Consider the following 71,808-nt stretch of genomic DNA (forward strand, 5'->3'; position numbering starts at 1 on the left):
TTTCAATATATGATTGACAATTTTTCCTGAACTTTTGTCAGTTTTGAAGACAGGGATAACACTTATTTCCCAACTCACAAAATTTGCAAATTAGACAACTCTAGGAGAAAGATTCACATGTGAAAAGACCATGAGTGGTAAGAAACCAAGCTTCCTGCTTTTAACCTTCATGGGTGTTTCTATTCCAGTTCCATCTGTTTCTGGAGACGAGTGAATTTTGCAATCTTTTCAAGAAGAAACTGTACTTGGATCAAAATGGAGATGTAGCTGCAGATTTGAATATCATAAGCTGGGTTACTTTCCATAAGAAGGATGCCATTAAAGAGCAGCTGGGGAGTTTTCAAAGAGAGAGACTTATTATCAGCCAAGATGCTCTTTTATGGCTCAAGTTGCTCAACAAGGTGGGTGAAATATCGGTATCCTTTCTTTATTTTTGAAAGCTGTTGAACCCATTTCAAGTTGGCTAAGTCTGATCATTAAGGGGAAGACCTTCAAAGAGAATTGAATATTGGGAACAGAACACATAGAGTCTTCTTAGACCGCTTGGAAGGCTTCCATACTATTGACCAAGGTATCCTTTACATGCTGTAGCTTGTAACATGATTTAGCCATGCCCAACTTGGGATGCTGCTGACCATTTAGGATTTCAATCAATCAGAATAGAGCTGGGATTCATTCTGAAGCAAGGAGATTTGCTTTTCTTTGGCTCTTGCCTACTATCTAAGTGAAAATAATATCTCCTTTCAAATAAAATAAACTTTAACAATTATTCCAATATCATAATGGTCTTATGTCTCATGTTTTTACATTTATTCTGGCCGTAAGCTGCTCCTTTGTGTTCAGGTCTGGCCTCAGAAGGATAATGTAGCTGATGGAGCAGATGACAATTTGGACTTCAGCACAATAAAGGATGATGGAGTTGACCAAGCTCTTCCCCAACCATCTCTTCACTTGGTTTCCTGGTTTTGTGGCCAGGAAAGCCAGCACCAACGTGATGGTTTTGGCCAAGAGAGAAGAAATGGCAACTGAGAAGATGATGCTGAAGACCATTTGTCGGAGAAGGCAGGTGGCTTTCCTTGGTTGACCAATGAAGAAAGGAGAAGACAAGAAGCAAAGCAGGAGGGAGACCAGGAGGATATAGGAGAGGTTATTTATTTATTTATTTATTTTATTTTTTAAAATTTGTTAGCTGCTCCCTCTCCACAAAGGGACTTGGGGCGGCGTACAATAAATAAGGTTGTTGGCTTTGACAAGGGAAGTTTCTCCGTACTTAATGAAGATGATTAAAACAAGTCCTGTAGTTAGGAACAAGAGTAGGGCAAAAGAGACCAGGATGATTCCCAGATGTTCTTCATAAGAGAAGAAATTTATAACTTTGGGGATAAATTTGACTCTGTTCTCCTTTGGATATTTATCATCTGGACATTTGGTGCATTTTTCTATATCTGAGAAAGACAAAAAACAATATTTCTTTAATATTCTGTTTTTACATTTCAAGAAATACTTTCTTTGGACAACACCTAATTCCAGGAATATTTTCCATTCCACAGGAAAAAATACGATAATATAATTTTCTAGTACTTTTATAGTTAAGGTATATGAAATTGGAGGGTTTCTAGTGCATTTTGAATAAATAAAAAAAAGAATTGAGCTTCAATGCATTTTTAAAAGTTATACTTTCATCAAAATGCTGTGGATAAAATCCATTTCCACCAGGCCTTCCTTTCCTCTGGTGTCACCCACCTTCCTGAGGGTTCAGCAGCCCCCCCACCCCCATTCTTTAGAGGTCTCTGCCCTCCTGAATGCTGTTCTGGGTCTGATGAGAGCATTAAAAGAAAGTGTGTTTTTCCTAGAGGCAAAACTGGGAGCCAATGAAGGAGTCTATTCGTAGCTCAGGGTTGACCTGAGGCTCCTTGGGCTCTCGGAGCTTCCTTGTTTTCTTGCAGATGTTTCATGACCCATCAATGTAACACCACCAGGGCTAGAAGCGTGGGAAGCTGAGAAAATGAGGTGTGAGTGTATTAATTGGTGGTGGAGCGTTGGTGTGTCCTCCGCTGGTGGGAGGTTGAAAGGGTGACTGGCAGGCTCCTCCCCAAAGTGCGGCTTCAAGGTCGGCGGAGGGGTGTACGTGGCTTGTTCCTGCTGGCCCCGGGTGCGAGGGAGCGGGGCAGGCGAGGGGTGGGCCCAATGGCTGGAGGTCCGGGCAGGGAGAGGGGACCACAGGGAGCAGAGCGGCAGAAGGAGCTTTTTGTGCTTGGGTTGGGACAAAGGAGCCAGGCGGGGGTGGGCAGTCTTTGTTTGGTAAGGGCAGAGTATTCTGGGTGGGGGTTGATGGGAGGTTGGTTGTGGGGGCTGTTTTTGTGGGGGAGTGTTGTGTGTGGGTGAAGGAGAGCATTGGAGGAGGAGGGGGGGCTTAAAGCCAGGAGGGAACGAGAGGAAAAGGGAGAGCAGCGGGCAAAGCACCCAAGAAAGGCGGCAGAGGAGCTGCAAGAGAAGCGAGAGTTCAAGGGGTCAAAGAACTGCCATTCTCCCGCAGCGTCTCCGGGGCTCAGCAGGGATGCGGAGAGTCTCACCTGGAGGGGCGACCAGAGCAAGCGCTGGGGAAAAGCCAACTGGCCATCAGCAGGGGAGCCTTCTCCTGCCTCTTTCTTCCCCCAAAGAAAAGCGGGGCTCTCGGCATTTGCCCCCCCCTTCTCAGAATCCCAGCCCCTCCCTTCCCTTCGCCCCCCCCCCAAGAGTCCCAAACCTCTGAGCACTCGGAAGCCTCTGGCCGCTTAGCCTCAAGGCAGATGGTTGTGTCACCCTTCCCCCACTCTTCCTCCGCTTTAGCCGAATGTTTCGGCCCCACCGAGGCCCCCTCTGCCGCCCCCACCGAAGGACTCTGCAGCCCCGGAGACGCTCCGGTAGCAGTGCCCTTTGGACTTCAGCCAAGCAGCTGGGCGGAGCTGAAGGTCCCCTCGGGGACTCTGCAAGTGGGCCTTTTCTGATGGGAATTCAGCTCCACCTTCACAGGAGCCTCTTCCTTCCTCCCATCCAACTTCTCAAAGTAGCTGGTATCCCACTAGATCCCTTTCTCTCCAACTGTGGCTGAGATCACCGTCTTCCTGGGGCAGATCGAGGCTCCCAGGGATTTTGGGTTGCTTATTTAGACAAGACTGCCTAGGTGGGTTTTGCCCTGCGGTGTAAAGGCTACGTAATAAGACAACGTCACAAATAGGCTGCAGACACTGACCAGACACTGGCAGCTGATCCCGGAGGAAAACTCCGTGGAAGGAAAAGAGGAGGAGGGAGGGGGAGACTCATTGTGTGAGTCCCTTCTGAAGAGGCCTTCTGATTGGTTTGCTCTCTGAAGTTGTGAGTGGTTCAAGCTGATTCTTCTTCAGTTATTTGTAGTTGCAAAATAATCCAAAGGGAAGGGAAGGTGAAGGGGTTTATTTCAGTTCCCTATTCTCTCCTTTCTGCTTCCTTTTCTCCTTTCTCTTCCTGTTTGCTTCCATTTTGCTCTCTGCTTCCCTTCCTATGTCTCTATCCTTTGCCTTCCCCTCCTCCCAACTTCCCCTCCCCCTCCATTCAGCTGACACCATTCCTCAATCATTAGGATAACCTTGATCATCTCATTGGACAGGAGACCACACAGAAATGACACCTTCACTTTCTTTATTTAACAGAGTGATGAGATCCATCAAAATTTCAGATCCTTATAAAAATCTGTGTCAGAGATATAAAAAAAGGAGCAGCAGGATGCCCCACACGGCCTCTCAGGACCACTTCCACATTATTATGACTCCAGGACTCCATTCAGACGATTCCCGGTGCCCGGAGTCTATGAGGGTCCAGACGGAGAGGAACCAGCTCCGTGTCTCTTTGAAGGCTGGGAAGAGGCCGGGACCAGGAGACTTGCCAGCTGCCATGGAGGCTCCCCACAAAGGACTCCGTAACCCTTGAGACCTACCAGTCCCTCCAGGGAGGGCAGGGCAGGGCTCTGGCTAGAAGGGGGAGGGGGCTGGGGAGGGGCAAGTGGGAGCCATCTCAGCGGGTGAGTTTAGGATCTGTGGGGCAGAGCGAAGCCCTCTTTCCGTCTGTTGGGCCCTTTGGGGGAAAGAGGTTTTCTGCCTCTGGGCCAAAAAGACTTTGGAATCCGATTTTTCCTCCAATTCTGGACCTTCCCAGCTGCCCCGTCTGCCTCCAACCCCCACCTCACAAAATAGGAAACCTCAAGGGAAATGAAGGGAATGGAGTCAGTTCTAAGAAAGGAGCAGACAAGAGGATCCAGGATGGAGAAGGGAGGGAGGGGAGATGGTGGATTGAGGAGGACTGTGTGGTAGACAGGAGAGAGAGGGGGGATCCTACCCCTACCCCTCTGTCAAGAGAGGGCTGTTCAGTTTTAAGATAGATGGCCTCTTGGACCCCTCTTTCCAACCAGGGGTCTCCTCTGTCCAGAGGGTGGACTTTGCTCTCTCCCAAGACAGCAACATGGTCCTTTCCCCAGTTCCAAGGAGATTCCCCCCCCCCATTTTCCCTCTGATTCTGGTGACCCTGAGGGAACAGATAAACCCCCAGGTGGCCTCAAGGCCTCTCAGAGAGCTCATGGCTGACCTTCACAATGCTAACCACCAAACGGCTGCAAAGAGGACAAATCCTTCCATTCCCCACCATTCAGTCAGAACTGAAGAAGCTTCTTGGAGGAGAAGTGAAACGTTTTCAAGGAAAAAAATCCAAGAAATTCCAGCTGTCTTTTGAAAAGCCCCTTTGGGATGTGCACTGAAGATGCCCCAAAGAAGGATGGGGCTTTCGGAGTCTCTTCCGTGGCTGAAGAAGGAAAAGGGATGAAGTGGGAGAGCCTTTCTTTTAGGCTGCACCTCAGGTCTTGTGCAGGAGGCTCCCTTTTCAAAGAGCAGGTGAGCCTGTCAGGCCTTCTTAGCCTCCCATCCCTGAACAGGGGGGTCCTCTGTGCTTTCCCTGCCATAGCTGGTTGCTGGCAGTTTCAGGCAGACAGAATTTAACAGAATAGCAGACTTGGAAGGGACCGTGAAGGTCTTCTAGTCCAACCCCCTGCTTAGGCAGAACCCCGTGGATTCCCCACTGCTGAGTGCCACTCAACTGTCAACCTTCCCTTCTGAGCTGAAGGGGGGGGGGATTCCAAGGGAGGGAGGGGTCAAGGGTTGAGTAGAGGGAGAAGTGTTGTTTGACCTCTAGGTTACCTGGATACCTGGATTCTGTTGGAACTCTTTTCTGTTGATGGCCATGCAGGCTATAAAAGCTTGAGTGGATGAGACAGAAACACACACACACACACACACACACACACACACACACACACACACACAAACAGATAGAGAGAGAGAGAAAGAGAGAGAAAGAGAAAAGACAAAGAGAAAAGAGAAAGATAGGGTCAAAGACTGAGAGGTGAGTAGGACTTGGTTTCTGGTCTCTGGTATTTTTTTTCCTGCTTGGGAGTTTGACCTTGGGATGAATACCTTAGTTGTTGGGGAAGCACCAACCATTGAATCCAGAAATGGACTCTTCTTCCTCCATCCCTTTTCTCTTTCAGAAATGGATCCAAATGAGCAGCTGCGGCCATCCAGCGACAGACCCCAGAACGTCCTTGGGGACCCCTGGAAGGCCACTTTGTTCGTCCTTGGGGTCTATGTATTCGTTGGCCTCTGCGTATTTCTCCACCTATGCAAGTAAGTTGCTCCTGTTAAAGGGAGCATCATCTCCACAACCTGGGGAGCCCTGGGGCACTGAAAGCCCCCCCAAATATTGGTACAACTAATTGGAGAAAGTATAGAATCACCCAGGGCTGGAAGGGACCTTGGAGGTCTTCTAGTCCAACCCCCAATCTTGAAAATCTGGAGCCCCCATTGAGAATTATCTTTGTTATCATTGTTAAGAAAACAATGTACCATTCAATTATATTTGATTCTTTTCTTCTTCTTCAATCCCCAGAAAAAGGTGACTGCAAGTGTCGCCAGAACAACGAAATGAAGATGTGGAGGCCGCCATAATCACGGTGGAACCATACATACCAGTACCCATTTACCCCAACATCCCCATCATTGATGAGCGAAGGATGTCGGACGTTCTGCCTTGCACGACAATGTGATGGTTGGTAAGTGAACTAATTTGGTTGTCATGTTTTCTTTATTTTTCTATTTTAAAGGTATTCTGTTGTTATTATTATTATTGTTGTTGTTGTTATTTAATTCTTAATACCTTTTGTTGTTTTGCATTTCTTGCTTTTGGGGTTTTGTGTGGGGGTGGTTGGATTATGGAAACTAATAGGAAAGAAAACTAGGAGCCTTTAATTTGGTTGCTCTGTTTTTTATTGCTTTGTTTCTATTTCATTATTCTTAAAATATTCAATCTGTGTTTCTTTTGCCCCAGGACAAATTACAGCAACCATCACATTGTTAACCAGGGCTGAATGTCTGACATCGTCTTCCATCAATCATGGTGATGTTGGGATCGATGGATTCCGGTATGGAGGTTCCACAGTGATGGAGGCCTCCTCATCTTCAGCTGGTGATTCTGGTGACACTTGCAGCATCTTCAACGCAGAGGCCAAATCATACATGGACCCCAAGGATGACAAAAGTCGTTTTCCAGAGTCTCCGAGGAAGTTCTGAGGACTCTCACTGGATGGCCACACCAGTTCTGACAGATGGACCTGATGGATGGACCCGTGGCTGGATGAGTAACTAGCACAGAGCTCCACTTCGACTCAGAGGTGACCTCCTCACCTGGCCTAAACCCCATTGAGATCTTGTGGGTCCTCCTTAAAGGGGAGATTTATGGTGAAGGGAAACAGTTCACCTCTCTGAACAGTGTCTAGGAGGCTGTGGTGCCTGCTGCACAAACTGGATCCTCAACAGATCAAGAAACGGACTGACTCCATGAATGGAAGGGTTAGGGTTAGGGTTGGTTAGAATGGTGGCTATATTGGTCACTTATTTCTTTTTGTGAACTTTCAGAAATGTTTATTTGTACATTTTGAGTTGTTTGTTTATTATTCTGTAAATAAATGAGTGTATGGGCAAATTTTCATTTTGTTGTGTAATAATTCTGCAGACTAATAGTTGCCCAATAATTGTGCAGACACAGATATTCTCCAAAGAAAGCCAAAACCTCACTTTTACTTTCTTCAATGTTCAGGTTTGAGGTTTATTAACATTTTGGATTGACCAAGAACACTGGAGTTGTTCAATAACACAATTAATCCTCCCAAATACAGCTTGCCTAATAACTGTGCACAGAGTGCAGGTACCACTTTGGTGGGAAATGTGGTCCGTTTCATGGAGATGGTCAGGCCCCCTGCCAGTGCTGGACATGCTCGGATGAGACCCCCAACTGTCAGCAGTGGTGGGATTCAAATAATGTAACAACGGGTTCTGTGCCCTAATGAGGATTTTAAATATTTAAAAAATGGATATTAAATCTTATTTTGGGGGATGTCTGACTTTACAGCAGGTGGTGTGGTGGGGGGACTGCACATAATTCAGCACCTGCCACCAAGATGCCCTCGCTTATGTTTCTGTACATTTGACTCATCCCATGGACAGTACAAACCTTATTACCTGTTAAGATTATAGAGAAGAGCAGACTTAACAGCATCAGAATGAGGATGGTATATATTTTATATGGTTTGTCCTAAGAGCATCAACCAGGCAGGGCAACAGAGTCATCTTGAAAAATGAATTTAAGTAGTAAAAACAGTAAAAATCTGGCTGTTTGAGATCCCTTGTCATCTGGAGCAGTGGTTCTTAACCTGGGTGATATTGCCCCCCAGGGTCTAATTTCGTTTTTCAAGGGGGCGATGGAACGAAAAGGGGCAATTGTCCCCATGTTGACTTAGCTGGTGCAACTTATTCCATCCTGACCCAGCTCCCTCGAGACAGCCGAAGCTAGTGGGCAGCATCTCCCCTTGCCCCCTCCTCTCCTGCTGGGTCGCCCATCTTATTGCTGGGGATGCTTTGCTTACAAAGCCTGGTCTCCTTGCACGGAGAGGGGGGGGCTCCCTATGACATCCCCCCCCCACACACTTCGCTTTCTGCTGCCACAGGTCCCTTGAGATCTTTCAAGGCAGAAGTTGGACTCAATGGCTTCCTGCAAACTTTCTCCTCTGCGCTTCCACGTGCAGCAGCCTCGTCCTCCCTCTCTCTCTCTCTCTCTCTCTCTCTCTCTCTCTCTCTCTCTCTCTCTCTCTCTCTCTCTCTCTCCCTCTCTCTCTCTCTCTCTCTCTCTCTCTCTCTCTCTCTCACACACACACACACACTCCAAACTTGATGCTTTTGTCCACTCAGCTCTCAAAGGGCTCCTCCTTTCAGGATTTCCCCCCTCTCATTTGGCCAGAATCTCCTCTCTTGTCCCCGAGTTCATGTTACCAGGACTGACTCTCTGGAATAACCCTGAAAAGATTCCAAACTTTTGTCTGAGCATCTTTCAGTTACACCAGTGATGGCAAAACTTTTTTGGCAAAAGCGGGGGGGGGGGAGTGCAGGGGGGGTCGTGTGCGGGCGTCGCGCACCCATAATGCCCCGCTGCATCGCTCTCAGGTCGGTCAGGGCCATCCCTGGCAGGCGGTCTCTCTGAGCCGGGGCCTCTTCCCTCCCGGGCCACGTCGGGGCTCCGTCTGCAGAGGCTGCGACCAAGGAGAGTCTGGGGGGGGGCAGACTCTGCAAGGCGGACGGGTGCTGCGGAGGGAGTGGCGGGGAAGCCGGTCTTGGGAGGAGCACATCAGGCACCGCCGGACTCTGGGACACGTTCTCTCCGTCCAAGGGTGCAGCCGTCGGGCGGGGGAGAAACGGCGCCCGGCTCCGCGGAGGGAGGAGGAGAGGCCAAGGGCAGCAGCGGTGGGCGTGAGGGTGGGTGGGGGCAACGTTGGAGGCTCTTGGAAGGGGGAGGAGGGAGGGAAGAGAATCTCCTCTTTGGGGGGGAGGTTGAAGGTGTCAACATCCCCCCTTTTCTTGGCTGCATCCAAATAAGGCTGGAAGAGCCGCTGCATCCCCTGGAGCTTCTCCTCAGCCGGAGATTTGCGCTTTCTCAATTCTACCCCCCCCCCCATGATCTGAAAGGACTTTCAGACTTTCTCCCCCTCACTTCCACCCCTCCCCATCACTTCCCCGGTCTTTGTCCGACCGGGCACTCCGAGGGCGGCGGTCCTTCTGCCTGCCGAGAAGCCCCTGGAGGGGCAGCCGAGGGGCGCTGCCCCCCAAGGAAAGAAAAGCCCCCTTTCTGCCTCTGCTTTTCCCAGCGGCAGTTGCGTTGAGGCCCCTCAGCTCCCACTTCTCTCCCCCCCCTCATTTAACCAGAGCGCTGCCTCCCCAGAGGGATTGGTAGGTCTCAAGGGAACAGAGTCTGTTAGATATTAACATATATCGGGATAAGTCTTCCCTCTGGTCCGCTCCTACAGCGGGAAACAGGTATCCCTCTGATTGGTCGAGGGGCGTGCCCAATCCCTATAAAAGGGGAACCCTCCGACTACCAAACAAGCTGGATCACTATTACTACTAATAAAGAGCTGTTAAGTCACTTCGTGTCCGCAGTCTGTCTCTCGTTGCCCAGATCTAACATTGGCGACGAAGGTGGGATCGAGAGACAGATAGGACGAAGAACGCTACCTCCAGAATCTCCGGATTTGATCCAGCCCAGGAATTCGGCAGCAATTCCGACAGCCATCTCAGATCACCGCAGCGCGGCAAATTCAAACAGAGAAGATGGCGATGCATGCTCCCCCCGCTCCTTTCGACCCAGCAAACGACGAATGGGAAGCCTTCATGATTCGTTTCGAGTGTTTCCTCGAAGCGAACGAATACACGGGGATCACCGATGCAAGGAAGAAAAACATCTTCCTCGGCTACTGTGGAAAAGAAGTCTTCAATACGGCCAGAGACCTCACCGCGCCTACTCCAATACAAGCAGTACCATGGGCGACGCTGAAACAGACTTTGCAAACACACTACGCGCCAAAATCTTCCCGCCATGTCAGCCGCAAAGAATTCAACATGAGGACTCAGAAGGCGGGAGAATCCATTAATCAATATGTTGCAGCCCTACGAAAAGCAGCAGCTCACTGCGAATACAGGGATCTGGAAGAACACATCTTAGAGCAACTCATCTGTGGGTTAAGAGACATTTCGCTGCAAAAGAAGCTGTTGGCAAACCCGAATTTAACCCTACAGACAGCGTTAAACGAAGCAAGAGCGTCAGAATCAGCGGAGAAATCATCTGTAACCATACAACGAGGGGCCAACATAAACCAGCCAGCAGCAAGGCAAACCAGAGTGCACTACGAGGACGCAAGCCCTGACTACGAGAATCCCGAGTTCGAGGACAGTCACCTGATGCAGAGCAGTCACTTAAGGCCTGGGGGGAGACCCGGATCCCGTTTGCCGCCCTGCGCAAGTTGCGGAGGGAATCACCCCAGGTCTACTTGTAGGTTCAGGAACGTTGTTTGTTCGCATTGCAACAAACTTGGGCACATCGCACGAGTGTGCCGGAGCGGAGTCCCTGCCTCACGGCAGCCACCCATGTACCGCCAACAGAAGCCCAACCCAGGGGCTTGGCGAAATCAAAAAGGGCGCCCAGAGAGAAATCCACAAGTGTTTACCCAGAGAGAACATTTCCAAAGAGCTGAACGAGCGTATCCCCAGAGAGATTACTCACAAGGAGTTGAGCGAGCGTATCCCCAGAGAGAATACACACAAAGAGCTGAACGAGCGTTCTATCAAGACGCTCAACGAGAGTATTTTCAGGATGTAGATGATGAGATAGAGTTGACCCAGAGAGAGGAGTTGCGAACGTATCTCACCACAATACATCAAGTCCGCCCTAAGCGGCCCAAAAGGCTGAGAGTCACAGTCCTCTTGGAGGGCTCACCCTGCGAGCTAGAAGTCGACACAGGATCGACCCTGACGATCATTTCATGGGCATCCATGAAACAGGCTATCCCTAGCCTCAGAAAGAGCCAACTACACGCTCCAGACGTCCTGCTACGAGACTACCAGGGGAACCAAGTCCCCATCGTGGGCCAAGGCACATTCCACATCCGTTTCAAGGACATCGAAGCCCAGCTGCCCGTGACCATCGCCAGCGCGCCATTGCAGAACCTTCTGGGGCTTGATTGGTTTGAAGCCCTGGGGTTAGAAGTCACCGGGATCAACGCCGTAAGAAACAGCAGCGCTGAACAGATTTTTAAGGAATTTGAGGATGTGTTCAGCCCCGGTCTTGGTAAGTATGTGGGTAAACCAATATCATTCAATTTAGACCCTAAAGTGGCGCCAATCCGACTTAAACCGAGACGAGTGCCTTTTGCACTCCGCCCTAAAATAGACAAAGAGATAGATAAGTTAGTGGAGCAAGGAATCCTTGAGCCGGTAGATCACGCGCGCTGGGAAACGCCCATCGTGACCCCAGTCAAGCCAGACGGATCAGTCCGCATCTGCGCGGACTATAAGTGCACAATTAATGTCGCGCTACAACAGAGCGCATATCCTGTGCCAGTAGTACAGCACTTATTGCACTCGTTGGGGCCAGGAAAGGTATTTGCAAAGTTAGACATGGCACAAGCTTACCAGCAACTGCCAGTTGATAGCGCCACAGCGGAGGCCCAAACGATAGTGACGCATAGAGGAGCATTCAAATGCAACCGGCTACAATTCGGCGTTAGCATTGCCCCAGGATTGTTCCAGAGCGTCATGGAACGACTGTTGCAAGGGATACCAGGAGTCGTCCCCTATTTTGACGACATCTTGGTGTCAGCTGCAAACGAGGAGCAATTAAACAAAAGAGTCAGATCTGTTTTGGCCAGAATCAGAGAAAAGGGTCTCCGCCTTAAAAAAGAAAAATGCCAAATTAACGTGCCTAGCGTAGAATTCCTGGGTTATAGAGTCGATGGTCAGGGAATACACCCCACTTCAAAGAAAATTAAGGCGATCCAGGACGCCCCCACACCACGAAATCAGACCGAGTTGCAGGCCTTCCTCGGATTACTTAACTTCTACAGCGTTTTTCTGAGACAGAAGGCGACCGTTGCTGAGCCACTACACCGTCTACTCCAGAGGAACGCACCATGGAAATGGGGACGATCCGAAGCTGCAGCTTTCGCCGGAGTAAAGCGTCTACTCACCACTGACTCATTGCTTGTTCAATACAGCCAGACCCTACCGCTGGTATTGACCTGCGACGCATCACCTTTCGGAGTTGGAGCAGTCCTCAGCCACAGGATGCCCGACGGAAAAGAAGCACCCATCGCGTTCTACTCCAGAACTCTTTCATCGGCCGAAAGAAATTACAGCCAAATGGACAGGGAAGCGCTGGCTGCCGTCGCGGGAGTAAAGCGTTTCCACGAATACCTCTACGGCCGCGATTTTGAACTGATCACAGATCATAAACCGCTGTTGGGACTTTTGGCGGGAAACCGCCCCACTCCGGTCTCCATTTCTCCTCGCATGACCAGGTGGACTGTTTTCCTGGCTGCATATTCATACAAATTGATACATCGACCGGGCTCCACTCTTGGACACGCAGACGCACTCAGCCGTTGCCCATTACCTGACATTCTGCCAGACCCCACTCCAGAAGTACCGGTATTGCTCATTGACTGTTTGGATTCGGGACCGGTTTCTTCCTACGATGTTGCAAGGTTCTCCTCTAAAGACAATTTAATAAAGCAAGTTCAAACTTGGGTTTGGAGGGGGTGGCCAAAGGGAAATGTGGGCCCGGAATTCAAAATGTTTTGGTCGAAACGGGACGAGCTCTCAGTACTACAAGGATGTTTGTTGTGGGGGGATCGAGTTGTTATTCCGCATGCTTTACGTAAAAATGTATTAGATGCTTTACATATGGGTCATCCGGGGATTGTTAGAATGAAGGCGTTAGCAAGAAGTTACGTGTGGTGGCCAAACATGGACAAAGAAATAGAGGAGTGGGTGGCCACTTGTGACCCATGCCAGGAATCGAGACCAGCACCCCCGGAAGCGCCCGCCACAGAATGGGAGAAACCCAAAGCACCCTGGTCGCGAATACACATCGACTTCGCAGGGCCATTCCAAGGTCAGACTTTCCTTATAGTTGTGGATGCATACTCAAAGTGGCTAGATGTAGTCCTAATGACTTCAACCACGGCAGAGGCAGTCATAAAGGTTCTACGGCGACTCTTCGCCACCCATGGCCTGCCAGATCTCCTCGTATCCGATAACGGGCCCCAATTCACGGCCATGCACTTTGAAACATTTTTAGCAGGGTTGGGAATCCGGCATGCCCTCATCGCGCCATTCCATCCAGCATCAAACGGACAGGCGGAGAGAATGGTGCGATTCGCAAAAGAGGCCCTCGCCAGGATGGGTCCAGGTGATTGGCAAACACGCATTGACCATTACCTCCTCATTCAACACATTACCCCGAGCGCAACGACGGGTAGGAGCCCCGCTGAACTACTCATGGGCCGTCGCCTACGGTCTCACCTAGACCGGCTCCACCCGAATTACTCTGCCACGGCTCCCCCAGACTCTACAAGTAAGGTCCGGTCTTTCAGAGTAGGGGATTCAGTATACGCTCACAACTACACGGGGGGAACATTATGGATGCCGGCAAAGGTCATAGGCATCACGGGTCCACGATCGTATTTGCTAGAGCTAGAAGATGGGCGGAATTGGAAAAGGCACATCGATCAACTGCGGGGTCGCCTAGCACACTCCAACCTTAGAAATGAAGATGAAAGTTTCCTGTCTACGGAAAGTCAGCCACAAGAAAACCCCAGCATAGGAAACAACGACGCCGGCGAGCCAAGCGTGGAACAAGACTACACACACGTAGCAGAGCAACCCCCAGACAGCGCAGCCGAACAAACCCCTGAACGCCCGAGCAACGAAGGCACAAGACCTCCAGAACGGGAAATAGAAAAAGCACCCGATCCTGCAACTACTTCAAACCAACCCGCACCCAGTCCTGCAACCACTTCAAGCCAACCCGAACTACGACGTTCCTCCCGAGCAAGACAAACACCCACCTACCTAAAAGATTATGTTACCTACCGCAACGTCCCATCTAGGAGGGGAGGGGTGTTAGATATTAACATATATCGGGATAAGTCTTCCCTCTGGTCTGCTCCTACAGCGGGAAACAGGTATCCCTCTGATTGGTCGAGGGGCGTGCCCAATCCCTATAAAAGGGGAACCCTCCGACTACCAAACAAGCTGGATCACTATTACTACTAATAAAGAGCTGTTAAGTCACTTCGTGTCCGCAGTCTGTCTCTCGTTGCCCAGATCTAACAGAGTCCTTTGTAGGCAGCATCGCAAGTCTCCCGGTCTCTTCCCAGCCTTCAAAGTGACGCTGAGCTGTTTCCTCTCCGTCTGGACTCTCCCAGCCTCCGATCGTCTGAATGGGAGCCCTGGGGTAATAGTGATGCAAGAAATGGTCCTGGGGGGGCCTCTCTCAGCTCCTTTTTTATTTCTCTCATACATATTTTATAAGTGCCTGAAATGATGATGAATGCCCATCTCCCTCTGTTAAATAAAGTCTCTTTTCTGTGTGGTCTCCTATCCAATGAGATACTCGAGGTTATCCTAATGATTGAGAAATTTGCCTTAACTCTTTGTCAGCTGAATGGGAAAGGGGGAAGAAGAAGGGAAAGGGAAAAGGGAAACGGAGTAAAAAGGAAACAAACAGGAAGGGGAAAGGAAAGGGAAAAGGAAGCAGAAGGGAAATTGGAGGAAGAGAAAGGGGAAGAGAAAGGGGAAGAAGAACTGAAATAAACCCCTTCACCTTTCCTTCCCTTCGGATTATTTTGCAACTACAAATAACTGAAGAACAATCAGCCTGACCCGCTCACAACTTCAGAGATCAAACCAATCAGATCGCCTCTTCGGAAAAGACCCCCATGCAGCTCTCTTTGCTTCGTTTGTTGGTCTCCTTTCCTCCCCTCCCCCCCTTTCCCCGTCTTTTCCTTCCTCCCCTTTTCCTCCCTCATCAGCTGCCACGGAGTGCCTGGAGGAGCCTATTTGTGACGTCCTCTTATTACGTCACTCTTACACAGCTGAGCAAAACCCAGCCAGCCAGTCCAACTCAACCACCAACCCAAAATCCCCGGGAGCCTCGATCAGCCCCGGGAAGACGGAGTGGAAGAGAAAGGGATCCAGCGGGAGGGAGGAAGAGCTTCCTAGGGAGGCGGAGCTGTCTGAATGGCCGTCACGAAGGGCCACCTGCACATTCCCCGAGGGGCCCTTCTGGCCCTCCAGCTCCGCCCGCCTGCCAGGCTGAAGTCCGAAGGGAACCGGAGCGTCTTGGGGGCTGCGGAGTCCTTGGGGGGAGGCAGCAGAGGCAGCGGCCGCTGGAGCGCTCACGAGTCCCTAGGTGGGGCTGAAACCTTCGGCTAATGGGGAGGAAGGGCGCCCCCTGTGGGAAGGGGGGGGAGTTTTGGAACTCTTGGGCTGAGCGAAAGGAAAGGAGGAGCTGCGATTCTGGCAGGTAAGTAAAGGAGGGGGGGCTCTCTTCTTCTTCTTTGGGGGAGGAAAGAGGGAGGGAAATACTCACCTGTTGGCTGGCTGGCTCTTCTGCAGCCATCGCCCATCCAGGTGAGACCCTCCGCATCCCTCCTTTGTCTCATTAAAAGCTTCATATGTGGGGAGCCTGTTTCAAAGGACTACAAAGCCCCAGATCCTTTGAAGTTCGATGACAAATGTTTGATTTCTTCAGAGTAGATTAAATTTGGGGGACGACACAGATTACCCCCCCTTGGGTTAAAATGACTGATCAAGATTGAATGTGTGTGATTCATTGAGGGAATGTTTATCTCTGCCCTTCTCATCCTGGGGGTAATAATACTTCCACATTATAGAGTGTGAAGTAACATAAATATACTAAATAAATACATACGTTAAATAGGAAAATGAAACCAGTTGATGGGCTCAAGGTTTTTGTACAGATTTCAAACAGAGAGGAGTGTGTATTTATGACTCTGAATGTTTGCCAATAGAGATCATCCTTGCTTTACCCCAATTGAGAGGGGAAACTCTGTTGCTATGCAACACAATTAAGCAAGCCACCCCATGACTCCACCTTATAACTTCAGGTCAGCTTCTTCATTGACTGCTTGGTGGAAGTTAGTGGGGAAGCATGGAAATGGAAATCACATGACTGTGGGATGGGGGAGGGGGACACTCTAATAAATCCAAAGACTGTCCGTAATGTTACTTTTTCAGTGCTGTCATAACTGCTAAATAATGGCTAAACAGGGCAGTTGTTAAGTGAGAACTCTATGCTTGGGTCCAAGTCAAATTAGGAGAAATGTCAGAGGCAACTTTCAAGAATGACCAGCTAGGTACATCAGCAGATGTACCTTGTTCTCATTCCACCCGAGAGAAATGGATTGTGTTGTTCTACACCCCAGGAAAGCAATCCAGCACAACCTGTGAGCCCAGGAAGGCTGTGAAAGTAACTGGAAATGATGAATCTCTTTGCGTGGTATCTTACATGTACACTTCTGTTGAAGCTATACAATGACTGTCTTAAATACACACATTTAAAAGCCCTAATGTATGTCATCCTTACATGAATGAAAGGAAAGGTCTTCCCTGAATGTTTACAGATGAAGAGGGAGTGTAAGTTGCTACTGATTTTTCACTCTTGTAAATGGATTCCTTCCTCCCTCCCTCCCTCCCTTCCTTCCTTCTTTCCTTCCATGGGGTGAGAGGCAGACTTGATTTCACCATCTCTTTTCACTTGCTTTTTTCCTCACTTCTCTCTTTCTTTCTGTATCTGTGGTTTTTTTTTAACTCTGCAAAGTTCTGGTAACTAGTTTTTCATTAAAGTTGATTTTGTTCAACAGACTGGCTGCACTATTGCATCAGCCCTTTTCCAGTGATGCTCTTGAGCATTAGCTTTCAAAATAAAATATTTTTTTTCTTCCAACTCAGCCGGCAGCTATTTTTTTTAGATCTGTGACATGCTCAGGCATTAATGAGACTCAAAAAGGTTTAATGGTGGACAGGACCACCTGAAGCTAAAGGGGGAGATCTTTGTTATGTAGAATAGACGGACACAGATCTTAATGGCTCATTGCCAAAAGTGGAGGGGATGAGTTTCTTCCTCCCTTTTAGGGGAAATATTCTGCCCTTTAATATTTCCCAAAATATTTCATTTTCTAGGAGAGAGATGGGTGCTAACTTCCTACAGGAGAAACTGCTGGTTGTTATAACAGAAATCGCAAAATTGGATTTCTATACACATGGACACACACAAACAAATACATGAAGTTATATTTAATATTTGCAATTTAAGAAAGTTTTCCAAGTTTTTTAAAAAATGGAGTCTAATTGCTTTCTATTCTCCATAACTTACAGGAACACAACAGAAAAATCTCCAACTAATTGCAGAGAAGGAAGAGCTCTGCAAAGATTTGGAAGAGAGACTGAGAACTTTTAGATAGCAACCCCAGCTTTTCTTCCAGAATTTCATATTAAATTCTCGACAGCTTCTTTCCATGAACAAATATCCTCTAATGTTCTGAGTTGAATTGTGTTGTCTGGAACAAAGTTGGGGAAAATAAGAGGTGACTCTTTTCGACTTCTTCAAAACATAGGAAAACTACATTAATGAAAATGTAAGGCTATGTATAAAAAACAGACTATTGTTTAATTAGGCTTTATTTTAAACAAGCCTGATCATTCAAGTAAAAACCTAAGGGGGCTAATTTTATTCTGGTCTGGATATTTTAGAGAAGAAATTTTTCAAATGAAGCTTTGCAGATAGAAAATCTTAGAAGGGAGAACAATTGTCTCCTTTGCTTGGGTCTAAAGCAAGATGGGAGAAGGCAGAACTCCCCAAAGAAAACAAGGATCTGAAAGATGAACTTAACAGGTGAGAAATATTTAGACAGCAATCCTGACTTTCAAATTTCTTTATTAGAGCCCTGAGTCTAAATATAAACAAGCAATTGAATTCAAGATGTATTACGGTGTTTTATATATATGTACTGCATACGTGTATAAAGAAAACACAATAAGCATAATGTAAGTTTAGTCATCTTTGGGATCTCTGTGATGGTTGGCCTCTGTATTTTCCTGCACCAGGGAAGGGAAGTTGCTCCTGATCAAGGTTTAGTTACAGAGATAGTTACATAGATAGTTACACAGGTACATAGATAGTTGTATAGCTAGGTATATAGATAGATACAGAGAGACACAGGGAGAAAATCCATTCTGTAGATAAGCAGGACTTGGTTTTTAGTCTCGGGTATTTTTCTTCCTTCCTTGGGAGTTTGGCCTTGGGATGGAGAGTCTTGGAGGGAACCACCAACCATCCAAACCAGAAATTGACTCTTCTTCCTCCATCCCTTTTCTCTTTCAAAAATGGATCAAAAGGAGCTGATGTGGCCCTCCAGTGAGAGACCCCAGAACTTCCTTGGAGACCCCTGGAAAATGACATTGTTTGTCTTTCGGGTCTATTTATTCATTGGCCTCTGTGTTTTTCTTCACCAGTGCAAGTAAGGTGGCCCTGATCAAGGGAGTGGTGTCATCACAACCTGGGAGCCCTAAGAGACTGAAAGCTCCCCAAAATGTTGGTGGAACTAATAGGAGAAAAGATAGAATACTTCAGGTCTGGAAGGGACTTTGGAGGTCTTCTAGTCCAACCCCCAATCTTTTCTTGAAAACCTCCAGTAATAGAGCCCCCATTAAGAATAAGCCTTATTATCATTGTTACGAAAACAATGTAGCAGTCAGTATTTTACACTGTATACAAATATATTTTTAAATATTCCTTCGTTTCCTCTGACCCTTCCCTCCCTCTGATTCTGGGCTGCATCTGAACAGAGTTTCCTAAAGGAAAGCAGATTTCACATTCAAATCCTCCAGTTCTTTTTTTGCTCTTTAAACATTTTATCAATTACAAAATAAAATACAAAAATACAAAGTCAAGTGGGAAGAAACTGGTAGGGGGAAGAAGGGGGGAGAAAAATAAGGGGGGAAGGAGAATAGAAAAAAAAGAATTGGCTTCTGACTTCCTCTGTTGCAATAAAATAAAGCATTAAAATCAAACCTCAACTTTTTATTTTTCCATAATAATTTAAAGGACTTCTTAAAAGAAAGCAGATTTCGCATTCAAATCCTGAAGTTCTCAGGGAAGACAAAAATCCTGCCCCTCTTTCTCTCTAGTGGCTGCCTCTATTCCTGGCCCACCCCCTTTGTCATGACAACCCTGTAGCCAATCACAGGGGGGGGGGGAAGAGACGGTTGCCTGGGAGCTTCCCTGCCCTCAGCCTGATGGAGAAGAGGCTGAAGAAGCCAAGCCAAAGGGGGGGGGGGGGGATGAGGAAGAGACAAAACCTCCCAGAATTGCAGAGGGAGGAGGGCTTAAGCCCCCTACCCAGAAAAGGCTGCAATGAAGAGGGTCTCCTCAGCTGGGGGCTCTGAGAGCCTGGAGGGACCACAGGAGAACCCCCATCTTCCTCAGAGTCACGGAGGGTCTCCTCTTTTCCTCCAGGGCAACCCCAGATCCCCCTTGGAAGACCCAGCCCTACATGGCTTCTCTCCCACAGGAGCCTCTCCTGGAAAGACATGCAGCCCAAGCAAGGCTTGAGGAACCTCGGGGGCTACATCCCCCCAACATTCAACCCTGGGACCCATAAACCCATTTTCTTCCCAGGAATGCCCCAGAGCCCCCTCCTCCTTCCTGGCCATCCTGGGCCTTTTCTGTGGGTCTGGGGTTTGCTTTCCCCTGGGTGCCCCATGCATGGAAAGAGGCGGCTGAGCAACATGGGATATGGTCTCTCCCCTTCCCAGAACTCAGGAGATGGAACCTGGAGGGGGATTTTGCAGATCTGCTTCCATTCCCCAACATGAGGCTCTCCAGCTTCCTTCTCCCAAGAGGGGCTCCCCACTCAGTCGGGCAGAGTCCTCTCTGGCATCCCTGCAAGAGCCCCCTTGGCTGGCCTCTGCATGGAAAAGGGTGGCAGGGGAACATGAGATATGGGCTTCTGCATTCCCAGTCTCTGAAGATGGAAATTGGATTTTGTAGGTCAGCTTTTTCATCTGCAACATGAGGGTCCTCAGCTCCCCTTCCCTCCTTCCCTCCCTCCCTCTCCTTCCTCCCTCTCCTTCCTTCCTTCCTTCCTTCCTTCCTTCCTTCCTTCCTTCCTTCCTTCCTTCCTTCCTTCCTTGAGAGGCAGACTTGATTTCACCATCTCTTTTCACTTGCTTTTTCTAACTTCGCTCTGTGTTTCTGTCTCTGTGTGTTTCTTTTTAACTCTGCAAAGTTCTGGTAACTAGTTTTTCACTAAAGTTGATTCTGTTCAACAGACTGGCTGCACTATTGCATCAGACCTTTTCCGGTGATGCCCTTGAGCATTAGCTTTCAAATTAAATAATTTTTGGTTCCAACTCAGCAGGCAGCTATTTCAGATCTGTGACATACTCTGGTATTAAATGGCATCTGGGATTTTTCTCTTTAACCACAATGCCAACAAATGTCACATTTCTTTTTTTTTTCTTCAGCCACAGGTGCCGTGTATTCCCTCTGGGGCCAGTTTCAAGCCTGGAGACCCCAAACTTCTCAATTCTAGATGATGGATTTAATTGCATCTCTGCCTCTATTATTATGAATCACATGAGGATAATTTTCCTTTCATTTCCCTCCAGAGAATTTCCCAACAATCTTTGAGTCCGAGAACTGGTTGAATTATCCAGGGATCCTTCCTGAGAGGGAGAATTATGACAAAAGTGTCAGCTCTGCTCTTTGGCCGAATCCTCCAGGGGAGACTTTGGGCAGAGAAATATGGAGTTTAGGGACAGGCAGGGTCTGTGCTCTTGAATGTCCGTCTCTCTCCTTTCCAGGTGAAGCTGAGTGCTTCTCTGTGTTTCAATCAGGAAAGTCACTGGATCATATTCCACCTTGTGAATCCTTTGAATTATTCTAATTCTTCTTTAGAAACAGAAAAGGGATTCGTTGATTCGCCCCATGAATGATGGACCTCCTGCTTCTGCTTCTGATGCTGCTGGTGTCCCATCCAGTCTCTGGGAAGCTGAGAATGAAATGCCCGCAGAGTTTGGAGCACCAGGATGGAAAACGACCACAGAGCTTTTACAGCCCAGGAGACCATATCATTGGTATAGTTATCAGTGGAGAGGAAAAATTGCATACAAAGTTGCTTTTCAATGTGGCTCCTTCTCTTCAGTTTGTTTTCCAAGAACTGTAAGTCATTCAGGGTGATGGAGTTGCACTCCCTCCATTCTAACACTCTCCTTCTTTTCTGTTTTTTATTCTTCTTTATTCCTATATTGGGGATTATGTCTAATTTCCTGAATGATTTTGATTTCCATAGCTTCTCTTTTGTCTGATTTTGTGAAAGAGACTCAAAAAGGGGTCTGAAAAAAAGCTGAAAGGACTCAAGATTATTTTCCTCTCTCAGTTCAATCCTTGATTTATCACCTGAATAATGAATTTTATTTAAAGTAGTGGTTGAACCAGTTGTAGTTGCCATATCTCAGCCAATTTCCATATTTGTATAATTGATCATTGCTTTGGATCAATGTTGGTTTAAGGCTCAGTAGGCTTCTGGAGGATTATATATTTTTAAAAAAGTATTTGTTGTTGCTGTTCATTATAATAACACTTTTTTTAACCATAGGGACTTTTATGGTTTTTACATTGGCTTACGGTTTATTTTCAACATTCAAACGGTCAACAAGAATTCCCAGCTCCTGCACAATCTCACACTGGGCTACAACATCCACGCCAACTATTGGAGCACCTTCCGCACTTCAGATGCCTTGCTGGACATTCTCTCCACTGGAGAAGCCAATGTCCCCAACTATGGCTGTGGAAGGAAGGAGAACCTTCTGGCTCTTCTTGATGGAGCTTACAGGGAGATCTCCGTCCAGGCGTCAATGTTAGGAGGCACCTACAAAATCCCACAGGTTTGTGTGTGTTTTTCTCTATCTGGAAAAGTGAGTGGTGGGTGGTCCTCAATGGAACTACATCTACATGGAGGGAAAGAAGCAGTGGGGGACCCCAAGGTTCCATTTTAGGACCAGTCCTCTTCAACATCTTCATCAATGGTTTGGATGAGGGATAGATGGAGAACTCATCCCATTTACAGATGACACTAAACTGGCAGGAATAGCCAACAGCCCAGAAGACAGGCTCAAGATGCAGATGGATCTAGATAGACTTGAACCCTGGGCCTATCTAACAAAAGGAAATTCAATGTAGAGAAAAGTAAAGTCTTACACTGAGGCTAGAAAAACCAAATGTGCAGGTACAGATTAGGTGAAACCTGGCTCAATAGCAGTAACTGTGAAAGGAATATTGGAATCTTAGTGGACAATCTCTCAAATCTGACCCAACAATGTGTGGCAGCAGCCAAAAAAAGCCATTGGAATCCTAGGTTGCATCAACAGAAGGAGAGAATCCAAATCACGTGATGTATTAGTACCACTTTATAATGCCTTGGTAAAACCACCCTTGGAATTGAGCATTGATGGTGAACCTTTACAGCATCAACTGCTTTTGTCAGGGACACGATCTGGAAGAGGAGTTGCCCAATGCGTATGCCACTGCGCATATGTGCACCAGGCAGCTCCTCTTTCGGTTTCTGGTGCACACGCAGGTGATGATCAGCTGGCTGGTAGGCAACCAAAGACCAGCTCTTCCAGTTCCTGGCACTGCTGTGCACGCAAAAGCCAGCTGATCGTCACGTGCACATGGGCACCAGAAACCCAGAAGAGCAACTGGCAAGGCCACACGTGCCAGGCGACATGGCTCTGCGTTCCACTTAGCCCGAGCTAAGAAGCTGAGGCAGAGGGCAGCATTTCCCCCTCCTGGGGCCTCCGTACATCCTCTTCTTGGCCTCCCCGCCCCCCAGAAGAACTCTGCCGGCCAAAAGCTTTGGTCTTACTTTGTAGTTTCAGTCCGTGGGGCTTGTGAAGGTAAGGCCTGCACTCAGCCGGTGGGTGGGGGCCAGCAGATGGGCAGAGTGATTTGGGTGCGGCAGCCTCGTGGTCCCATGTGGGCTGGATTAATGGCTTTGGTGGGCTGTATCTGGCCACGTGGGCCGGGTTTGAGGACACCTGGTGTAAAGTCTCCTGCTAGAGCAGGGGGTTGGACTAGAAGACCTCAAAGGTCCTTTCCAACACTTTTATTTTGTTATAAGTTCTGTTGTATGTACATATGCTTAGCATGCTAAATACCTATTGGAACATGTTGATTTATACTGTAAAATAGAAAATGTGGATATTGGCATTTAATCTATGGAAACTGACAAGACTCTGAAAATTGTGGTGGCTGTTAGAACAGACAAAACTTCAATTAAAGACCAATCTTGGATTGTACTACTGACAAATTGTATTAGAACTTGAGGTCTCCTTGTTTCTTGTACAACTGGAGAAGAAGTTAAAAAGATTCCTCCACAAAGAATCTGGGCTATGGAAGCATTAAAATATGCAGCAGGACTAGGTTTCAGCCGGTACTGACTAGTACGGGCGCACCGGTTGGTGATATTTTGCATGCCTTCTCGTACCCGTTCTTCCGGAGTCCCCGTACCGGAATCCTCACCTCTTGTTCCTTCTTCAGCTGTTGGACAAGCCCACATGGCATGCACTGTCCTCTGCTCTTTGATGCCCGCCTAGTTTCCAATGAAGGTAGTGGGGAATCCATGCAGAGGGAGGAAATTGCATGGATTCCCTACTCCCTTCATTGGAAACGAGGCGGCTGTCAGAGGAGAGAGTAGCGAAGGCCGTGGTCTTGTCCTATGAATCCTCGCTTCCTGTTCCTTCTTTGGCTGTTGGAGAAGCCCACGGGACATGTGCTGTCCTCTTCTCTTTGACAGATGCCTGTTTAAAAACCCATTCCCACTTTAAAGTACCTGGCAACGGCATTTTTCCTTGGGGGGCTCCGCGGAACATCCCAAGATGGATGCCACCACATCTGTCCTCTTCAGGAACAGACCCTCTTTGGCAGGTCCTCTTCAGAAGGATGAGGCCCCCCTGGTCCCCCTCCCATTCCTCGTCTTCCTGCCCCCACGGATGGGCTACGGAGTCATCGCCGGCAGCGCAGAGCCTCAACAGCTCCCTGCCATTGGTCCTGCAGTTCAGGCCAGGGGCTTTGTTCACACTCTCTCCCCTCCTTTTTCCTCTTTTTATGCGCTTCCTGAAGGGTAGCTGCTAGTGACGCAAAATGACGGCTGCGACCCCATGCCATGGAAAACATAGGCGCGCACACACACTCACACAATTACAGCCCCAGAGAGTCTTGGAGGGAACCCTCTGTACAAGCCCGGGCAAATGAGAACAAGTCGTTACGAAGGCTCCGGGATGAGGCTCCAGAGGCAGCGGGGCAGCCAGGTCCCTCACCCTCAGAGGGAGGAAGGGCCATTTGGGAGAGGGGCTTTGGTCCTGCTGTCTCTGGCGAATAGGGCTTTACTGTCCCACAGCGAAGATTCCGTCCCTCATCCCGGAGCCTTCGTAACAGAGGGAACTTGTTCTCACTCACCCGAGCTTGTGCAGAGGCTTCCCTCCGAAAGACTCTGGGGGTGTAATTGTGCGGGGTGTGCACTTGCCTATGTTTTCCATGGCGTTTTTTGGGCCACTAGCAGCTACCTTTCAGGAATCACATAAACAGAGGAACCAGGCAGGGGGCAGAGTGGGAACAAAGCTGCTGACCTGAACTGTAGGACCGATGGCAGGGGACTCACGAAACTCTGTGCTTCCAGCGATGACTCCAGAGCCAATCCATGGGGACAGGAAGATGAAGAACAGGAGGGGGACCAGGGTGGCCTCATCCTTCTGAAGAGGACCTGCCAAAGAGAGCTTCTCCCCGAAGAGGGCAGATGTGGTCGAATTGGTCTTAGGATGTTCTGCAGAGCCTCCCAGGGAAAAATGCCGCTGCCAGGTACTTTTAATCATATATTTTGGTCCCATGACTGCAGAATGCTGCAAAAAACCATAAATGCAGGCCAATTATTGAGTGTCTCAAATGTGATAGGAACACTCAACAAGGTGACCACAGTATGTGTGTGTGTGTGTGTGTGTGAGTGAGTGAGAGAGAGGGACAGACAGACAGGGAGGGAATCAGAGAGAGAGAGACAGACACAGAGAGAGACAGCAGGGAGGGAGAGACAGACAGATAGAGAGAGACACACAGAAAGAGATACACAGAGAGAGTGAGTGATTAAGTGAGTGAGTGAGTGAGTGAGTGAGAGACAGACAGACAGACAGAAAGATACACACACATACACACACACAGTGACAGAGAGAAAAGAAGGGAGGGGAGAGAGAGAGATACAGAGAGAGAGACAGACAAACAGGGAATCAGAGAGAGAGAGACAGACACAGAGAGAGACAGCAGGGAGGGAGAGACAGACAGATAGAGAGAGACACACAGAAAGAGATACACAGAGAGAGTGAGTGATTAAGTGAGTGAGTGAGTGAGTGAGAGACAGACAGACAGACAGACAGAAAGATACACACACATACACACACACAGTGACAGAGAGAAAAGAAGGGAGGGGAGAGAGAGAGATATAGAGAGAGAGACAGACAGACAGACAGAGACAGAGAGAGGCACAGAGAGAGATAAAGACAGAGAGACAGGGAGGGAGGGAATCAGAAAGAGACAGACAGACACACACAGACACAGACGGGGAGGGAGGGAGGGAGAGACAGACAGTGAGAGAGAGACACATAGAAAGAGACACACACAGAGAGTGAGTGATTAAGTGAGTGAGTGAGTGAGTGAGAGACAGACAGACAGAAAGATATACACACACACAGTGACAGAGAGAAAAGAAGGGAGGGGAGAGAGAGAGATACAGAGAGAGAGAGAGACAGACAGACAGACAGACACAGAGAGAGAATGACTTAGAGAGACAGAGGGAGGGAGGGAGAGAGAGACAAAGAGCTACACAGAGAAAGAGACAGAGATAGACAGAAAGAGAAAGAGAGAGAAAGAGAAAGAAGAAAACAGGAGGGAAGGAAGGAAGGAAGGAAGGAAGGAAGGAAGGAAGGAAGGAAGGAGAACTTATGACCACAATTGAGCCCAAAATTTTGGTTGCTAAGCAAGAGCGTTGTTAAGTGAGTTTCACCACATTTTCCAAGTTGGCCATGACCACGCAGTCACATGACCACCGAGCCACTCCCACAAAACAGGCCACACCTACAGAATAGGTTCTAAAAAAATTTGAAACCCACCACTGACTGATATGCACCAATCCTCAAAAATTATAGTAGGCCCTTTATTGGAATAGAATACTTCAGTTAGCATTTGCACATGTTCATCTAATTGCAATAAATTGTAGGGGTGAGATACAGTAATATGACTTACATTGTTTATAGTTTTTTAATTTATTTATTATTTTCCACTTTTATGATTCAATCTTGCTAATATTCTGTCTTTAATATTTTAAACAATGTCTAATTAACAAATTATTCTAATGTTTTCATGAGAACAAGATTGGATTTATTAAAATATAATATTTTGGACTCGATCTGACCCCAAATATAACACAGCATTCTTCATTGTGCAAGGTTTTTGAATGCAGCTCAGAATCTGATAAATCCACAGTGAAACTCTGAAGACAAAGCTATGGATTATCAGCTTTTATTTCTGCAGAAAGCAAAAGACTGGATGACCTTTTTGTCTCGCAGGCAGAGAGAGAAAAACAGGCATGCACCAAAAACTTTTCCAAACATCTTACAGCTCACATAGCTTGCACAGAACGTAATTTGATATCACACAAATTTCATGATTTTTCTCAGTGCTCTGAAAACAATAGACTTTATAAGGAAAAAGAAATCCATTTTCTGGCATATAACTCAGATCTTTGTTAGGGAATGCTGAACACACATTTTAGGTTACAAGCAAGGCTACTTGGCAGAATCCACATTTTACTTTTCACAAGAAGTTACTTTGCTAGGCTAAGCTTGGCAAATCGCCTACAAGTTTTATCTATGTAGTTGGCACCTTAGGTTACAATGGAGCTTCTCTCAACAGCAATTTAACAAAAGCTGAATTAGGTTACACTCTATGTGTGCTCCAATCCAGTGATGGCAAACCTTTTAGTGACCGAATGCCCAAACTGCAACCCAAAACCCACTTATTTATCTCAGAGTGCCAACACGGCAATTTAACCTGAATAATGAGGTTTTAGTTTAGAAAAACAACTCATACACTATTAACGTCTTTTCTCTGAACCCCCCCCCCCACAATAACAGCGCTTTCAATGATACAAACACCTTTTTATTGAAAGGTAAACACTTGCCTTTGGCATGCTTTTGATTAATGTGACTTTTGCTGTTGAATGCAAGCTGATAATTTTTCTAACCTTGACTCATACTTTGTAAGTTTGAGAGCAACACATGCAGCACTCAGGTCATCTGTTAGTCCAGGGGTGTCAAACTCAATTTCAATGAGGGCCCCATTGTGGTTGACTTTGGAGGCCATGGTGGGCACGGCCAGCTCCCACTGCTGCTGTGCTCACTCTCCTTGGTTGCCCATGGTGTGTGCAGGAGGTCAAAGTATGTGGGTCAGAAAGAGGCCCACTCCCTCTTTTTACGAGACCTAGCTTTGTAACCAAAGCATCCTCAATGATAGGATGGAAGACCACCAGGAGAGGTCAGGAGGATGGGACAAGGAGATGGTAAAAGGCAACAGGGCTGTTGGTGATCGTGCTAAGGCAGGATTTACCTCACACCCTCAGCCTCTCTCATTATAATCTCCTTCCTTCCCTTCTTTTTCCTTCCCTCTTCATTCTTTCTTCCCCTCTTTCCTTCTTTTTGCTTCCTTGCTCTCTTCTCCTCTTTCCGTCTTTTTCTTTGTCTTTCCTGTCCCTTTTTGGATGCTCCAATGCAAAAGGGGAAACATTCCTTGCCTTGTGATCAAATGCCACTTTTGCTAGTAGTTTGTGGCCACTGAAAAGACTGAGAACAAACCAGGCTCAGTTTATTCCATGCTTGCATTTCATGGGGACAGACTACAGGACAGCAAAACTGTCAAAATGATGGCTCTGGTAGTTGATCAGAGCTCCTCTGTTTTTTATGTGCAACAGCTTTAGCATTTAAGAACAGAGCTAAGTTAGTTGCTTTTCTATGAATACATAATGATCCTTGAAAGATCTCTTCTGTAGGGACCTTGCCATGGTCTGATTCAGACTGGAAATATAGCAAAGGAAACTATTTCCCCAATTGCTTTGTCCTTTTTTCCCCACTGGAAACAGCTGTTTGCAACCCACGTGGAGGGGATACTTTCCTAAGAGCTCAGAATTCAAGGATACCAATGTGCCCATGACCACCACCAGATGGATGTGTAGTCCTCAATGGAACTGCATCTACATGGAGGGAGGTATGCAGTGGAGTACCCCAGGGCTCTGTTTTGGGCCCAGTACTCTTCAACCTCTTCATCAATGATTTGGATGAGGGAATAAATGGGGAACTCATCAAATTTGCAGATGACACCAAGCTGGCAGGAATAGCCAACACTCCAGAAGATAGGCTAAAGATACAGAAGGATCTTGACAAACTTGAACACTGGGCACTATCTAATAAAATGAAATTCAATGGTGAAAAGAGTAAGGTTCTACATTTAGGCAACAAAAACGAAATGCACAGGTAAAGTATAGGTCCGTGATGGCGAACCTATGGCACGCGCTGGCCAGCTGAGTTCACCTTTTTAAAAGCTATTTTTTGCCTTCCCCAGGCTCCAGAGGCTTTATAGGAGCCTGGGGAGGTGAAAAGAGCCTCCCCCGCCCCCCCCGGGAGGCTTCAGGGACTGTCCCTGAAGCCTTCGGAATGCTTAAAACCACTTTCTGAGCAAACCGGAAGTTCCGGGTTGCTCGGAGGGTCGTTTTAAGCGTTCCGAAGGCTTCTGGGACTGTCCGAGGCTTCCCTGATGCCTTCGGAGCGCTTAAAACAACCCTCCGAGCAACCCGGTTTGCTCGGAGGGTGGTTTTAAGCGCTCCGAAGGCTTCAGGGACTGTCCGAGGCTTCCCTGATGCTTTCGGAGTGCTTAAAACGACCCTCCGAGCAACCCTGAAATCACTTCCGGTTTGCTCGGAGGGTGGTTTTAAGCGCTCCGAAGGCTTCAGGGACCGTCCGAGGCTTCCCTGATGCCTTTGGAGCGCTTAAAACGACCCTCCGAGCAACCTGGAAGTCACTTCTGGTTTGCTCGGAGGGTGGTTTTAAGCGCTCCGAAGGTGCGCCTCCAGACAGTCCCTGAAGCCTCCAGACTTCAGTCCCTGAAGCCTCCAGACAGGGTAGCCCCTGTCCCTGAAGCCTCCGGAGGGCCTCTGGGGGGTCGGGGGAGGCTCTTTTCGCCCTCCCCAGGCTCCTATAAAGCCCCTGGAGCCTGGGGAGGGCAAAAAAATTGTAAAAATGGGGGGGTTCACGCATTGTGCGCGCATGCGCACTGGGGGGATCGCGCGTTGCATTACGGGTGCGGCACGCCTGTACTCGACCCCCCCTCCGCTCCCCCCACTTGTGGCACGTGAGCCAAAAAAGGTTCGCCATCACTGGTATAGGTGGTACCTTGCTCAACAGTAGTAACTGTGAAAGGGATCTTGGAGTCCTAGTGGACAGCCATTTAAATATGAGCCAGCAGTGTGCAGCAGCTGCCAAAAAAGCCAACACAGTTCTAGGCTACATCAACGGAGGGATAGAATCAAGATCATGTGAAGTGTTAATACAGCTTTATAATGCCTTGGTAAGGCCACACTTGGAATACTGCATTCAGTTTTGGTTGCCACGTTGTAGAAAAGATGTGGAGATTCTAGAAAGAGTGCAGAGAAGAGCAACAAAGATGATTAGGGGACTGGAGACTAAAACATATGAAGAACCGTTGCAGGAACTGGGTATGTCTAGTTTAATAGAAAGAAGGACTAGGGGAGACATGATAGCAGTGTTCCAGTATCTCAGGGGTTGCCACAAAGAAGAGGGAGTCAAACTATTTTCCAAGGCACCTGAGGGTAGAACAAGAAGCAATAGGTGGAAACTAATCAAGGAGAGAAGCAACTTAGAACTGAGGAGAAACTTCCTGACAGTTAGAACAATTAATCAGTGGAACAGCTTGCCTCCAGAAGTTGTAAATGCCCCAACACTGGAACTCTTTAAGAAGATGTTGGATAGCCATCTGTCTCAAATGGTGTAGGGTTTCCTGCCTGGGCAGGGGGTTGGAGTAGAAGACCTCCAAGGTCCCTTCCAACTCTGCTATTGTATTGCATCTCAGGGTGGGGAAGGCCATGGGGGTCCTAGTGATAGAAGAGACCCTCAAGGCCTCCCCAACCCACTAAGATACCTCCTGTTTCTCCCTCCCTTCCTGCAACAAGGACTCACTTACTTTCCAAACCTCTGTCTCCTCTCTTGTTTCTCGGCTTCTTTGCCTTTGAAGAAGGGAGAGGAGAGTTGGCTGGGAAATGCTTTTTGTGCCGAGAATGGACGCTCCTGGGTGCTATAATATTGTGCAGATTCAGGCACCCATCTTCTTTGGCAGAGTCAGGGATCCAGAAACTTTCATTCTCAGGGGTGGGGAAAGTGGTTACCTGCAGGTCTCCTGCTCCTCCCCTCCCCCCAACTACTTTCCACTTAGCTACTTAATGAGGCTTCTTTGTCTCAAGGAGCAGCAAATGGGGCCAGACAGAGACAGGCAATCCAAGTGTGCTTGGCAGAGAAAGCATACTTCAGCCAAGGCACCCAAACTGCTGCCAATGGTGTGGGCGACAGCTGAGCATGCAAATGGGGCCAGACAGAGACAGGAAGGGTAAGAGAGTAATTTGTGTGTGTGTGTGTGTGTGTGTGTGTGTGTGTGTGTTTGTGTGTGTCAGAGAAATTGTGCTTCAGCCAGGGCACCCAAACTGTTATGGCCAACACCTGAGCAGGGAGGCAGGGTGTGTGTGTACTTTCATCCCCATTCAAGCAGGGCCTCTTATTTCCTCCCCAGCACAGTCGGGGCATGCAGGCTGCTGCCAACTAAGCACCATGATTGCCCCTCCCCAGCCAGACAGACAGCCCCACCTGACCTGCTCCCTGCCGGCTCCTGCAAATCCTCGCCATTCTCCTCCTCCTCTTCTTCTTCGTGTGGTCGTCCTCCTCCGCCCAAGTGGCAGTGGGCTCCACAGGACAGGTTTTCATTTCTGCCCTGGGGCAGAAAACTCTGGTGGGCTGGAAGTGAGTGTGAATGGCCTGGCTCTCCAGTGCTTCCTGGGTCAGTTGGAGGCTTCCTTCAGCCTTCAGACAGTTGCAGGGCTTGTTTGGGGGTTTTTGCTTCCAGGTTGGTGCAGGAGGCTTTCCAGGGCCAAAATGGAGGGAAAAAAACCTCTGTGCTTTCTGCAGCCCATTTTGGCCCTGGAAAGCCTCCTGCACCAACCTGGAAGCAAAAAATAAAAAATAAAACCCCTGCAACTGTTTGAAGGCTGAAGGAAGCCTCCAACTGAGAAAGCACTGGAGGCCCAGACCATTCACTTCCAGCCCAGAGGAGTTTCCTGCACAATGTGAGCGCGCGCACACACACAAACACACACACACTACATACTCATGCATCCCTCGCCATGGCCCTTGGCAATTTTAAAACCCACCATTGTTAGCAACCCACAAGGAGGGGATTGTTAGATTCGGGCAACGAGAGAACAGACTGCAGACGATAGGGACAACAACAGCTCTTTATTTAGTAGTAGTAGTGATCCCGCTTGCTATGGGGTCGAGTAGCTCCCCTTTTATAGGGATCTGGCAGACCACCCGACCAATCAGAACAACCCCTTGTTCCCGCCCTAGTGGCGGACCTGAGTGGAGACTTACAGCGGTTTATGCTAATATCTAACACCCCTCTCCTCTTAGATGGAGTGTTCCGGTTAGTGACAAAGTCCTGTAAGTATGCCGGTTTCTGCCTTGCTCGGGTGGACCTACGAAGTTCGGGTTGCGTGGGAGCGGGCGTGAGATCGGAGTGTTCCTCTTGTTCCGTAGAGCTGGCTGGGGATGGTAGGTTCCCCTCGCTGGGAGGCTGCTCTGCTCTATCGTTGATCTCAGATTCCACCTCAGGCTCCGTGGTGCCGTAGTCATCTGTGTTTGGATGTTCGGGTTGTTGCATCGCTTACTTTCTGTTCTGACCCCCCCTTTTGTCACCAAGTCACTCCAAGACACACAAAGTCTCTTCCAGATGTTTATTGACATACAGGTTCCACCTTGGCAGCAATCCAGCCTGCCAAGGTCAAGATAGCACTCTGGGCAGCAATCCAGCTACCAAGCTCCAGATAATCACCTTAGCAGCACTCCTGCCTGCCAAGGTCCAGGGAACAGATCGGCAGCAATCCAGGTAAATCCTTTGGCAGCAATCCAGCTTGCCAAAGTACGACACAGATCTGAGAGCTTCTCCAACTCCAATGATCAGTTGATTCCTGCAAAGGGTGTGTCCACAAGCAGTCCCTTTATAGTCTGGAGAGGAGTCTAATGATCAGCAGCTGAGAGCCATTATCTCCTATAATTGCTCAATTGCTCCTTGCGCCGGGAAGCACGTCGGTAACGAGCATCTAATAGCTCACTGCTGATATCTGACTCACTGTCCTGTGACTCCTCCCCACTGCTCCAAGGCATGACATCAGGAGCCCCCTTCCTTTGGCTTTCACCACTGCTCCATGCCTCAGGCGCCTCCTGGTGGCCAACCAGCCTCTCTGCGCCCTGCTCAGAGTCGGAACCCTGTCCAGGGTCCTCCTGAGCCGACTCCGAGGGACCCTCGCTGTCGGAGTCTGGTGGCAACTCCAACGGCTCCTGCCGGGCCACAACACTTTCCTGCGGAATGAAGTCTTCATTTGCTGATCGTAGGTTGGAGTGCGTTAGGCGACCTCGGAGTTGCTCTATGTGTCTTTTCCAATTTCTACCGTCCTCTAATTCCAACAAGTATGATTGAGGGCCCGTGATACCAATTACCCTTGCCAGAACCCACAGTGTTCCCCCTGCATAGTTGTGGGCGTATACTGAATCCCCTATGCTAAAGTTCCGAATTTTGCTTGTGGAGTCTGGGGGAGATGTGGCAGAGTAATTTGGGTGAAGCCGGTCCAGGTGAGACCTTAAGCGGCAACCCATGATGAGTTCAGCGGGGCTCTTTCCCGTCGTGGCGCTAGGGGTAATGTGTTGGATTAATAGATAATGGTCGATTCGTGTTTGCCAATCACCCGGGCCCATCCTAGCGAGGGCCTCTTTTGCAGATCGCACCATTCTCTCCGCCTGTCCGTTCGACGCCGGGTGGAATGGCGCGACGAGGGCATGCCGAATTCCCTGACTTGCTAAAAATGCTTCGATTTGCATGGCCGTGAATTGGGGCCCGTTGTCGGAAACCAGGAGGTCGGGCAGGCCATGTGTGGCGAAAAGACGCCGTAGTACCTTGATGACTGCCTCTGCCGTGATTGAAGTCATCAGGACTACTTCCAACCATTTGGAGTATGCGTCCACAACTATTAGAAACGTTTGCCCTTGCACTGGCCCTGCGAAATCGATGTGTATTCGCGACCAGGGTGCTTTTGGTTTGTCCCATTCCGTAGCGGGCGCTTCAGGGGGGGCTGGTCTGGACTCCTGGCATGGATTACAAGTGGCTACCCATTCCTCTATCTCCTTGTCCATGTTCGGCCACCAAACGTAACTCCTAGCTAGTGCTTTCATCCTTACGATCCCTGGATGCCCAACATGCAAAGCCTCTAATACATTTCTCCGCAGTTTGTATGGTACCACAACTCGATCCCCCCACAATAAATAACCTTGTAAAACTGACAGTTCATCGCGCTTAGACCAAAACAGTTTGAATTCGGGTCCCGCAATCCCTTTGGGCCACTCCCTCCATACCCAAGTTTGTACTTGTTTAATTACGTTATCCTTAGCAGAAAACCTAGCAACGTCCACAGAAGAAACTGGCCCTGAGTCCAAACAGTCAATCAAAAGTACCGGTATCTCTGGAGTGGGGTCTGTTAACAGTTCCGGTAACGGGCAACGGTTGAGTGCGTCTGCATGTCCTAATGTGGAACCCGGTCGATGTATCAGTTTGTAGGAATACGCAGCCAGGAAAACAGTCCACCTGGTCATGCGTGGGGATAGGGAGACCGGTGTGGGGCGGTTTCCCGCCAGAAGACCCAGCAATGGTTTGTGGTCTGTTATCAGTTCGAAATCGCGGCCGTAGAGATATTCGTGAAAACGCTTGACTCCAGCCACAGCGGTTAACGCTTCCCTGTCCATTTGGCTGTAGTTGCGTTCCGCCGATGACAAAGTCCTTGAGTAGAACGCGATGGGGGCTTCGTTCCCGTTTGGCATTCTGTGGCTGAGTACTGCACCGACGCCGAAAGGTGATGCATCGCAGGTCAATATCAGTGGTAGAGTTTGGCTGTACTGGATGAGTAGAGAGTCGGTCGTCAGCAGGCGCTTGACGGCGGCGAAGGCAGCCACCTCGGAACGTCCCCAGGTCCATTTCGCGTTCTTGGCTAGGAGTCGGTGTAGCGGCTCAGCGACGGTAGCTTTCTGTCTTAGAAAAACGCTGTAGAAGTTAAGAAGTCCGAGGAATGCCTGCAACTCAGTCTGATTTCGTGGTGTGGGGGCGTCCTGGATCGCCTTAATTTTCTTCGATGTTGGGTGTGTACCCAGTCCATCGATTCTATAACCAAGGAATTCTACGCTAGGCACGTTAATTTGGCATTTTTCCTTTTTTAGGCGGAGACCCTTTTCTCTAATTCTGGCCAAAACAGTCTTGACACGTTTTATTAGTTGCTCCTCGTTTGCAGCCGACACCAAGAGGTCGTCGAAATACGGGACGACTCCTGGTATGCCCTGCAAAAGTCGTTCCATAACGCTTTGGAACAAACCCGGAGCAATGCTTACGCCGAATTGTAACCGGTTGCATTTAAAAGCACCCCTGTGCGTCACTATAGTTTGGGCCTCCGCCGTGGCGCTTTCCACAGGCAGCTGCTGATACGCTTGTGCCATGTCTAATTTTGCGAAAAATTTTCCTGGCCCCAACGAGTGCAATAGGTGTTGGACTACGGGCACAGGATATGCGCTTTGTTGTAGTGCGACATTAATTGTGCATTTATAGTCTGCGCAGATGCGGACTGACCCGTCTGGCTTAACTGGGGTCACAATTGGGGTTTCCCAGCGCACGTGATCCACCGGTTCCAGGATCCCTTGCTCTACTAGCTTATCGATTTCTTTGTCAATTTTAGGGCGGAGTGCAAAAGGCACTCTTCTAGGTTTGAGTCGGATTGGCACCACTTTGGATCCAAATTGAATGATATAGGCTTTCCCACATACTTATCAAGGCCGGGGCTGAACACATCCTTGAACTCCTTAAAAATTTCTTCAGCGCTGCTGTTCTCCACGGCGTTGATTCTGGTGAATTCTAGCCCCAGGGCTTCGAACCAATCCAGTCCCAGGAGGCTCTGTAATGGCTCGCTGGCGACGGTCACGGGCAGCTGGGCTATGATGTCTTTGAACTGGACCCGAAACGTGCCCTGACCCACGATGGGGACCCTGTTCCCCTGGTAGTCCCGCAGCAGGATGTCTGGTGTTCGCAGTTGGCGCTTCTTAAGACTCAGAATTGCCTTTTTCATGGCTGACCATGAGATGGTCGTCAGGGACGATCCCGTGTCAACTTCAAGCTCGCAAGGGGAGTCCTCCAGGAGGACAGTGAGTTTCAGCTTTTTGGGCCGCTTTGTGCGGACCTGACCTATTGTAGTGAGATAGGTTCTCAATGGTTCTCTCTGGGTATACTCTCTCTCGGCTTCTTGGGAATACTCTCTCTCAGCTCTCTGCGAATACGCCCTTTCAGCTCTTTGGGGATATTCTCTCTCGGCTGACTCCCTTGGTTCTCTCTCTGGGCGCCCTTTGTTTTTTCGCCAAGCCCCTGGGTTGGGCTTCTGTCGGCGATACATTTGAGGCTGCCATTGTGTGGCAGGGACTTCACTCCGGCACACTCTTGCGATGTGCCCCAGTTTGTCGCAATGCGAGGAAACAACGTTCCTGAAACGGCAGGTAGACCGGGGGTGGTTTCCTCCGCAACTTGCGCAGGGTGGCAAACGGAATTCGGGTTTCCCCACCGGTCTCGCGTGACTGCTCCGCATGCGATGACTGTCTTCGGATTCGTTGTCCTCGGTGTCTTGATCGGCGGCCTCATAATGCACTCTGGCTTGTCTGGCTCCCGCTTGGATCGCGCTGTAACTGCGTTGTATTGTTTCGGAAGATCTGTCCGCTGATTCAGAAGCTCTCGCCTCGTCTAGCGCAATTTGCAGGCTTAGGTTGGGTTTGGCCAACAAACGTTTTTGTAACGAAATGTCTTTTAACCCGCATATGAAGCGTGCCAGGATTTGCTCGTCCAGGTCCCTGAACACGCAATGCGTTGCTGCTTTTCGAAGCGCTGCAACGTACTGGTTGATGGATTCTCCCGCCTTCTAGTTCGTCGTGTTGAATTCCTGGCGGCGAACGTGGCGGGAAGGTTTTGGCGCGTAATGTGTTTGCAGCGTCTGTTGTAGCGCCGTCCATGTTACTGCCTGGATGGGGGTTGGCTCAGAGAGATCCCTAGCCGTTTCAAAAACCTCTCGACCGCAGTAGCTCAGGAACATATTCTTTTTCCGGTACTCCGGTACTCCTGTGAGATCGTTTGCCTCAAGGAAGCATTCGAATCTCAGCATGTAGGATTCCCAATGCTCAGCGATTGGGTCGTATGGAGTTGGTGGAGCGTGCATCGACATCTTGTCTGCATTCGAATTTGCTGCGCTGAGATGGCTGCCGGGATTTCCGCCGAATCCCGGAGCTGGATTGGATCTGTAGATTCTGGAGGTGGCTTCTTCGTCCTATCTGTCTCTCTATCCCATCCTCGTCACCAATGTTAGATTCGGGCAACGAGAGAACAGACTCCAGACGATAGTGACAACAACAGCTCTTTATTTAGTAGTAGTAGTGATCCCGCTTGCTATGGGGTCGAGTAGCTCCCCTTTTATAGGGATCTGGCAGACCACCCGACCAATCAGAACAACCCCTTGTTCCCGCCCTAGTGGCGGACCTGAGTGGAGACTTACAGCGGTTTATGCTAATATCTAACAGGGATACTTTCCTAAGAGCTCACAATTCGGGAATAATGGGGGGGGGGGAACCCTGCGCTTTCCATGCCCCATTTTGGCCCTGGAAAGCCTCCTGCACCAACCTGGAAGCCAAAAAACCCCCAAAACCCTGCAACTGCTTGAAGGCTGACGGAAGCCTCCAACTGAGCCAGGAAGCACTGGAGAGCCAGGCCATTCACACTCACTTCCAGCCCACCGGAGTTTCCTGCGCAATGTGAGCCCCCCCCTGCATTCTCACGCGTCCCCCGCCCTGGCCCTCCACAAAGGCCCGAAAACCAACTGGCCGGCAGGAGGTGCGCCTGCATGTGGATGCTAGTGGAGCTGGGCTGGGGCGGCTGGCGTGCCGTGAGAGAACGCTCTGCATGCCACAGGTTCCCCATCATGGCTCTAATCCTTTCAATTCCTTTTTCAGATCAGTTTTGCAAGAGCTTCAGAGGCTCTGAGTGATAAAAGTCGATTCCCCTTTTTCCACCGGATGAATCCCAAAGAAGGATTCCATTACCCAGCAATTGTCCAGCTGCTCCTCCACGTCAGATGGACCCTGATTGGCCTCTTTGCTTCAGACACAGAAAAGGGAGAGAATTTCATGAGGACTTTTACTCCTGTGCTTGTCAGGAATGGAATTTGTGTGGTTATATCACAACTGTTCTCAACAACTGGATATACTGCATACCTCAGGGATTCCCTCTCTAAGTGGAGACAAGTCAACGTCTTTGTTCACTTCATGGAATATGATTCCATTTGGGACAGAATTCTTCCTTTCCATTTAACACTTATGCGTCTCCCAGGACCCATTGAAGGGAAAGTCTGGATCCTCACAAATTTTGCAGCATATCCAATAAACAAGCGCAGACTTCTCAAATACATCCATAGTATTTGGCTCTTTGGTTATCTGCCAAAAGAAAGGCCAAAAGATTCTGCCTTTAAACCCTATTACTTTGTGGAAGTAAAGATTAAAGATTATTATTTTCATTGTTCTCTTTCAAAGAATGTCTTTTCTGTCAAAGGCCGCAGAAGATGCAACCAGAAAGCCCCACTGGAGACCCAGGGGAAAAGGGACAGAAAAGGGTTCCAAAATGACTACAATCGTTACAGTCTCATGAAGACTCTGGTCCAGGCCATGAATGCTGCCTATTCCTCCAGATCGAGGAGAAGAAGGAAGGAGGATGAAAAGATCTTGGGGTCTCCAAGGCTGCAGCCGTGGCAGGTATGGGGGTCCCGATATGGATCCATTAATCTTAGATCCTTTGGAGGAGGAATCCAGAGGAGAAGGAGGGGAACCATCTCAACAGATCTGGCCAATTTAATTATTCAGGGAATTAATGGTTCCAAAGAGTAGATACCATGTAATTTTTTATATTTAGCACTGCTAATTGGAAAATGCTGTATTCTTTTTAAAATAAATTCTGTGGGTTTGTGATTAGCCTGGTGGAATTCCACCTTCCTTCCGTCCCCATTGCAGGTGGGTCTGTGTGCAGCTGGACAGGTAGCTAAGCCCCCCTATTCTCCTCCAATGAAAGGGAGCCTGGCGTGGATCTGGATGCTTTATTGGGAGAAGAGGGCAGGTGAAACTGAGGAGATGCAGAAAGTGGAAATCAAATATAAATAGGAGATAGGCAGCATTAACTAACAGCCAGCAAAGAAGCAGCTGGAACCTCTCAAGTGATGCTCCGTGTGAGGGACGGAGGCCGTCTCCAGAAGACCAGGGGTCTCGGTCACAACGGCTGCTTCCGTCTTCTCCAAAGGCTGACAGAAAATGGAGTCTGGCTTCAGACCTTATAGTTAGGCTTATCTGCCCCTGGCCACTAGGTGGGGCTAGAGCAACAACAGCACAACAGTTATCGTATTTTTTAGAATATAAGACCCACCTTTTTCCCTCAAAAAAGAGGCTGAAAATCTGGGTGCATATTATACATCAAATACAGCATTTTTTTTACCTCCTGAAGCCCCACCCCCTTCACCAAAATGCCGTGCATAGCCTTATGGAGGCTTTCAGAGAGCTCCTGGAGGCTGGGGAGGGCAGTAATCAGCAAAAAATGGACCGTTTTGTGTCCCCCCCAACCCCCAGCAGCACTCTGTAAGCCAACATAAGGCTATGCATGCAATTCTTTTGACAAAACAACGGACTTGTTTTTGTGAAAAACAGGTCATTTTTTGCTCATTTTTGCCCCCCCCCCATCAGGATCACTCTGCAAGACCCCCCCCCAAGGCTATTCATGACTTTTTTTAAAGGGGGGGGGGCGTTTTCACAAAAACGGGCTGTTTTGGGGAGGTTTGCAGAGTGTAAAAACTTTCCCCCCCCTCTTGGAAAGCTCTTTAACTGGTTGATGAGAATTGCATTGATCAAGTGCTTTGCCAGCAGAAACAAAGTCTTAGGTGCTGCAGATTGTCAGCGATTTCCTTCTCCAGCACATGGATAAATACACCTGGAAACATCTACCTACCTACCTACTCTCTCTCTCTACCTACCTACCTACTGTATTTCTCTCTCTATCTCTTTTTTTCGTCTCTCTCTATCCCTCTACCTACCTACTCCCCCTCTCTCTATCCCTACCGACCTACTGTATTTCTCTATCTCTATATTTCTCTGTATTTCTCTCTCTATCCCTTTATCTAACTCCCTACCTCCCCACCTAACTACTCTCTCTCTCTCCCTACCTACTTACTGTTTTTCTCTCTCTTTCTCTCCCTCTTCCTACCTACCTACTTTTTTTAAAAAAAAGCCTCTTCAAAACCTTGGTGCGTCTTATACTCTGGTGCATCTTATACTCCGAAAAATATGGTACATGTTGTGGCATGACAACCTTTATAAATTAGGAGGAAACCCTGAGGTCATCTAGCCCAATCCCTCCTCTCTGCAGGAATTCCAGTTCAAGCTTCTCTGACTGATGGCTGCTCAGTCTTTGCTCTCAGACGATCCATCAAGAGGAGACTGAACTTCTCTGCTTTATTAGCTCAGCTCTAAAACATCTCATCCTTTTATCATATTTTCTCTCTCATTCAGCTAAAATCTCCTCTCTTGTAATTAAATTCACTTTTTCCATGTCTGACACTCTGGAATAAGAGTGAGCGGATCTTACACTCGTGTGTAACAGGAGTCAGTTATTGGAAGAGGGTTGCATCCAGTGGTGGGATTCAAATCTTTTTACTACTGGTTCTGTGGGCATGGCTTGGTGGTCTTGTGACTGGGTGGGTGTGGCTTGGTTGTATGACTTGCTGGTCATGTGATTGGGTGGGCATGGCTTGGTGGTCATGTGATTGGGTGGGTGTGGCTTAGTGGTCATGTGATTGGGTGGGCATGGTTAACTTGACATCACACATGACAAGGTAGATACCTCTCCTTGCGTCAACTACATATAATTTCCCTGTCTATTTATTTACAACTACTGAACATCTAAAATACACAATTGAATCCTATGTATAAATTCCATATGTGTACATACATATTACATAGTTTAGTGTGTAAAGTATATATTGTATACTGTATGTACACACACACACACACACACACACACACACACACAAACACAAAGCTCTTCTAAAACTATACACATTCAACCTCACTTATTGCGTTTGGAAAAACACACCCAGAGTCCACTTTCTGCCACACATTTAACTATAACTTCTGCACGTTAGAACATTACACAGGCCTTCAGATGTTCTTCCCTAGCCTGCACATGACTGTTAGAGCCAGGAGATGTCATGGATTGAGTAAAATGTGGCAAAGCTCACTTAACAACACTCTGGCTTAGCAACCAAATTGTTGGGCTCAATTGTCATAAGTCAAGGACTGTCTCTGCCTTCCTCTGCATGGCAGCCTTGTCCTAGTAAACTCCTTCTCCTTTTCTGGCAATTTTCCTCTCTGTTAAAGGCACCAAAATAATCCAGAGGATATCAGGTCTCCTGCTGGAGCAGGGGGTTGGACTAGATGACCTCCGAGATCCCTTCCAATCCTAGATTGCTGTGCTGTTTCAAAGAGTCTTCTGGAGCCTTCCTTCCTCTCTTCTTTTTTCTCTCCCTCCCCCCCTCCCTCCATATATGTATATATACATCCATCCACCCATCTATATCTTATTCACTTTCTTTTCCCTCCCTCCCTCCCTCCCTCCCTCCCTCCCTCTCTTTCTTTCTTTACCTTTTATTTCTTTTTTCTTTTCTTTCTTGTTTCTCCCTTCTTTTTCTTTCTCTCCCTTTCACCCTTTCTTTCTTTCTCTTTTATCCCTTCCTTTCCTCCTTTCAAAGCTAGGAGATCCACCTGAAACAAAAACTCATTTGGATGAAACCAGCCATTACATATACACACTCTTTCTCCCTTCCTCCCTCCCTCCCTCCCTCTAACAACCATCTCTGTGCCTCGCCTCATTGTTTGCTTTTAGCGGCAGGCCGATCACCAAAGTCCTTTCCAAGGGTGCTCTGGGGATCCCCCCCCCAAAAAAAACCCAGGTTGCTTCTGGAGGGGGCAGGCAGATGGGTAGCATTCCCCTCTCCCTGGGTGCCTGCAGCCTCGGAGCCTGCAGCAACTCCCGGCCCTTGCACAGCAAAGGCAATGAACAACTTCTCACTCGCCAGAAGATTTTCTTTAGTGTGGAAGGGCCCAGAGTTGCTCCACGGCTGCAGGCACCCAGGGAGGGGGGGGTGGGGATGCTGTCCATCTTCCCTCTCCCAAAGCAACCTCGGAGGTTTTCAGCTCCTCTGCAGAGGCATTTTTTAAAAGAAAACCTCCCAAAAGCCACAGGATCCGGAGCTGCCAGTCTCCAGTAAGATGTGCATCTCGTGGCCTGGCCCAGCCCATCCCCTGCCCCACCCCACCCCCCCAAATTGCACCTCATTGTGAGCGTCTCTCAGCCATTGTGTGCAGGGAAAAACCTTGCACAGTAAAGAAAAACTTCCCAAGAGTTTGAGAAATTGTTAATTACCTCACACTCACAAGAAGGTTTTCTTTACTGTGCAAGGCTTTTCCCTGCACACAACGGCTGAGAGACGCCTGCAGTGGGATGCAATTTGGGCCCACCCCTCACCCCAAGGCTAGGCCCATCAACCCAATAAGACTCAATAACCCAGGGGTTGCTCCCTCGACCGGCTCCACCAAAGATCCCCTTCATCCTTTTTGAGTCGGTCTGCTTTGCCGCCCGGTGAACAACTGAGCCAAACCGCTCCTGCCAAGCAGCGTCCCCCACCTCCCCGTGTCCAACCGTTAAGCCAACCGATGGTTAGGTAACCGGAGCCAACTGGGCGCAAAGTTGGGTTGACAATGAGCCTCCGAGGTCTCCCTCCTGCCTGCTTGCCCAGCACTCGCTCAGCTGCCCCCTCTGATCCCCCGGCTGGACTCAGCCACTCACCGGCGACTGGAAAGTGAGGTCATCCACCGCCTTCTTGTCCAGCACTTGCTCAGAGACCTCCTACCCTCCAGCTCAACCCCCAGCCTCCCCCCCCCAACATCCCCCATGCCTGGGCACAGACACTCACCGGTTCTTTCTTCTTCTGTTTCCAAACTAAGCCCCGGTTGGTTGGTTGGTTGGTTAAAGTGCGCTTGGATCCGAAAGCTCCATCACTGGAGGCTTTTAAGAGGGAGAACTTTTCGGCTGCCAGCTGGCAAAGAAAGCTCTCAGCCATGACCGGCGCTGCTGTGGCTCCCGCAGGCTGGGTGGACAAAGGAGCAGGTGGCGGCTGCGGCCTCAGTCTGACACGAGCTGAGGGCCTGGTCTGGGGAGGTGGGGAGTGGCTCGCCCAGGCAGCTACTGCAACAGCAGGGCTGGCTAGGTCCCACCCCGTGTGTTGCACCCCCCTCCCAGCTTTCGCCCATGCCTCCATGTCGTTTTTGGGTGTGCAACACGCGGGAGATCCTAGCTGCAGTTTACTCGTGAGCAACATTGGCCGGGAGAGGCAGGGAGAAAGGCCAATGGGGCTCACGAGTAAACTGAGGTTTCTAAGTGGGATCGAGCCAGGGGTGGGTTCTGGCTACCGCTACTGCCGGTTGCTCTGCACATGCACAGAAGCCAAAAACAATATGGCCGAGAGAACCGGTTCAGGGGCGTGGCCACCCTGGGTCGCTGCTGGTTCCAGCCACCCAGGCCACCAGGTTACTACCGTTTCAGCCAAACTGGTCGAAACAGGTAGGAACCCACCTCTGATCTGGAGCTGTTTTCCATCAGGATTACAAGGGAGAAGATTAGCCTGACAGATTTCTTCTTGATCAACCCATGATTTCTGGGAATCAATCTGTTGTTTTCAAAGAGTTTATGAATAATCTCTTTTTTCTCTGTTCATTTTATTCATTCACTTATGAAGATTATGGCAGTATTTGCATCCTATTTAACCATATTTGGAGATGAGACAATTGTAGAAGAAAGATTCAATGTGGGATAAGAAACAAAGTTTTCTGTTTTTCATATTCCTGGATGTTCCCATTCTAGTTTCATCCCTTTCTGGAGAAGAATGAATTTTGGAATATTTCTCACTATAAACTGTACTTGGACCAAAATGGAGAGATAGCAGCAGATCTGGCCATTTGGGGCTTCTTGGTTCTCCCCAAGGAGGGTCCCAGAAAAGAGGCTCTGGCACTTTTTCAAGAACAGAGACTTTCTATCAGACAAGATGCTCTTTCACGGCTAAAGTTGCTCAATAAGGTGGGATAAAATTTGGTGTCTTTTCTCTGTTTTCCAAAGCATGAGGTCCCATTTCAAGTCGGCAAAGCCTATAGTCTCCAGGGTGGTTGGCCTCCCATGCCAGTTGGTGTCATCTAATGGAAGTTCTTCAACAGATGGGACCTAAGTGGAGGGGCTTTAGCATGTTTTATGGAAACCTTTCAAGATGTTACTGGTCAGAGGTTTCTTTCTTCATCACAGTTTTATTCTATCTTTAAAAAATCTAATGGAATAAAAGTTTCCTAAAAATTTTATAGTAAACTTTATTCTCAGTTTAATATGAATATATCATCATACTTAAATCTTTTTTTCAATTCCATCCCTCTAGACTATTAAGTAGAAAAGTACCTTATTGCAATGTTAAATTCCAAAAGGAAAAGGAAGGAACTAAATAAAGAATCTGCCAGTTGTTCTACCTCCTGCATCTGTTTAGAAGTAGTCAGAGATTTCATATTTACCTCAGTGAAGACCAGAGGCTACTTGTCTCCATCCATTTCTACCTCCATTTCCCATGGACGGAGAGTCCTAACATCTTTTCTTTGCCATTCCTTGTTCTTCGGCTCAGTCCCTGCCTGAGTCCAGATGTGTGGAAAGCTGTCGTCCTGGATTTGTCAAGAGGGCTCGAGAAGGAGAGCCAGTTTGCTGCTACAACTGCATTCCTTGTCCGGAGGGGACCTTCTCCACTCAGGAAGGTGGGTCACATTGGAGGAAAGGAAGTGGAACTGATTCATTACATACATCAAATAATAAAGTTTGGTTCTGAACATCACACAGGAAATTATTTGGGTCCCAATTCTTCTCTCACTTTCATAGACAATTAAACAAAAAATTATTTTTTAAAAAAGTCTTATACTTCTTACCATCTCTCACTAGTGGTACTAATAAATGTGTCCTAGACAATATCTCCTGGTATCATTGTTGTCCAAATAAGGTATTTCCTGAAAGGTAAAAGAAGAGAATAGTAAGGGAATATGGTTTTTTTTCTCAGATGCAGGAAAATGCACCAAGTGTCCGGATGACAAATATCCAAATGAGGACAGAATCCAATGTATCCCCAAAGTTATAACCTTCCTGTCTCATGAAGAACATCTGGGCATCATCCTGGTCTCTTTTGCCCTGCTCTTGTTCCTAACTACAGGCCTTGTTTTAATTGTCTTCATTAAATACCGAGAAACTCCCATTGTCAAAGCCAACAACCGGGATCTCTCCTACATCCTCCTGGTCTCCATCCTGCTTTGCTTCTTGTCTTCTACTCTCTTCATTGGTCAACCAAGGAAAGCCACCTGCCTTCTCCGACAAACAGTCTTCAGCATCATCTTCTCAGTTGCCATTTCTTCTCTCTTGGCCAAAACCATCACGGTGGTGCTGGCTTTCCTGGCTACAAAACCAGGAAACCGAGTGAAGAGATGGCTGGGGAAAAGCTTGGCCAACTCCATCATCCTTTCTTCTTCTGCTCTCCAAATTATCATCTGCTCCATTTGGCTGGGAGTTTCTCCCCCCTTCCCTGACTCTGACCTCCACTCCCAGCCTGGAGAGATCATCCTGCAATGCAACGAAGGGGCTGTTGTCATGTTCTACGTCACCCTCAGCTACATGGGCTTCCTGGCTGCCATCTGCTTCACGGTGGCTTTCCTGGCCAGGAATCTGCCTGGGGCCTTCAACGAAGCCAAGCTGATCACCTTCAGCATGCTGGTCTTCTGCAGCGTCTGGGTGACTTTTGTGCCCACCTACCTGAGCACCAAAGGGAAATACATGGTGGCTGTTCAGGTCTTCTCCATCCTGGCCTCCAGTGCTGGTCTGCTGGGCTGCATCTTCATCCCCAAGTGCTACATTATCCTTCTGAGGCCAGACCTGAACACAAAGGAGCATCTCACAGCCAGAACAAATGTAAAAACATGAGAAAAAACACCATGATATTTAAGAATTGTATAATGTCCATTTATTTGAATGAATACCTGAATTATTTCCACTTAGATAGTATGCAGGAATCAAAGAACATATCTAGATGTTTCCAAATGGGAAATTGTTGAAGGATTTTAATTCTTATAACTGCCTTCCTTTTCACCTCAATAAATCTTGCTAAAGAGAACTCTGCTAAAGTCATTCAGAGGAATTTGTTGTTCACCAACAGCCAATGAATTTGACACCTTTTAAAAATCGTTTTTAAAAAAAAGATTCCTATGGACAGCACTAAAAGTGTATGTGTGAGAGAATGAATAGGAAAAGTGGTAAGATGGATTCTATGGGAGCCAAGCTCCAACTACCATGTTATTTGATAATCTCCATGAGAACCATTGGCCATCCCACCAAGCCAGAGAATGTGGGGGCCTCCAGGTCCTCTTGCTTAGATGTTCTCATCCAAGGAGACTTGCTTAGTTCACCTTTCCCATAGTTGCTCCTGCCCTGTTAAAGAAGCTTTTCTATGAGATCCACCATCCTGTCTCCATCCTGTTTTTTGGGTGATAAGGACAGTAGAAACATCCGGTTCTTTTCCCCATGGTCCAGGTTGAGACTGGAGTCCAGAAGATGTGGGTGGAGAAACCCCACAGGAGAGTCAGACTGCATCCTGAGGAGATTGGGCTCCTTGTGGCTGTACCAGGTGAATAGTTGCAAACAGGAGATCGGGTGTGTCTCAAACTCCATCAGAGGAAAGAAAGAGGGTCTCCCTCTCTTCAGGTTAAAAGCCCAGCAGTGCAACTCTTGAAGGTCTGACCTGCTGGGTTGCCCTCAGTCATCTCAGGCTGCTTCCAGCCCCAGAAATAAGCCCTACCAAGAACTCAGCTCCAGGCTCCTCAGAAGCTAGCAGAAGGGGAAATTCTTATTACAAGATCCTGAACATCTCTGGAGATAAATTCCAATGGACTATCAGCCAATCAAGGTAGTCCTCCATGTATGACCACAATTTCTGTTGCTAAGCAAGGCAGTTCTTAAGTAAGTTCTGCCTCATTTTACAACCTGCTTGCCACAGTTGTTAAGCAAATGAGCATGGTCATTAAGCAAATCTTAGATTGCTCCCATCTTCCTTGTTGGCCTTTTGTGGAGGGTTGGAGGTTTCTTCTGAGTGGCTTCTCCAGAGCAGCAAAGGCAGGAGAAGACCCACAAGTGGGAGGTCGCCAATCAGGATGACTCATTGCAGGGGATTCTTCCTCTTTCCTGGAACTGATGAAGGAGACCTGAAGTGGGAGAGGGGAAAGAACTCCTGGGTGCAAACATAGAGTAGATATCCAGGACGGAATCCAGGATGTCTCTTAATCTGTCCCTGGGGTGGCTTTCCCCAGCTTGGCCATTTCAGATAGGTTCAACTACAACTCCCAGAATTCCCAGCAGAGCGTTGATTGCATCATCATGGATACTTCTGACCTATGGGCCACCCAGCCCTGGGCCTTCTTGGAATTGTAGTTGATGCACCTGCTGGATGATGGAACGGAGAAGGAGGCTCCTAGAGGCCAGCCACTCGTGTGCGATTTGCAGACTGGATTTGGATGAAACATGAGGACGTAAACCATGAGGACATAAAGCCAAAGAATCCTAAATGTTGGAATTCCTATACTGTTTAATTCAGTGTTTGTCCTCTCTGGCAACTGAAATGTATTAATTATTAGTTTTAAATTTATTGAATTTAGCTGGAGTAGAAAGAAGAAGAAAAAGATAAGTATAGAAAAAAGACCATTGTGCCACAAGACACAAATACACACACACACACAGAGTTCAGAAATTCTTCATATATGCAAGATATAAAGTTTTATGCAGCAGTTTCCGTAAAGGACACCCATAGTTATAACAGCCAAAGCCCAGTTGACACCTTTAAGTAACTGTTCAGAAACAACAGGATTTCCTTGAGGAATCAGGCCCACAAATTTCCCCTTCGAAGGTTGGAGATCAAAAGGCAGAGAGGCCATTTCTGTGCTCTCTCCATCAGCATCCAGATAACTGAGGTGCTGTCAGCCTCTGCATCGTTATTCGCTTTCGGCTGCCATTGAAAAAGGGAGGGGGGGCATGGTATTTGGGAGGGGATTAATTGGTACACGAGAGAAAGTGGAAAAGGGAGTTTTGTTCTCACCATCTACTGCGCATGCTGATGCCTGGGGTTTTGAGTTGGTCAAGGCCAACCATCCTGCATACCAACCTGATGATGTTTCTTGGAGATGCAACCCACATGACACCTGAGGGATTTACGGATTGGACAATGGGATGGGGGCTGTTGGGGGGAGGAGGTTGGACATATATTGATATGTATGATTTCGCGCGCTTCTGCTTTAGACCTTGCTTTACTTTTCTGCTATCTTTTCATAACCAGTAAAAGTACTCTTAATTCTACAAAATGGAGTTGAGTGGTTTCTTTTTGGGTTGCTGAAGGAGGCTGGTCTGACATTAAGCAAGTTCTCACCTTCGCACTCATCCCTGAGCTAACACCTTCCGAGGGGAGTGCAATATAAACAAGCTTCAAAGAAATGTCCAACCCGTGCAGCGACCAGGAGGACGACTTGGGGGGGCTGCAGGATCCTCATGTCCTTTGGAGACGGAGCGGATGGTGGAACTGAATTTGGAGGAAAGATCCATCTGCCCAGATGTTCATTGGGAGTGGGACAGAAGTATGATCCTGAGGAAATTCCGCCTGGAATTACAACAAGCCAACGTCGGAGACCGGCAGCTGCTTGGCAGGAAGCCGAAGAAGAGGATCTCATGATGTCCCACGCGATGAAACTCTTTCAGGAGGCTTGGGAGAAACGGTGTTTTCGTGAGAGCAGGTCTGAAAGAGAAGCTGATTTCCCTGATCTAGAGGAGAGACCTGCAGAAGACTGGCCTCACCCGGGGTGGGGGCACTGGGGGCGGACAGTGGAGCTGATCAGGATGGGAGAGCCCCAGCAGCCGCAAGAGCCCTTTCAAGGGGAGGAGCCCCCCCCCCCCGCAGACGCCAGAAGGGAGTTTTGTTGTCACCATCTACTGCGCATGCTGATGCCTGGGGTTTAGAGTTGGTCAAGGCCAACAGTCCTGCATACCAACCTGATGATGTTTCTTGGAGATGCAACCCACATGACTCCTGAGGGATTTATGGATTGGACAATGGGATGGGGGTTGTTGGGTGGGAGGGGGTTGGACATATATTTATATGTATGATTTCGTGCGCTTCTGCTTCAGACCTTGCTTTACTTTGCTGCTATCTTTTCATAACCAGTAAAAATACTCTTAATTCTACAAAATGGAGTTAAGTGGTTTTTTCCTTGGTTGCTGAAGGAGGTTGGCCTGACAGGTGCCCTTAAAGTGGAGAGGGGCCTGGGCAATGAATGGGAGCTACCGGTCCAAGTCAAAGTCCAAGGATCTGGTCACAATGTTGAGGTCCCTTTTTATTCTAGATCTCCCAGGGCTGCAGCAGCAACAGACACAACATCAAAGGTTCGGTCTCTGGTATACAAATGGAGCCACACCAGTGTTGGCAAACACACCTGGGTCCCCCTTCTTGGAGGAAGGTGGCCTTATTTGTTGCCAAGCATGAACCACAAGTGTTCTATCTTGCGGAGAACACAGGTGGACAAATGGAGGCGAGCCAGGACTTAACAGAATGCTAACAATTTATTGCTAACAGGTTGCCAACACGGCAATTCACAATACACGCGCTTCGCTAACAGGCAACAGCTGAGCTCTGCTCTGACAGCCTTTATATATGCCGCTGTCCGAGCAGTCAGCCAATCAGCGCTTAGCACAGCGCCCCCTAGTGCAGCGGACCAGAGGGAAAACTATATACATAACACTCCTTCACACTTAGAAGGCGCATGCGTAATCTTGCAAATACCTTGGGCGGCGACGGACCCGCCCTGATCTCCGCAGAGTGACGTCTGCTTCAGAGTTAGTGGCCGCGGCTTCCAACGGCCCGGGCCTTATCCCAACTGATTCAGCCACCGCTGGAAGTTCACAGGGAAAACAAGGTAGGTCCCTTGGTCTCCTTGCTCTATTTTGAGGTGGCTCTGGGGTGGTAGGCCTGGAAGTAGGTGTTTGTGTGTTTTCGGAATTTTGGCCTGGTTGTTCCCCAGTTGTGTCTGCCTCCCCTTGCCGATTTCGCAATTGATTTATATGGCGTCTCCATATTCGGCCATCCTCTAGTTCTACTAAGTACGAACAGGGACCCATGATTCTTCTAATGATTCCCTTTACCCAAAGTGGGTGGCCGGTGTAATTCCGGGCATATACAGTAGCGTTTACAGAGAAACCCTTTAATTGACAGTGTGAGTCAAGAGGTTTTGCTGGGGCATATTCAGGGTGAAGCCTGTCCAGTGTTGTTCTGATGCGCCGACCCATTAATAACTCAGCGGGGCTTTTATTAGTTGTGGCACATGGGGTGGCATGTTGCCAAAAGAGATAAGTGTCTATGTCCTCCTGCCAGTTGAGTGGACCGAACCTAGCCAGCGCTTCTTTAGCAGATCTGACAGCACGTTCCGCTAGGCCATTGGCCGCCGGATTGAAGGGTGCCACAAATGCATGTCGGATTCCCAATTGGTCAAAGAATTTTTTGAGTAGGGCAGCAGTAAATTGGGGACCATTATCAGATACCACCAGATCCGGTAACCCATGGGTAGCAAAAACCCTTCTGAGAACCTTAATAATGGCAGGGGCAGTAGTACTAGACAATAAAGCAATTTCTACCCACTTAGAATAAGCATCAACAATAACAATAAAAACCTGGCCCTTTACTGGGCCCGCCAAGTCCATGTGGATTCTGGACCATGGAGCTCTGGGTTGCTCCCAGTTTTGTATGGGAGCTCTGGGACCCGCAGGTCGGGACTCCTGGCACTTTTCACAGCCAGAGACCCACCGTGCAATGTCCTGGTCCATGCCCGGCCACCAAGCGTAGCTGCGGCCGAGTGATTTCATTCTGACGATGCCGGGGTGGCCTTCATGAAGCGTAGTCAGCACCGCGTCTTGGAGCGAAACAGGAAAGACCACTCGGCTTCCCCACAGGAGGCAACCTTGCTGGGTAGAGAGTTCGTGTTGTCTGGTTGCAAAAGGTTGCCATTCGGTGCCCAGAGGTTTGGCTGGCCAACCACGCTCAGTCCAAGCCAGCACCCTGGAGAGCAGCTTGTCTCGCTGCGTGTGTGAGGCCACGTCAGCTGCTGTGATGGCCGACTGCATTTCGTCGATCAGGAGCACGTCGGAGGCAGGAGCAGGATCCTGGACAGCAATGGGTAGAGGGCATCTGCTTAACGCGTCAGCATGGGAGATGTGCTTCCTGGGTCGATGGAGCAGGGTGTAGTCATAGGCTGCCAGGAACACAGTCCATCTCGTGAATCGTGGAGACAAGATCTGGGGCGTTTGCTTGTCCCCTGCGATGATGCCCAACAGGGGCTTGTGATCCGTCACTATTTGGAAATGACGGCCATACAGATAGGAATGAAAGCGCTTCACCCCAGCTACTATAGCCAAAGCTTCACGATCGAGCTGGCTATAGTTTCGTTCGGGCAAAGACAAGGTGCGGGAGAAAAATGCGACCGGCACTTCTAAACCAGACTGCAGACGGTGGCTTAAAACCGCTCCGACCCCGTAGGGTGATGCGTCACAAGTCAGAGTCACCGGGAGGGATTCGCTGTATTGGTGCAAAACAGTCTCAGAGGTTAAAAACTTTTTGATATTAGCAAAAGCAGCGGCCTCTTTCTTTCCCCAAAACCATTTTGCGGAACGGTCTAGCAATCGATGGAGGGGCTCCACAATAGACGCTTTATGAGGCAGAAAAATATTGTAAAAATTGAGCAGCCCTAAGAAAGCTTGGAGTTCGGCTTTGTTTGTTGGTGAGGGGGCTTGGCTGATTGCCTGCACCTTAGCAGGCGTAGGACGGATTCCTTTCTTATCGATTAAGAAACCTAAAAACTCAACTTGTGGAACCGCGATTTGGCACTTGGTAGTTTTTAGTTTTAACCCAGCACCGCGGAAACGCTGAAGTACGGTTCATAGACGGGCCATAAGGTGCGCCAGCGAACGGGCTGATACCAGGACGTCGTCAAAATAAGGCACGACGCCTGGTATCCCTTGCAAAAGCCTTTCCATTAGGTTCTGAAATAACCCTGGCGCTACGCTGACCCCAAACTGCAATCGGTGGCACTTAAAAGTGCCTCTATGCGTAACTATAGTCTGGGCTTCAGCAGTTGCCTCATCCACAGGCAACTGCTGATATGCCTGAGCCAGATCGAGTTTAGCAAATATTGTTCCCTGTCCCAGTGAGTGCAATAAATGTTGCACTACTGGTAAGGGTTATGCACTCTGCTGTAATGCGCGATTAAGTGTGCATTTAAAGTCCCCACATATGCGCACAGACCCATCATGCTTCACTGGTATGACAATGGGAGTCTCCCAGCGGGCATGGTCAATAGGTTCTAACACCCCCTGAGGTATTAACTTATCTATTTCAGCGTCCACTTTAGATTTTAACGCGAACGGCACCCTGCGCGGCTTGAGCCGCCGTGGTGGCACTTGGGGGTCTAAATTGAAAGATATGGGTGTGCCAGTATATTTTCCTAAACCTTCCCCGAAAACTTCGGGAAATTCCTTAATCAGTGCATCAAGGTGTGGAGTGGTCTGAATCTGATCTATACCAGTTATGGCTAGACCTAAAGCTTCAAACCATTCCAACCCTAATAAACTTGGCCTGGGGCCCTTGACTACAATGAGGGGAAGCCTCTTGTGAAACTGTTTAAATGATACCTTACAGTAAAACTTTCCTAGTACTGGAATGGAATTCCCTTGGAAGTCCCTCAGCTTCAATGGGCACGGGGATAGACGTGCCTGTGAAATACCTGGCACAATTTTCCTGATTCCTGCCCATGAGATGATAGACACGGCTGAGCCAGTATCTATCTCCATCTGACATGGTTTACCCTCTATCCTGACATTGAGGAATATTTTCCCCCTGGGTGCATGGATGATCTGATCTACAGCAGACTCATCCCTGTCATCATTGACTGTGAAACAAGAATCTTGTTTCCTAGACCCAGCATTCCTGCTAAAATTAGAGGGCTTCTTGAAACTTTGGTTAGGGCTGGGAGAATTCCCTTCTAACGCGCTTGCACAAGGCGCCGCTGCCCTACAAACTCTTGCCAAATGGCCCCTTCTCCCGCAACGGAGACAGGCAACGTTCTTAAAACGGCAGTCTGCCCTATCATGCTTACCCCCACACCCAGGGCAATTTGCACGGAATGCAGCCTTACCCTGATGCCCTTTTTGTTGCTCCCCATGCAGACGATGTACTTCATCGTTTCCGACAGCTCCGGCGTCCTCGAGAGTGTCTTCATGGTGAACCTCGGTAGTCTTTTCAACAGGTAGAGGGTTTGAGAATCTCTGGAGTTCGTTTGTGGACTTATTTGACATTTCTACAGCCCTGGCTTCATCAAAGGCTGTTTGCAAATCAAGTTCGGGTTTGGCCAGTAGATGGCGTTGTATGCGGAGGTCCCTAACACCTCCCACAATCTGATCTGTTAAAACCTCATCTAGGTCTCTAAATCTACAATGTACAGCTGCGGCTCGTAACGCAGCCACGTAATCATTTATGGATTCTCCTTCTCGCTGGACCCTACGGTAAAAGGCAAATCTTCGTGTAGTGCGAGAAAGCGATGGGGCGTAATGATTCTTTAATTTGGTCATTAACACGTCCCAGGTTATGTCATGGACAGAGTGTGGGGCAACTAAGGTTTCAGCCAAATTAAACATCTCAGTACTACACAAATGTAAAAAACAAGCCTTTTTTCGCTGCTCAGTTAAATCTGTGAAGCCGTTGGCTTCTAAAAACATTCAAAACGCGAAATATATGAGACCCAAGTCTCTGTGGCCGCGTTGAAGGCGGCAAAAGTATTCATGGATGCCATCTCTGAGGTAACTTTTTCTGTAGATTTTCAGCCAACGTAGTCTGCGAGGACAATGACTCACTCGACCTCTCGTCGAGTGATTCCCCTGAGGGAATTCAGCTCTTGGTGACTCAACTCGTGGTTAGTGACTCACAGCTCTGCCTGGGCTCCTCCAGAGGATCCCATCCTTGTCGCCAAATGTTCTATCTTGCGGAGAACACAGGTGGACAAATGGAGGCGAGCCAGGACTTAACAGAATGCTAACAATTTATTGCTAACAGGTTGCCAACGCGGCAATTCACAATACACGCGCTTCGCTAACAGGCAACAGCTGAGCTCTGCTCTGACAGCCTTTATATATGCCGCTGTCCGAGCAGTCAGCCAATCAGCGCTTAGCACAGCGCCCCCTAGTGCAGCGGACCAGAGGGAAAACTATATACATAACAACAAGGATGCATGAATTAACATCTGGAGGGCACCATATTGGGGCAGGCTGTTCTCATTCATTATCCACAACTGATGGAGTCTTAACAGCCATGAATCAACAGGTGGAAGGCTCCTGTCCAGTAATTAATGGTTGGTTCTCTCCTATTTTTTAAAATGTGATAATTGTAACTTCAGTGTGATGGTGAATTCCTTGAAGACACATGAATTGTTCCTTTATCTGACGAAAGTATTCACTACATGGGGAACAGTCAAGTCTATCCTATGTCTTTTTAGGTCCCCTTCTTCTTGGTAAATGGAATTGCATCAAATCAAATCAAATCAAGTTTATTACATCAAAGACCAGGACAAAAAAAACACTCAAGTTATCTCCAGTTAAAAATTCTAGAATGAAATAATAAACAGATAAAATCTATATTAAAATCACAATTGGGCATCCAATCTGTCAGTTACACATGGCCTAACAATACTATCACTCCTTAACCTGTGAGGCCCAAAGTCATTAAATACTAAAAGATGAAGTAGTAATGCAAAAGGGTTTCCTACATCAGTTGTGTAAAATAGCTATGGTGGCTTAATCTCGTCTTTCCCATGGATCCGCAGTGCTGCTGTGGAGAATCGAGCCACCTTTGCTGTAACCAGAGTCTGTTCGGTCTTAAGCAGCCACTGGAGCTAAGCAATGTCTGAATGGCCAGGATGCCTATCGGTTATTTGGAGGACATGTTTCTTTCTAATATCTCCATAGAAAGAGCATCAAGGGAGTCTGTGTCCAACTGTCTATCCAGGAGAGGATGGACGATTGGGGGAGGGAGGGAGGGAGGGAGGTGGGGGACTGACTTGCTACCTCGTGTGCCAGATGAGTCTGACCAGAGCGAGATCTGGGAGCTGGAACCGAGCAGCCAAATGGGCTGAGCAGTTGGAGGGGGGGCAACAGCCCGCAGGAGGGGAGGGGAGGGGAGAGCAGCCAGAAGCTGAAGGGGAGCCCAGGGGTCCCCAGGAGAGGCCTCGGGGGAGCAGAGAGCCCCAAGGCAGCAAGGCTGAGGGAGCAGGGGGGCAGAATGGGAGGACAGGGCTGGGTGGAGGGTCTCGGGGGCAGGCAGAAGCTCCTGCTGCTCCAGAGCCTCTAAGGGGAAGCAAGAGAAGGAGGAGGCCATGCCTAACATCTAACTGTACTTTCGCTCCCTCCCCCCTGCCCTCATGCATACACCCCATACCACCCCATAGATGGCCTCTCTCACCGGTCAGACAAGCACATCCAAACCACTCTAGACCCGACTCTCAGCCCATAAAAAAACTGGCAAACATCCCATTGAACCCCTCTGGCTCTAAGCCTATGGGGAGCCCCCCAAACATTCTTCATCAAGCACAGGGAATTTAACCAACCGTAACAGTCTAAGAGAGTTGGAAGGGACCTTGGAGGTCTTCTAGTCCAAGCTCTGTTCAAGCAGGCTAACAGTGGAGTCTTTAAGAGAGTTCTACCTTCAGCAAGCTAAGAGAGATCTAACAGAATGAAATTCAAAGTAGAGAAAAGTAAAGTCTTACACTTGGGTAAGAAAAGCCAAAGGTACACATATAGACTGGGTGAAATCAGGCTTAATAGCAGTAACCGTGAGAGGGATCCTGGAGTCTTAGTGGAGAACCAATTAAATATGAGCTAGCAGTGTGCAGCGGTAGCAAAAAAAAGCAAGTGCAATCCTAAATTGCATTAACAGATGGATACTATCAAGATCAAGAGAGGTACTAATACCACTCTATAAAGCCATAGTAAGACCACACCTAGAGTACTGCATCCAATTTTGGTCACCACGCTATTAAAAAAAGATGTTGAGACTCTAGACAGAGTGCAAAGAAGAACAACCAAAATGATTATGAGCAGAGGTGGCACAGGGGTTAGAGTGCAGAACTGCAGGCTACTTCAGCTGACTGCTAGCTGCAGTTTGGCCGTTCAAATCCCACCAGGCTCAAGGTTGACTCAGCCTTCCATCCTTCCAAGGTGGGTAAAATGAAGAGCAGACTGTTGGGGTCAATATGCTGACTCTGTAAACCACTTAGAGAGGGCTGTAAAAGCACTATGAAGCTATATATAAGTTTAAGTGCTATTGCTATTAGGGAACTGGAGGCTAAAACATATGATGAACGGTTGCAGGAACTGGGCATGGCTGGTGTAGTGAAGAGAAGGACTAGGGGAGACATGATAGCAGTCTTCCAATATTTGAGGTGCTGTCACAGAAAGGGAGGGGACAAGCTATTTCTCCAAGGCACCTGAAGGCCGGACAAGGAATAATGGAGGGAAACAGAAAAAGGAGAGATTCAACCTAGAACTAAGGAGAAATTTCCTGCCAGGGAGACCAATCAACCAATGGAACAGAAGTTGCCTTCAGAAGGTGTGGGAGCTTCATCCCTGGAAGCTTTCAAGAAGAGACTGGACAGCCATTTGTCAGAAATGGTGAAGGGTCTCCTGCTGGGGGGGAGGGGTGATGTACCAGATGACGTACAAGCTCCCTTCCAACTCTATTTATCTTTTCTAGTTTCTAGAGAGACTGAGAAAGATTCCACATGTGAATGTCAGAACCTGTGAATGCAGAAATGCTTAATTCCTTCTTTGAATCTCTTTTTAGGCACAAAGAAAAAAAACATGGAAAGAACAACGAGAGAGATAGAATCGGTATTCAATTCCAAATAGGCACAAAATTCCTAAAGTGGCTGACCAATTGCACCCAGTGAGTAGTCCTTCATGGAGCTACATCTACATGGGGTGAAATATTCAGAGGGGGACCTCAAGTTTCTGCCTTGGGCCCCGGACTCTTCCATATCTTCCCAAATGATCTATATGAGGGGACAGAAAGGGAACTCATCAGGTTTGCAGATGGCACCAAGCTTGTGGGAATTACTAGAATACAAGCTCAATATCCAGAAGACGTAAACATTGGACGCTACCTAACAAGATGCAGTTCACTGGTGAGAAAAGACCCCAATGCCTAGGAACAGAACAGGGGGTACCTGGCTCAGCAGTGGTACCTTTGGAAGGATCTCCTGGCAAAGCACTTAAAGGTCAGCCAGAACTCTGCTGCAGATGACAAAATAGGCCCAGGCAGTCTTAGGCAGCAATACAAGAGGGGCAGATTCAAGAGGGAGAGAAGTGCTGATACCGCTTTCTGTCTCTCTGGTCAGACCATCCTTGGAATACTTTGTCCAGTTCTGGTCACCCCGAAAAAAGAAAATTTGAGGAGATTCTGGACAGTGTGAAGAGAAGAGGAACAAAGATGATTTAAGGTCTAGAGGCCAAATCGTATGATAAACAGTTGAGGGAGTTCGCTATGTCCAGCCGAGACAAGGTGGGAAGGATTGGGCAGCCATGATAGAATCTTCTGGCACTTTCAGGGGCTCCCACAGGGAAGAGGGGGGTGACTTCGTCTCCAGAGCCCCAAAAGAAAGGAGAAGAAGAAATGGGTGGGAGTTTTTAAAAGAAAGACCCAATCTAGGAGAAGTTTTCAGACAGCAGGAACAATTAAGCCATGGAATAAGTTGCCTCCCAAAGTAGTGAGTGCTCCATCTCTGGAAGTTTTGAAAGTGGACAAGAGAACCAAATAACTGGGATGGTATAAAGTTCCTGCCTTGAGCAGAGGGTTGGACTAGAAGACCTCCAAAGTCCCTTCCACCCTATAAATCTACCTCCTGTGTTCTACCATCCCTAAGACTACTTCACCACCCACCACCCACCACCCACCGGCCACTGACCAGCTCCAGTTGGCCTTGGTGGCCCCTTGCTTCCCCCTCCTGTTGCTTCTCTCTTGCAGCCTCTGGAGCAGCAGGAGTTTCTGGCTGCCCCCGAGACCCTCAACCCAGCCCTGTCCTCCACCTCTGCCACCAGCTCTGTCAGCCTTGCAGCCTCCGGGGGTCTCTGCTGCCTCGAGGCGTCTCCTGCAGACCCCTCTGCTCCCAGTTCGGCTTCTAGCTGTTCTACTCTCTTCTCCTCTCCTGTGGACTGCCCAGATCTCAGCTGCTCGGCTAGTTTGGAAGCTCGGTTCTGGCTCCAAGATCTGGCTCTGGCCAGACTCTCTGCCCTCCCCACAGCAGAGCCCTCACCTTCCTCACTGCTGCCCCTTAGCCTCAGATGGCACTCCGAGGCTTGGAGCTGAGCCTGGGGATCCACCTCTACCAACCTCACCTCACCACTGCCACGGCCATCACCTCCATCCTCCTTCTTGGCTTGGAGCCCTGGGATTCCTCAGTGCTCTCAGGCCCTGATGCTCGGTGGCTGCGAAGCTTTCAGCTCAACTGACAGTCCTGCAGTGACTGGTAAGGTGGGGGTAAGGGAGGGGCTTAAGCTGGTAAGGGTGAGGCTCTCCTGACTCCCCTGGCACACTGGGTGGCAAGTCAAGGGAAGGGAGGGGAAGAATCTCTTTTCTCTTTAAAATGGGTAAAAGGCCACCATTCCTCCATTCCAGGTATGGGGAGAGAGAGTGTCAGCAAAGTTGTCCCATGTGCTGGTCACTCAGGAGTGCCAACATCATTTCTGAAGAAGGCCACTTGGCTGCTGACCTCCCTGTGGTGATCTTCCCTGTCTTTCTCCAAACACCTGTTCTGCAGCTCTAATTCTTGGATGGCCATTCTGACATGGGTCAGTCCTTCTCTGTTGTCCTCCAGAGTTTTCTGCAGGTCTTCCATTCTGTCCTGGTAAACACAGGTCTGCTGCTGCTGCAGATGTTTGAGGTGCTTCTTCTCATTTCCCCTCACATTCTGAAGAATGGAGACTTTCTGCTTCAATGGCTTTTCTCCACAAAGTGGAACTTTGATCCATCTCAGCCAGTTCATGCTGGAGACTCTAGAGGTGCTTCTTGAGTTCTTAAGAAGGTTCCAGAACTTTTTGAGGAGCTTCTCAGAAGTTCTAAGGCAGCCTTCTCAAGTTTGAGGAAAGCCACTTGGCTAGGAACCTCAGACATTTCCTTCCGGAGTTCTTCAGTGTGTTTCACCAAAGATTCTTTCTCTGGCTCCAACTGGTGGGTCATCGTGTTGGCATGGTCCAAGCTTCCTTTGTTGTCCAGCAGAGTTTTCTGCAGGTCTTCTGTTGTGATCTGAAGTCGATTCACTGTCTGCTTGAGACAACTGTGCTGCTCTTTCATTCGTTGTTTGTCTTTCATGGATTCCTGGATCTCAAAGTCAAGGGAATCTGGTTAATCTGGAGATCATGGAGGCCATCACTGCTCATTGAGAAAACAGCCCAAGGATATTCCCTAAAGGACCATTTCTTCCCTGCTGCTGACCTGTTTGGAAAATGGAGAGACACAATCACTTCTTCTCTCAGTTCAGGGAACATTTTGCTAACTGCCTAAAGTCCACAGATGCCTTCAGGTGGCCCAGCTTGAGAAACTCTGACTTAATCCATCACAACTGATCTCCCTTCAAACTATCCTGACTTCCCATTGGATTCTGACTCCAGTTCGTGGCTTCTCTTCTCTCAAGACTCTCCAAAGGAGTCAGAATCTGTGATCGGTCAATTCGGTCACTTCTGGCACTGCTAGGGGGTTTCTCATGAGACGGAAAGGGGGGGACCATTCGGATTAGGAAAGAGCCCCCCCCCCCCCGTCCAAGTACTTACCAGTCCCATCCAAGGCAGGAAATCCTGGTGGGTCCCTTTGAGCCAGTCCCCCTCTCTCAGCCACAGCCTAACCCACAAGCATGTTGTTGTGAAAATGATGGAGTCTTCCATATGTTCACTGCCTTGAGCTATTTGGAGAAATAATAAAGGTGGATAAATGAGTAATAAAAAATAAAAATATATGAATAAGTCAACCAGCAGGATGAGTCTGTTTAGGAAATAACTATATCTGGCCAATGGAATCCCTTTTTAATTTTAATTTCCCCAGGTCAGCTTCTACCTTTGGGGTCGCAATGCCTCTCCAAATGGGACATCCTAAAGCCAATTTTTGTCATAGATCACATGGGGGGGGGGTGACAGCCGGCTTCTCCCAGCCCCTTTCCACAGACAGGAACCTTTGACAAGTTGGATGAGGAGTTTGGTGAAGGTATGGAGGCTGCAGACATTGCAGGTATCAGCATGTCTGTGGTGTTTGGTTGAAGCCCCCTTTTCTATTCTTGCCCACCCTGTAATTCTGCCTAAAAGGGAGGGGTCTCTCCCTCCTGAGGACCCCAGCCGAGGGAGACCCTGCGATGCCCCCAGTGCCATCCATCCAATCCAGCCACTTTCCAGGGATGTTGAGCAGAGCCTCCATTATGTGGTCCAGACTCCCCAAGGATGCTGGAGGTTGTCATGGCGAGCTCCAGCTAATGAGCTCAGGAGGAGCCTGATGTCACAAACCAAGGGTTTGAATGGCCTGGACCTGAGATTTGAAGAATAATCACCAACCGGCTGCCTTCCCCTGGGAGTGTGGCTTATTCCTTGATGAGCCAATCCTGAAGGGGCTTTAAGCCCCGAATTTGCCTCAGCCGGAGTGTCTCCCTCTGAAGGGCGAACCCTTGGTCACCTGGAGAGGTCGAGGAGCTCCAAATTACTGGCCCTTCCCTGGTGGTGGAGTCCAGATTGGGAATCTTGTCCCTTGGATCTGGAATCTGGTATTACAGATGCAGGGAATCCAGGTTTTTCTCTCCACGCCCAGATGAAGGGGAGCCGAGAGGGAAATATATGCATAAAAGATTAAATATTATTAATATTCAAAAGGCATTGAGAGAAGGTGCCTGAAGAAACAATGGATCCAATTTTGTACAGTCTTACCAAGTACCCTACAGGAAGTCCTCGATTTGTATCCATTCATTTAGTGACAGTGCCAAGTTCCACAGTCATTAAAAAAGTGATTTATGATGGGTCCTCACACTTATGACTATTGAGGCATATCCATGGTCTCATAATAACAATTTGGGTGCACAGCAATCAATATGGATTTACAAGTAAAATTAGGGGCGAAATGGCATTTGCTTAATGATTGCAAAATTCACTCAACAACCCCAGTGATTCACTCAACAACTGTAGCAATAAACATTGTAAAATTTAGCACAACTCACTTAATGACCGCCTAGCTTAGCAATGGCATTTCTGGTCCCAATTCTGATCATAAGTCGAGGACAACCCATAGAATGCAGGAGCAATTTGGTTTGGAGAAGCTTAAGCAGGCCTGGATTTAAGCAGGGATGGAAGACCACCAGGAAATGCCAGGGATAGGTTGAGAGGAAGGCAGTGGCCAACCTATCTTGCTATGAAGAAAATTAGGTGGAGCCCCTTAGTGACTGTGAGCCAATCAGTAAGTGACTCTGAGTTCTAGTCCCGCCTTAGGCATCAAAGGCAGCTGGGGACTTTGAACCAATCACCAGAAGGCTCTGATTTGAATTCCCAAGGCCCAGCTAGGACTTCAGGGCCAGACTCTATGCTGCCCCCTACAGGCAGTGAGTTTCAGCTGAACCCTGGCAAGAGGGAGGGGCTGTGGCTGGTGTATTTGTGTGTGTGTGTGTGTGTGTGTGTGTGTGTGTGTGTGTGTGTGTCTGTCCATGTCCGTCCAGGAGTTTCTCTCCTATGCTCTCGGATGGGGCTGTTCTACCCCAGAAGGACCCAGGGGGGAAACCTGGGGTCCTGCTGGAAGACAAGGCGGCAGTGGTGACCAGCAGGGCCTCTGCCCAAAATCCGCCCTGCCTTAACATTGACAAGGGTTAAGGCAGCAGGCTAGGAAGCAGGAGATCCTGAGTTCAAGTCCTGCCTTAGCCCTGAAAGCCTGTTTGCTGACCTCGGGACAGATGCTCTCTTTCAGACAAGCCCACCTCACAGGGTGATTGTTGTGGGGAAAAGAGGAGGAAGAGGAAGACGAGTTGGACATGTTCATCTCCTTTAGTTAGTTGAAAAAATAATAAAACAGTGGGAAAAAATCTAACAAAAATAAAAATGGACTTTCCTGCTTCTGTTTGCATGGAATCTGTCCTAGCCTTGTGCAGATCCAGGAATTTCTCTTCTCACCAGGGAGGAAGATTCTTTTTTTAAAAAAATCATCCTTTCCATTTTCTCTCACTCCTTTTTTCACTTCCTGTGGAGGCCCCAGTGGGGAACCCAGAGCCCCTCCCAGCCCTGGGACACAGCCGGTCTCTCTGTTTCTTTTGGAAAGATTCCTTCCCCAAGCAGAGCCTGCCTGAGTTCCATCATCCACTTCCCTCCCTGCCTAGGATCAGCTGAATTCCTCCCTTCAGACAATAGGAAAAAGGGAGTTTGGACAGAGTCCCCGGGTCAGTCTCCGTTCTTCCCCTCAGAGGGTGACACTCCCTCCACAAAGCCCAATCCCCCCTCGGTTCCTGGATACCTCCGTCCATCGCTCAGCTCACAGCAGGGCCAAAGTGGCTGAGAATTGGGATGGAAGGGATCACAAACCCTCTTCAAGCTTCCCCAGCCACAACTGACTCTCAGACACAGACTGTGGTCTCACAGAAGCTCCTCAATGGGGCCTTTATGGGGCAGTGGGAAGGGTCATATGGGATCAATCTCACAACACTCACCCTATAGGGCTGCCCCATCTGCTGTCCCTGGTGGCAGATGGAAGATTGTGAATTCCACTCCTGACACCAGTTTCTGTGGAATCAAATGCAGGAGAAGCCAAATAATCCAGGCTCAGTGGAGTTATTATTTATTCAGTGTCCACTGGAGGAATTTCCCTCCAGAAAATAGTGAGAGGAAATCTTACAGACAAAAGGATGCACACATATTTATACATTCCAGGAAAGGAGGAGAAAATGACAATCATACATGTGCATAGTTTATTTAATAGACAATGTAAACATGAATATTCATAATTAGCACGGCTCACATTACCTCCCCACCCTTGTACTGTTGCTACCCTCAAGAAAGAGTTATTGTGTAAATAAAAAGAAACATCTCAGCTGCATTGGCAAAGCAGTTTGAATGAAATGTACTGAGAAACGAGGGCATCAACGTTCCTCCCTACATTCCGTCTATATTTCTGTCTTGCTAATATGCCCCCATTTCTCCAAGAAATTTGTCTCCTCACAATCTTCTTTTAATTCTCTGGATGAGAAAAAAAAAAAACAAAGTGAGAATTTCTTAGAGGTACACACCTAAACAACAACCCCAAAATGAAATCCTGGACAGCCGTTGTGATCAACAGCTCCTGCACAGTGTGTTTAATTGGCAGATGAAGAAGGAACCATGTAATCGCAATGAATATTTGTCTCCCCAGCAGAGTACCTGGAGGCCACCAGCCTGTCTGCTTTGGTTGGAGGGTGTAAGAATTGGGATGAGATCTGAATTATTTGTGTAAAGAGAATGAACCTGACAGATTCCATTTTGAACAAATACATCTCTATTTTGCTTGCTCAGGCTGGAAAAATACTGCTTGTAACAGCATCCCATGTTTTGCTGACAGCCTGGGTCACTCTGACCCAGCCAGGAATAGCCCAGGTGGGAACTTGGATGTCTCTTTTGATACGGATATGTTTTTGGGAAGTCGGTAATTATCTTGTTATTGTCTAAAGTGTGAGAACGGAGGAAATGAGGAATTTTGGGTAAAGTTTAAAATGTCATTTGTTCTTGACACGCAGGTAACAAGAAAATTTCCCAGAGAAGAACACGGGAAATTTATTTTTGGGCTGCAGCTTAATTATTGCCAATTATTGTCAATATTGCCAACTATCGATCACGCCAAGTACATTTATGTAAGTGTATTACGACACACTTTAATGATACCTATGGGACTTCAACTTGTGTATTTAAGTCTCACCTGTTGCATTGCCCAGGATTCTCTCTGAGAATCCTTTCGTGCGCATGAGAGTTTTCAATAAGACTTCTTCTTATTGATTAATAAAGCTTTTTGTTGCCTATAATCTCCTTGTTTGGTTTTTCTTAAGTATATAGAAAATACATCAGGGATATTGTTCTCACAGAGGGACAGTGGTCCCCATAGAGATAATCATACACCATGGTTGGGTCTTCCCTCCCATGGCTTCCATCTTACTTCTTTTCCTGCTCACTTTCTCACACAGAGACACTTTTAGATGCTGTCAGCAGGAACAATTGCTCAAAGGATTTCTTAAAAGGTCTAATGTTTATTGGCAGTTGCTGAATATTAAATTCCTCTGAATGACTTTCACAGAGTTGTATTTAGCTAGATTTATTGGGATTAAAGGGGAAAAGTTACAAGAATTACAGTCATTCAACCATTTCCCGTTCTGAAACAAGTAGATATGATTTTCTTTGACTCCTGCATACTATCTAAATGGAAAGAATATCTCCTTTCAAATAAAAGAAAATGTAATAATTCTTCCAATATCATAATGGTATTATATCTCATGCTTTTACATTTGTTCTGGCCGTAAGCTGCTCCTTTGTGTTCAGGTCTGGCCTCAGAAGGATAATGTAGCACTTGGGGATGAAGATGCAGCCCAGCAGACCAGCACTGGAGGCCAGGATGGAGAAGACCTGAACAGCCACCATGTATTTCCCTTTGGTGCTCAGGTAGGTGGGCACAAATGTCACCCAGACACTGCAGAAGACCAGCATGCTGAAGGTGATCAACTTGGCTTCGTTGAAGGCCCCAGGCAGATTCCTGGCCAGGAAAGCCACCGTGAAGCAGATGGCAGCCAGGAAGCCCATGTAGCTGAGGGTGACGTAGAACATGACAACAGCCCCTTCGTTGCATTGCAAGATGATCTCTCCAGGCTGGGAGCGGAGGTCAGAGTCAGGGAAGGGGGGAGAAACTCCCAGCCAGATGGAGCAGATGATTATTTGGAGAGCAGAAGAAGAAAGGATGATGGAGTTGGCCAAACTCTTCCCCAACCATCTCTTCACTCGATTTCCTGGTTTTGTGGCCAGGAAAGCCAGCACCACCGTGATAGTTTTGGCCAAGAGAGAAGAAACGGCAACTGAGAAGATTATGCTGAAAACCATCTGTCAAAGAAGGCAGGTGACTTTCCTTGGTTGACCAATGAAAAGAAGAGGAGACAAGAAGCAAAGCAGGAGGGAGACCAGGAGGATGTAGGAGAGGTCCCGATTGTTAGCTTTGACAAGGGGAGTTTCCCTGTATTTAATGAAAATGAATAAAACAAGGCCTGACTTTACGAACAAAAATACAGCAAAAGAGACCAGGATGATGCCCAGAAGTTCTTCATAAGACAGGAAGGTTATAATTTTGGGGATACATTGGACCCTCTCCTCATTTGGATATTTATCATCCGGACACTTGGTGCATTTTCCTGTATCTGAGAAAGTCAAAAAGCATTTTTTCTTTAATATTCTGGTTTTTCTTTTACATTTCAAGAAATACCTTTTTGGGGAAATGCCTAATTCCAAGGACATTTTGTTGCTTAACCATTCCACAGGGGGAAAAAGATAGTATAATTTTCTAATACCTTTATAGCTAAGGTATACAATATTGGATGATTTCTAGTACATTTTGAATAAACACAAAAAAAGAACTGAGCTTCAATGCAATGTTTTAATTTCCACTTTCATAAAAATGCTCTGGATAAATCCATTTCCACCAGGCCTTCCTTTCCTCTGGTGTGGAATGGGACCTTCGGGCTCCTACCCTTGGCTGTGCCTCCTTCTCCTCCAGGCTCCCGCTTCCACGCAGAGGGGCGGAGGCCCATTGGCCAGGCTGAATGCCTGGGGGAGGGCCAACAGAGGAGGAAAACTGGAGGTAAATGAGGGAGCCTGGAGGAGAAGGAGGCCAAGGGTAGGAGTCTGAAGGCCGTAGAGACCCCTCTGGTATCACCCACCTTTCTGAGTGGAGAAGGTCCCCTCCGGACAAGGAACGCAATCGTAGCAGCAAAATGGCTCTCCTTCTCGAGCCCTCTTGACAAATCCAGGCTGACAACTTTCCACACATTTGGACTCAGGCAGAGGCTAAGCAGAAGAAAAGGAATGCCAAAGGAAAGATATTAGGACTCTCTGTCTATGGAAAATGGGGGTAGGCGTGGATATTAGACAAGTAGATTCTGAGCTTCGCGTAGGTAAATATGAAATCTCTGATTCCTTCCAAACAGGTGTAGGAGATGCGACTCTGGCAGTTTCTTTCTTTCGTTCCCCCTTTTTGCTTCTGGCATTTAACATTGCAATAATAAAGGACTTTTCTACTTAATAAAGTCTGGAGGGATGGAATTGAGTAAAGGGTTAATCATTAAGTGACAAACAACCAGTTCCTCCTCATGGCTGTATTAAAATGCATTCCTCCACTCTTCATTTATCCATGGTTAGGATGAACCCATATTAGATTTTTGAATACATTTATTGTTAAAGATTTATTAAATTGTTATTTTATTAGACTTATTTAAGTAGAATAAAATGTGATTTAAAAGGAAGCTTCTGAAAAGGTTTCTTCTGGACTAGAGAAAGCCTTGCAAAGCTGCTCCCCTTTGACACGAGTTCAAAACAGTCTCCCAGGTAAGAGATAAAGGAAAACATCCTCATAAATTATAGCTGATGATGTTACCTAGTTGGGTAATGAAACGTCTGCATGAAAACAAGGAAGCTCAGAGAGCACCAAGGAGCCCCCATGTCAACCCTGAGCTACCAATATTCTCCTTTATTAAGACTAAAGATTTCTGCATAGTTTCTGCAACTGTAGTGATCATGAGAAAGTCTCCCTGAAAAAGATTAAGTCACAGATCTTTGGCTGCAACAGATGAGAGATGAGTGTGAGTCCTGGGTCAGAAGGAGATATGTCTAAGGCCCATCCAGTTATCCAAGAGAAAGTCATTTGTGTTGAAGAACTGCAATAGGGAGTCTCCAACTGGCATGGAAAGACAGAGCCACATTTCATATTGGTTAAATTGGGAGACTCTTTTTCACCCAGAGGCATTGGTGGGATTCAGCCGGTTCGTACGACTTTGGGAGATCCGGTTATTAACTTTCTGAGCAGTTTGGTGAACTGGTTGTTGGAAGAAATCATTAGGGCAGAGAACCAGTTGTTGAATTATTTCAATCCCACCACTGCCCAGAGAGACTGAAGCAGTGGCGTAGCGTGGGGGGTGCAGGGGGGGCCGGGCGCACCGGGCGCAACATCTGGGGGGGGCGCGCTCGCACTCGCAGCTCTCTGCCCCTGCCTGGCTCACTCACTCTCTCTCACTGCAATGCTGGCTTAGGTCACCCAGCCCAAGTTCCCGCTGGGTGGAAGTTGCCCCTCCCCAAACGCCACTCCGGGCCGACCCAGCGCGCGAGTCCCGGGCATCCCGTGACGCGTGCGCTCTTGCTGAGCTTCCGTGACTCGTCCCCGCTGGCGCCCTTCGCCGCTCTTCGGGCGGTAGGTAGTCATTCTCCTCGCTTGCCATTGTCTGAGACGGTGGCCTGTCTTTTCTGGCTCACGTGGTGGCCGGCGGGAAGGGTCTGTGGGCTCCTTTTCTTTCGGGCTGGAAAGAGGTGGAAAGCGGCTCTCCTTGACTTTCTTCTCCTCTCTCTTCCTTCTTCCAAGCACTTTTCAGAAAGGTCTACCGGCTGGGACGGTAGTTTGTAAAGCGAGAAAGAGTGCCGGGCTGGGGTTGGTTTTGGGTTTTGCAAGCAAACGAGAACTGGCAGCCGATTAATAAGAATTATTTTTAAGTAGTAAGTAGCTAGTAAATAAAGTAGTTAAGAAAGCACGCGAAAGGGTATCCTCCCCAGATTTGCTGGAGGCGGTATCCACGACTGTCTTGCTGGAAGCGGAGTCTCTTTGTGGGAATGCGTCCCAGCCCCGAACTTGGTTCTTGTTCCTCATCCTGGTTTTAAGGCAAAGCGTAGGCCTTAGGGTTACGCAGACCGGTTTCGGTATTGAACCCAGCCTTATGAGGCTGAGGCTAGCAGAGAGATGGGTTCTTTTTCCGATGGGTATGATGCCAGATTTTGCAAGCCTAGATTCGTTTATCCAGGAACGAACCCAGCTGAAGTCTATGGGAATTTGATTTCTTAGCTCCATGCAGTTTTGGAAGCGTTGCACTGATTAAAAAAATGCACATTGCATCTTGTGGAGAATTGCTAACAAATCCAAAATAGTTTGTGTTTTGTCAAAAATAGGGTGTGGGGGAGGCAGAGGAGGAGAAAACTTCCCTTTGTTCCTTAGACCTCTTACAAAATTCTCAGTCCCTTTACTAAAGGTATTAAAAGGAGATGACATTCGTGATTAGATTTTCTAGAGTATTAAATTGATCTGTAGGTGTAAACCGGCTGAACTGTGTTTGGGGAAACCTTTACTTCTAAAGCCATTTTCAAGGGAGAGTTAAGTTTTCAGGCCACTTAGCAGAGGCTGCTACTCATCTCCCCCCACCTCCCTTACAAATGTATACTTTATTCATTTTGGATTGAGATATTATCTCTTAGTAGATGGCTGGAGGAAAGTACACTAGCATTGCTTGAAACTGCTTCTGTTTGGAGCAAGTACGCGAAGAGACTTATTTGCCAAAGCCAGTATTTTGCTGACTTCTGGCTCATTAACACTGTAGAGTTTATCCAATCTCTGCCTTTCTCTTGTCTGAGCTAATTGAATTATTAGCTTAAAACAAATTTTTGGGAGATGAATTACTATCCCAACAAGTCCTGACAGATACCAAGTCTTGTTGGAAGAAACAAATAATGGATGACGTGGTTCACTGTAGTAGACTCTCCCCCCCCCCCCCCCCAAGTCATGCTACGCTTGGTTGAAACCTGGAAAGAAGTAAAACAGAATTTTAGGTGTTGTTTTACAAAAAATAAATCATTTTTCACCTCTGTTACAATGTTAACAGAGTCCCATTTTACAATCCCCCCAGTAGCTGTCTCATTTATTGGTTTTGTTTCACATATATTGTCACATTTGGATGCTCTTAACTGGGTGGAGCTGATAGAAAGATACAATAGTATTCCTTATGAAGACCATTGGTATCTCTGCTCAGACTTTGAAATTGAGACAGTAGTACACCTGCTTCTGAAATACCATATCTATCATTTTTGGAGGGCAGAGTTAATCTCCCTCTAATTACAACTATCCAGGCTGCTCTCATATGACAGTTGGGGTTAGGGGGCGCAAATTACTTGCCTTGCCCCGGGTGCTGACAACCCACGCTACGCCACTGGACTAAAGGTGGCTAACATTCAAGATAAACAAGGCCGTTGAAGGGATTTTCAGATGAAGAGCCCTCTTAAGAGCCAAAGGCCAAATCTAAGTAGTGTTTCCTGTCACAATCTCTCTCCTTACTTCTGATATCAGGAAGGTCTTTTCCTTGAATCAAAGTTGTGTTTCAGTGTTTCTGGGTCAAGGGATTATCACACTGGTCACTGTTATTTTATGGGAACTGAAAGTCTTGGACCTCCTTCCTAGGGGCAGAAGGCCAATTGCTCCCCCCAGTTGGGTGAAAGACAGATATGGCTAATTTTGACCAGGGCTGGACCACTGAAAACTATCACAGACCCTGGACATGCCCTTTCAGGGAAGCATTTCCCAATGGCCTTTCCTTAAGGAGGACAAGAGGAAGCTTCTCTACCAATGGGACCACCAGGAGCTCCATCCAGCCATGATCCAATCTCATTTAGTCAGTGGTGGATTAAGGCTCACTAGTGCCCTAAGCACTGACCAATCTTGGTGCCCCTGTCCTGTGCACATACTGTACAAATGAAGTCTTTCTCAACTTTGTGGTGCCCACTTTGGGCCTAGTGCCCTTAAGCACGTGCTTAGTCTGCTTAATGGTTAATACACCACTGCATTCAGTCCACACCTGAATTCAGGGTCTGTTCAACAGAATTCCCTTCTGCTTTGCTCTTTGAAGACAAGGAAGAAGCCAACCTGAGGCTATTAACAACACAATCTCCAGCACTTGAGGGCTTCTCATCCTAGGATGAATCATCTAAAAAAAGTCTCCAATATTAAATAGCACCTTATTCAATGGTATTAAAACCTCCCAGGTAGTCTATACAATGAATGAAACTATAAGGTTTTACTCCCCATGTTGAATTCTCAGCAAAGGCCATTGGGCCTGGTAAGTAATAGAAATGGAATAGAATAAAAATAGAGAGATACAAACAGAGGTGGGATAAATTTTTTTTTACTGCCGGCTCTATGGGTCTGGCTTAGTGGGCATGGCATGGCTTGGTGGGTGTGGCGTGGTGGGTGTGGTAGGGGAAAGATACTGGAAAGTCTCCATTTCCTCCCCACCCCACCAACCTGATTTCCAGCTTCATACTCCTCTGCAGGGCAACAAAATAAGACCCAGGTGGTCAACTGGGACTCGGGAGGCAGCAAATAGGGGTGGGGCCAGCCAGAGGTGGTATCTGCCGGTTCTCTGAACTACTCAAAATTTCTGCTACCGGTTCTCCAGAACTGGTCAGAGCCTGCTGAATACCACCTCCGGGTACGTACATACATACATGCATACCTACATACATACGACAGACAGACAGACAGAAAGACAGACAGACAGACAAATAGTGGCAGGGATAGAGAGAGGCAGAGAACGAGACAGATAGACATGGGGGAATGGAATGGAATGGACACTGCACACTGCTGGCTCATGTTTAACTGATCGTCCACTAGGACTCCAAGGCCCCGCTCACAGTTTTTGTTCGTTTTTGAGCCAAGTCTCATCTAATTTGTACTTATACCTTTGATTTTGCCTGTCTGGAGATGAAACCTCCAGTACTTCTCCGGTGCTCCAGGATTTTTGAAAGATATGGTACAATGGCTCTGAGATGACAACTGACAGCTCTGGGATGTAATCTGTCAAGTCCCAGTGATTTATATTCATCAAGGTCAGAAAGGTGCTCTCTTACCATTTTCTTGCTTTTTTAATTTTAATTTCGAGTTTGTCATTTACAGTAGCTTTTTTTGATAGATGGGGCTATAATTTCTTTTTGCATGAAGACCGATGAGTTAAGCAGCTCTGCTTTCTCTCTGCTGCCTTTTACTTCCTTGCCGTCTTCTCTCTTAAGTGGACCAACTGTTTCCCTGATTTTTTTTTCCTTGTTATTAATATCTCGAAAGGAACTTTAAAAAAAATTATCTTTTGTTGCAAGTCTTTGTTCGTTCTGAGACTCTGCTTTCCTGACTTCGTCTTTGCATGTTCTGGCTCTCTGCTGATATTTCATTTCCCACTTGCTGCACTCTAACAGATTTAACAGATTAACAGGCTTGGTCCACATGAAATGGATCCTAAATCTTTTTGGGGGAAAAGGGGAAAACACCAAAATTTCTCCCACCTTGTTAAGCAACTTTAGCCGCGAAAGAACTCCTTGGTGGATAGTAAGTCTCTGTCTTTCCCAAGTCCCCATATAGTGTCCGATGGAATCCTCCTTGGGGAGAATCAACTGGCTCAGGATTATCAGATCTGCTGCTACATCTCCATTTTGATCCAAGTACAGTTTCCTATCAGAAATATTGCAAAACTCATTCTTCTGCAGGAAAGGATGGAACTAGGAGGAAAACATCCAGGAATTTTAAAATCTGAAAGCTTTTTTTAAAAAAAATCCCATTTAGCTTTTATATGCTTGTATCTTCCTTCTACAGATGTCTAACATCAAAATATGCTTATTTAGAAAAAAATAGATTTTACTGCTATCTTCATAAATTAAAAAACAGTCAGCAAAATTTCTCAGCCATATATTGGCAAATATATATATTAACAAAATATAATTCATGCAATTGGCAAGTTATAGGGGACACTCTAGAGCAGGTGACAAATAAAACGAATCATAGAAAAAAAGATTCATAAATAAACGCCTAGAAAACATCAAGTTGATCACGAGAAACCATTAATTTAGTGACTGCATAAAGTTACAAGGGCACTGAAAAAAGTGACCTATGATAGTTTCCTCCACAATCATGGCAGCATCTCCAGGGTCTCCAGGGGATCAAAATCAGAATTTTTGGCATCCACTTATGAAGGT

At 47.8% G+C, this 71,808-nt stretch overlaps 1 protein-coding gene across 1 annotated transcript; it reads left to right on the plus strand.

Annotated features, from left to right (window-relative positions):
• Positions 1–20,962: 20,962 nt before the first annotated feature.
• Positions 20,963–45,609, plus strand: LOC309393316 (vomeronasal type-2 receptor 26-like; the record flags this gene model as incomplete). The annotated part of the gene is made up of 6 exons (XM_081955354.1): positions 20,963–21,189; positions 21,626–21,914; positions 37,479–38,273; positions 43,480–43,692; positions 44,276–44,402; positions 44,699–45,609. The coding sequence occupies 6 exons, from the start codon at positions 20,963–20,965 to the stop codon at positions 45,607–45,609; spliced, it is 2,562 nt and encodes an 853-aa protein (XP_081811480.1).
• Positions 45,610–71,808: the final 26,199 nt, after the last annotated feature.

The sequence above is a fragment of the Natrix helvetica genome, assembly GCF_964273705.1.
Source record: "Natrix helvetica genome assembly, chromosome: 5".
Taxonomy (NCBI): Eukaryota; Metazoa; Chordata; class Lepidosauria; order Squamata; family Natricidae; genus Natrix; species Natrix helvetica.